This window comes from Crocuta crocuta, unplaced genomic scaffold (assembly GCF_008692635.1).
Source record: "Crocuta crocuta isolate KB4526 unplaced genomic scaffold, BGI_CrCroc_1.0 scaffold216, whole genome shotgun sequence".
Taxonomy (NCBI): Eukaryota; Metazoa; Chordata; class Mammalia; order Carnivora; family Hyaenidae; genus Crocuta; species Crocuta crocuta.
Window position 1 is genome coordinate 859,743 of NW_027531504.1, and position 72,089 is coordinate 931,831.

At 37.1% G+C, this 72,089-nt stretch overlaps 2 protein-coding genes across 2 annotated transcripts in view; one reads left to right on the plus strand and one right to left on the minus strand.

Moving 5' to 3' along the window:
* Window positions 1-17,057: 17,057 nt before the first annotated feature.
* SPIC (Spi-C transcription factor) lies at window positions 17,058-32,696 on the minus strand. Its single transcript, XM_077772183.1, has 6 exons — window positions 32,609-32,696; window positions 25,952-26,049; window positions 22,934-23,027; window positions 22,107-22,219; window positions 20,555-20,663; window positions 17,058-17,485 (listed from the first exon to the last, which is right to left on the minus strand). The coding sequence occupies exons 1-6, from the start codon at window positions 32,694-32,696 to the stop codon at window positions 17,058-17,060; spliced, it is 930 nt and encodes a 309-aa protein (XP_077628309.1).
* Window positions 32,697-62,402: 29,706 nt separating this feature from the next.
* ARL1 (ARF like GTPase 1) overlaps window positions 62,403-72,089 on the plus strand; it is an 11,448-nt gene continuing 1,761 nt past the window's right edge. Inside the window, exons 1-4 of the mRNA XM_077772283.1 lie at window positions 62,403-62,614; window positions 65,428-65,565; window positions 67,486-67,567; window positions 68,989-69,100. Of these exons, the coding sequence (XP_077628409.1) occupies window positions 62,611-62,614; window positions 65,428-65,565; window positions 67,486-67,567; window positions 68,989-69,100 (336 nt within the window). The 5' untranslated portion in view covers window positions 62,403-62,610. The remainder of the gene's footprint in view (window positions 62,615-65,427; window positions 65,566-67,485; window positions 67,568-68,988; window positions 69,101-72,089) is intronic.

Below are 72,089 nucleotides of genomic sequence, written 5' to 3' on the forward strand. Positions count from 1 at the left end.
AGGAATGACTTCTTTGAGAAGGGAACCTCCATGCTGATACATTAAGGAAAAGAAGAAGACTGTCATCCACAAAGCCTAGGAGATGGCATTCCAGATGGAGAGAACGGAACGTGCAAAGGCCTCGGGCAGAAAAGAGCTTGGCTGTGTCTAGGAATTGGCAATCCTAGAATCCTAGTGGAGCATAAGGAGTTAAAGGGAGAGCTAAGCTGAGGTTGGAGATACAGGAAGGAGCCAGGTCATGCAAAGCCATGTGTGCTAAGATAAGAAATTTGCATTTTATTCTAAATGGGATTTTATACTTTAGCAAAGGAATGGCATGATCTGATTTACAGTTTTATAAAATGACTCTGAATATGAAGTGGTTTTAAAAAGTCAAGAATGGAAGCAAGGGGTAATAGGGTTAGGAACCTGTGGCTGTGGTCCACAGGATGACAATGGAGCTGGAAGTAAGTAGAGTAGAAGTATTTTGCAGGTGGATGACTGTGTTTTCAGTACCTAATGGGAAATGAATAAATGTGTTCAATGAATGAAAATTTCAGATTGCAGCTCTGGACAGTATCTTATTCAACATCTTTCCCCAGTACTTCCCAGTACTCTTTCCAGTACCTACTTAATAACTATTTGTTGAACAAGTAAGTTGAGCAAGGGCATTGTAAAACTGATTCTAGTAAGAACTCTATTTTTCTTCTGAGAATAATAAAATGGCATTTCTAACTTATGAAGTACCTTTTTACAGGCCAATTGTGCATTCGTCAAATGGTCTTCATAATAATCCAGTGAAGTGATACTATTATCATTCTCTTTATACAGTTGGCGAACATACCTTCCATACATTTAGCCAGTGTTTACTGAGTACCTCATGTATCAGGTCTCATGGATCTAGTCTTGAATGTAAGACTGATTCTGAAGCCCATGCTCTTTTACTAAGTTATACTATGTCTAGTGAAAACCAGAGAATTGGAAAATCTATAATCTCCCTAAATTTGCTCTGTAATTTATAGGTAACAGCAAGTACAAATTGGGAGCTGTCAAGGTTGGGCTTAGAGCACACCATGAGCCTGTACCCCTGACCTTTCCTCCCCAACTCAGAACACTACTATGCATGACACCAGGATCTCTTGTCATGAGTGGAGACAGGGAGCTGGCCGGGTCCATGTGTCTACATTCCCTCTTGCTGTCCCAAAGTGCCAACTGCCTGCAGCTCCCCAGCGTTCTGCCCTGATTGCTAAGTCTGGTCTGGCACAAAGACAGAGGGACTCCGAGGCCGAGGAGTTGAGAATTCTTGCTGGCCGCTTGGGAGGGCCAGATAACACAAGTGAGACGCTGGCGTGCTAAAAAGAGGGAGTGCTATTTTAAGAATCTGTTCAAGTAATGTTTCACAGTGGAAAAATGGTGGCACTCTGCACAGGATGCGACCTGATAGGAGTTATGTCTCTGGCGTCAGTGCTCTGGGTTTCTATTTTTATTGCTAAAACTTGTAGTTTGAACCTAAAAAGGCTGGCCCCTGTGAAATAGGTAAATATTGGCATGAAATCTGGAAAAAATTCTGGAAATGTAAAAAATCAAGGATTGTAGGGTCAATCTATTAAAAACGTCTTACCATATCTATGCAAGGAATACCATGCAATGATTAAATGACAATATGAGGCTCTATTTGCCCACAAATAAATACCTTTATGCTACATTTTTCTGTGTAAAGAGATTATTACAAACAGTGCACATTTATGACACCATTTTATAAAATTTATACATATTAGTATGTGTATAGAAAAGGTTTGGAAGAAGGTATTTTAAAAAGGTAGCTATTAAAAAAAATAATAAATAAATAAATAAATAAATAAAAAGGTAGCTATTGAGGGGTGCCTGGGTGGCTCAGTCAGTTAAGTGTCTGACTTCAGCTCAGGCCATGATCTCGTGGTTCATGGGTTCAAACCCTGCATCAGGCTCTGTGCTGACAGCTCAGAGCCTGGAGCCTGCTTCAGATTCTGTGTCTCCCTCTCTCTCTGCCCCTCCTCCAATTGTGCTCTCTCTCTCTCTCTCTGCCTCGAAAGTAAATAAACAAAAAAATAAATTAAAAATAAGTTTTAAAAAGGTAGCTATTGGGCCTTTATGTCTATAGTTTATTAAATTTTAATAAGAAATATGGATTACATGTGTGCAACCAGGAAAATATGAATCAATTTCCATTTTGGAGGAAAAAATGGATGAGTGAGTGGTTAAGGAAAATCCTAGAATGTAAACTTTAGTAAGAAAAGGCCAAAGTCCTTAGCTCATGCTTTGTTTCCAATATTCTCATGAAATAAAGTGCTCTATTCCTAAAATTATGGCAAAATTGCTTATACTGTGATGATTACATATGAGATCAAGATTAGATGTATAGTTTTGGGTTCAAAGACTATCTAAAAAGTAAATGAAGGAAAAAAGAAGAAATAAAAATTAATCAGCTATCATATCCACAAATTTATACTTAGTTGATGGAAATTAATTAGCATGGAAATCTTTGTCAATATACGAGGGGTTAATGGAAGTCTACTAAAGGCAAGGAGTCTTTGAGGGGCGGGGGAACTAAATGCTGCTAGAGCTTTGGGCACCTTGACCGTGAGAGTTAAAATACAGGACACATTGCAGAGAGGAAACAAAACTTACCTCACCATGTGCCAGTGTTGAATTCACCAGTTGTTTTCAATTTTCTTAGCTCTTCAATTTAGAGGGAGCATTTTTTTCCCTCTCAATTCTCCCTTGACTGGATATTCTACCTGAATATCGATTTATTTAAACTGCATAATATTTTAAGTAAATATTTAATTGGAAAGAGGGTCTTTTTAATTAATACTTTAGAACACATTTAATATTGTACAATTATGATATGTAGCACAGAGTTCTATATGGTTGGGTTATGGGTTGAATTGTGTCTCCTCTAGATTCACACGTTGAAGTCGTGACCCCCAGTATCTCAGAATATGACCTTATATGGAAATAGGATTTATATATAGTTAGTTGAGATCATACTAATTTAGGGTGGGCTTTTAATCCAAAAGACCGGTGTCCTTATAAAGAGGAAATTTAGACACAGAGAGATGCATAGACAGAAGATGATGTAAAGAGACACAGGGAAAGAGGCAAGATCAGGCTCTTCCCTAACAGTCTTTAAAAGGAGCCAACCCTGACAACATCTTGATTTCCAAGCTTCTAGTCTCCAGAACTGCAAGATAATAAATTTCTGTTGCTTCAGCCATCCAGATTAGCGTATTTTGTTACAGGAACTTTAACAATATACCCTAAGGATACATGTGTGTTGAATTCTAATAATGCACATTTGAGTTTGGTAATCATATTTTCCTTCTTTATGGAGGATATCACTAACCCTCTAAGTGAAGAGCAGGCCCAAGGTCAGTCAAAGTTGGAAGTCATCCCCATGTTCTCTTCCTATATTTGAGTTTCCACAGAAACTGTTCTCAATCCAATTCTTAGAAGGACATTACAGGGACACCTGGGTGGCTCAGTCAGTTGAACATCCAACTCTTGATTTTGGCTCAGGTCATGATCCCAGGGTTGTGGGATTGAGTCCCATGTCAGGCTCTGCGCTGAGCATGGAGCCTGCTTAAGATTTATCTCTTTCTTTCTTTCTCTCTCTCTCTCTCTCCCACCTCCACTTATGATCCCTCCCTCTAAAATAAAATAAATAATTTTTTTATAAAACAGGACATCACTAATGGTAAAGTCATTATCTCAAGCAAACCATTTCCTTAAAGAGATACAGACTTTTCTATCCATTAATAGCAGAAAGAGTGCTGGATCAATTATTAAAGTTACCATGATAAATTTAAGGAAGGCTTTGCACTTGCTGAGTTTTCTCCAAGGGAAGAAAGCCATTATCTAAAATGAGAAGTCTTAAAGATCTATGAGCAGTGACAGAGCTCCTCTCTACCATCTTGCTTTTGTGTCCCCAGGTTTAATTCTCTGCAAGAAACTTCTGACATTTTGTTTGTTTATTTATGATCTGTCTCTCCCTTCTAGCAAGTGAGCTTATTGAGAGCTAAGGCCTTATCTATCTTGTGCCTCACTTAATCCTCAATATCTAGAATGGTGCCTGTAGCATAGCAGTCTTCAATAAATGTTTACGGAATATATTTTTTTAAAGTGTACTCATTTTTTTTTTTTTTGAGAGAGAGAGAAAGCATGAATGGCAAAGGGGCAGAGAGAAAGGAGAGAGAGTGAGTCCCAAGCAGGCTCTGCATTGACAGTGCAGAACTCAAGAACCATGAGATCATGACCTAAGCTGAAGCCAAGAGTCCAATGCTTAACTGACTGAGCCACCCAGGCACCCCTGGATAATTTTAATGTAAATTAATAAAGAAGTTTGGCAGTTTTGTAGGCTATTGCACTCAAATTCTGTTGATGTCAATTCTGAATGCTAGTGTAGGGATGGTAAGACTTTTAACAAAATTGAGGACACCACATACTTTACAAGAGGCTGAATGGGTTCTTCCTTAATTCTGGTATAGAAGGACATAATTGAATGATTGCTCTGTATAGAAGTGGAAGAATCTTAATATACGATGATGCATTTGGGCATGGAAATCTGGCACAGTCAACAGAAATGTTTCTACAGAAGGCTAGTAAATTAAATTTCTAAGTTTATTCCTAAGCCTAATGACTTATTAGATTTTCTCAGTATAGGCATGGTAGTTAAGATCATATTCTCAACTGTCTGACTAGACAGTCTAGGCTTAAATCTCAGCTCTGCCCCTTCTCAGCTGTGTGACCGTGGACACAAAGTCAAATGAGCTGAATAAGTTATTCAGTATGGAGTAATAGGATAGCAAAAGTATTTTTATGAGTTTGAATGACATATTCCTTCATGTCACTCAGGGGACATGATAGGATATTCTTGCTTCATGAAAATGTTTTTACATCATCCTGATATCATGTAGTCCCTACATATAAATGCTCCTAAAAATATCCATGATAAGTGTTGGATTGTTTTTGCCTCTGAGAAAAAAAATTCATAGGGTAACCTAAAAGAAATACTAATTTCCTGTGACCAAATGTACACAACTAATGGTTTTCCTTGTATTTTAAGGTACCCTACATATTTTAAAGCACAGCAATATAGTGATTCCATTTGAATAGCCTAAGAAACACTAATGTCTCTTATGTTTATTATCTAACCTCCTTATATTGGATTAGGTTGATTTTCCAGTGATTTTAATAAAAATGCCACACAAAATAATAAAGCAGGTCACCGTCTTACAAGAAAACTCAAAGTAAGCTTATAATAAAAGGCAATGAATAAAGCAATGTGATATTTAGATAGACAGGTAAACAGATATAGTTTATTCTCCCATCTATTTCCCAAAAAGGCTATAAAGAAGCAGACAACAAATAAACATAGAAGTGTTTGATAAATGAAGATGAGGAAAAAAAAAGAAAATAGGGGCACCTGGGTGGCTCAGTGGGTTAAGCGTTGACTTTGCTTGGAGGATGTAATGGGTACACTGGAAGTACTCAAAGTTTAATAGCCCCTTAAGTGTTCCCTTAAAAAGGGAAGTTTGAGAAGCGCTACTTGCGTCTAATTTGCATCTTCCCCCTTCCATATTGACCCAATGACCAGGAAATTTGGAAGGTAAGATCACAGGCATTCAATAACAATCAGTCTTATTCATTTATTTATCCATTTACTTGAACCCTCTTATTTATAATTTTTGATTTACTCATCTTTTGTATACATTTACTGTTTTTCTTAAGTTTATTTATTTTGAGAGAGATAGTGGGGAACGGGCAGAGGGGCAGTGGGGAAGAGAATTCTAGCAGCCTCCATGCTGCTAGCACAGAGCCCAATGCAGGCCTCAATCCCACAAACTGTGAGATCATGGCCTGAGCCAAAATCAAGGGTCAGAATCCCAAGCAGGCTCTGTGCTGTCAGCATGGAACCCAATGCAGGGCTCAAACCCACGAATCATGAGATCATGACCTGAGCTGAAATCAAGAGTCAACGCTTAAGCCACTGAGCCACCTAGGCACCCCATAAATACTGTGTTCTGTCATTAATACACTGAAATTTATTTTAATGAAAGTATATGATTTTTATTGGACAAATCTGTGTAGGATTTGTTCCCCAAAATAAAGTGGCATGTTGATCCTTAGCTTAACACCACATTCCCAAATATCATATATTTACTCTTATTCCTGGCAAGTAAATATGCATAGTTTAAAAAAACATATGTTTACAAAACTCATTATCTGATGTATTAGTTAAAATCACTCACCAGACTTTTTAAAGCAAAAAAAATTTTAATTTAGGTATAATATATATGCAGGGTTATACCCTAATAAATAGCATTTAAAAAATAGGTTATGGGTCACTTGAGTGGCTCAGTTCATTAAATGTCTGACTCTTGATTTTGGCTTGGGTCATGATCTCATGGTTTATGAGTTTGAGCCCTGTATCTGGTTCTATGCTGACAGTGCAGAGCCTGCTTTGGATTCTCTCTCTCCCTCTCCCTCTGCCCTTCCTCGGCTCACACACACACATTCTCTCTCAAAGTAAATAAATAAATATTTTTAAAAAATATTTAAGAAAATAGGTTATACCTTATAAAGACCGAAACTCAGTCTTGAATTTGCTCAGCCCCTGACTGGCTTAAGGCAATCTGCTCTTAATCTATATTTTAACCAAAGCTAAGAAGAAAATCCTGGAGAAAATAAGATCATTCAGAGTCTATAATCTGTCACACTAAATATCTGGCAGTCAATTTAAAATTACCAGACATACCAAGAAATGGGGTCAAGAGGAAAAATAGGCAATAGAATTAGACCCACAAATGATCCAATGGAGAGGTAGTAACTGCCTTGGGCAACAAAATTCATATGTACAGAAGGAGCAATTTATGAACCAAGCTGATTTGCCTCTGCCTGAGAAGTTCAGAATTTAGAGACATGAGGTATCATAGAAAGCAGAAGGCAACATAGGGTTGAAAACAAGTGATTAGTTGGAAGTCTTTAAATGGAGCAGTTCCATCTCCAATTTCTCCATCCAGAAAGGTAACTCTTCCATCTAGTAGGAGATTATAAATTTATTATGTGGAGAAATTGGATCAGAATGGCTCCAACTTAAGTTGGAGGGTAGAGTGAAATGAGAAGCTAAAAACACTAATATTGAGGGAGCATCTGCTTACTGAATGATAGGATACTCAAATCCTTTTTCAGTTTACTCTGAGAACCCCAGTCCCCCTCTAGGAATATTGTTCTCAGGAAGATATTTTTGCAGGTGAAAATATTTGAGTTTCCCAAAGAAATAGCCAGCTTCCAACCATACCATTTTAAAATGAAATCCATAGTTAGCAAATTCTACCAAAAAATGTTTTTTAGTACCTTGCACATTAGTGGAGAGACCAGAATCATCACATTTGAAGCAAGTCACAAACATAAGACAGAAGGAAAAGTAAATAGGAAAAAATAAAGTAGAGGGAGTACTCGGGAAGAAAGGAAGTTATGCTGGAAAAAAAGAAAACTTACATATTTAATAACTTTAGAGAGATAGTAGAGGAAAATGCACTCATAGAATAAAAACAAGATATAGTGAAAATGAAACAGAAGAAAGATATAACATTTGACTATTTAAAATATAATATATAAAATAAAATTTAATGGAGGAGTTGGAATACAAACTTAAGAAAATATTGCAGAAATTAGAATACAAGAGCTGAAAAATAGAAGAGGAATAAAAAGACTTACAGGATTAATTCACAGAAATTAATGGTTAGAATCTCTAAAATGAGAGTCCAAGAAAATAGTGTAGAGGAAATTATCAAAGATATAACTGGAAAAATATCCTATAACTTTAAGCACAGTCCCCAGGTTTAAAAGTTCTCATAAATGCTCAGCATAATATGTTTTAAAAATACCCATGCCAGGGAACACATAAAAAATTTTAGAATTACCCAGGATTAAAAGGAGATTCAAAAACTTTCAGAAAAGAAAAGAAAAAGAGTTACTGTCTGAAGGTCACATGGTATCTCAAAAATAAATGTGAGAAGACAAGGGAGAGATGCCTTCCAAATTCAGAAGGAAACTGGTTTTTAACTTTGAATTCACTACTCTGTCAAACTATAAGCATAAGGATAAAATGAAAATCTCTTACATATACATGGACTAAACATTATTAACCTGTTGTGAAGTTATATTGAGTTCTTTGAAGATGTTCCTTAGCAAAAGGAGAGGAAGGCTGATATCCTATAAGTGGGGGCCCAGCACAGGAGATTGGCAGGCTGATTATGTTAATTGATAACATCTAAAGTTGGGAAACCAAGAAATAGTAGCGCTAGAATTTACATTTACATTTAGACCTGTGTCATAAATGTAAAAGAAATAGCTAAAAAATTTTAAGTTGTTGCCTCTCAAGAGCAACTCTGGAAGAAGAGAGAGAGCAGAGTTACTACTGTTTTTCATTATAAACTTTTAAGAACTACTTAAAGCTTAAATTTTGTACACGAATACCTTGATAAAAAATTTTAAATGTACTGATTTTTAATTATGTGGATTTAAGACTGATCAATACTATCACATTATTTTCCAAAGGTATATTAATATATACTCCCATCAACAGTGATGGCAAGTAGGTGGTTATTTTATATGTAGTTTTTGTTAATAGGATTTCATAAACTTAGCAAAGGCTTTTCTGCACAATGATAATGCTATGAAGATCTAGCACTGACACAGGAGAAAACCTATATCAAGGCATACGTAGGATAGTCTTTACATCAGCAGACATTATGGCATAGCAGAAAGAATTTGAACCTGAGTTCAAATTGACAGTGGGACATTCATTAGTAGGTTTACTTCAGAAAAGATAGTTAAATTCTTCTAGTATCAGCTTCTCCATCTATAAAATGAGGCTGTTAACACCCATCTTTACTCATGGTATAGTCTGCCTGAAAGAGAAAAGGAAAGGGAGAGAGGAGAGAGGAAACTTATAGTATTCCAGTAAATTCTATCTGCTGGTCCACTGCTCTCATCCATAATTGATACAGCTGAGTGTCATAAGTAACTTGATTCAGTTAATGGTTCATGTTGGGTCTTTCTCTTCTTCCAGAAACCAACACTGAGACAAGAATGCACAAGTCAGTAGTTTTGAGAGGTGGTTCCAGGAATCAGCATTAAGGAACAGGGATGTGTAAGAACATTTCTCAGAATTATTCCTACTATGGGATGAAGAAGCAGAGTAAGTATCTACCAACTCCCATCTGTCATTGATTGAGAACTGTTCTTAAGGGGCTATTAAATTTTGAGTACTTCCAGTGTACCCCTTACATCCTCCAAGCAAGCTATGGCAACTAGAAAATTATCTTGGGAAAAAAATCAGTATTGGTTATCTTACATAATTATGACTGGTTCATTATATTATTTTGAGTACTTCAAACTTAATCCCAATGAAATTAAATCATGAAACTGGAACATTTTAAGAACTCTCTGAACAAAGAAAAACAGATATGAATAAAGCCTCCGTATTGTGAAAGTTAGACATTATAGACTTTAATTTCTTAGATTTAGCTTCAGTTATAAGTTAAAATTTTTTATTTGATATTAGGAGAATTTAAATGCTGTGCTGAAACTGTCATCTCAGAAAGATAAGGAAAAGTTGTTTAGAGACTATTCAAATTGCTAAGAGCACAAAACTACTGAGAACAAAGAACATTTTTGGAGACTATCCAGGTAGAGCAAAAGTCTTTGAAAGTAAACTTAACTATATGTGCTCTGATTCTTGTTGCTGTAGTTCACAATTCTAATGAACTTTTGTCATTCTTTTGGCTGCCCAGCATCTGAACCCCATCCTATGTTTGGGGAATTTTTGACCTTAAGAGCTTTGATAGAATGCAAAAACAATCTCTCAGTATAAGAATTGAAAGTTCAGGGGCACCCCAGTGGCTCAGTCAGTTAAACTGTCGACCCTTGATTTTGGCTTAGGTCATGATCTTACGGTTTGTGGGATCAAACCCTGCATCCCCTGCTTGGGATTCTCTTTCTCCCTCTCTCTCTTCCCCTAACCCCTCTCAAAATAAATTTTAAAACTTTAAAAAAAGTAATGATTGAAAGTTCCAGATAATCACTTTCTTTGCAGTCACCTTTGAGCACATAACCAAGCATGAGCCAATCAGCTCCCTCCCCAGAATGTGAATGGGGATCTAGTGATTTATAGAAGCAGGGATGGCAGATAACTGTCTTGCTGCAGTTGAATGCAATAGTTGCAGCAAGACAGATTCTGGGGACAACAGTGATGCTATGGTAGCTCTTTCAGTGACATGTGAGATGACATAAAGTTGAGGTATCTAGAAATTGGTAATAATGGCAGTGATATCCTCACCTGGACGATCTTTGATGTGGTTTAGGGCTTAATGTCTGGCTGCTTTTTCTCCACCTTCCTCAGAAATTCTGTAGGCAGTATATTTCAATAAATCCAAGTGAATACTTCAGTGATTAAAGCTTCAAATCTGATTTAGGTTAGCTACAACTAAGAGTTCAAAATTCAGTACCAAGAAGTAGGGTGTTGTCAGTAGCAAATGCTAAAATGTGGAATTGGCAATCTCAGACTTCTGAACTTGTAATAACATACTGCTGCTCAGAACTAAAAAAATATATCTTTCAAATGCCTATTTCAGGTATGGCCATAGAAAAAATAAACAGGAAGATTATCTTAAGAAGCAGACCAAAGGATTATAAAGGCCATGATGAAGGGCATTCCCTGAAAAGAGTGGAAATAGGGTCAGCCTCATTGACTGACAGGAACTTACTCCTCTCCCAGGGGCACAATTCCTGTGTAGTTTGGTTAAGATATGTGCTATGCGGAAGTGACTGGGAGGTGTTTTCTGCTCTTGCCCTTTCCCAATCAGGCTTTATATTATAGTTCACTGCTGAACCATGAAGAGCAAACACAGTCATGGATCAGAGGAGACTAATAAGCATTTGCATTAATAGCTTCTGTAACCTTGATGCTTCAACATCTGCCCTGCGTGCACATCCCAGATATAGATTGTTCTGGACAACCCAGCAATATGCCTGAGTTACCTGGCCTTAGCCAACTGCCTCCTTTGTCACCTACCCCATCCTCTTCCAGGAAGAATCTTTCTCCGTTGGGTGTGATTTTAAATAAAAGCCAACCAATCCAGAGTCTACACCCCAACCACTTCCCTTATAGGGCTCTCATGCTCTGCGTCACTATGTACCCATCCTAAACACCCCAGTGCCAGGTATCAGGCAACTAGGGCAAGCCTCTTTGCCCCACTAAATTATTCAAAGCAGCCCATCTTAAACCTGTTAACCTGCCTTACCCATTTCTTCTTGCAGAAATCATAATAAAGCCTCCCACCCATAGCCTCCCCTCCATCTGCCTCATGACTGCGTGCTTTGCCATGTAGGTTCCTTGGCATAATGTGTACCCTCTCATACCTGAACATGAAATAAATTATCTCTTCAGTGACACTCAGCTCCAGATCTACTGGCCTTCCCATGTCTAAAAATAACAGGACATATTAAAACTACATTATTCAACAATCTTGGATTTGGATGTAGTAATTTGATGAGACTTAAGGTTAGTTCCCTTAGTGAGTATGTGAATAATTTCAAGAAAGACATGGACACCTTTTTTTCTTTTTTCTTTTTTCTTTTTTAAATAAACTCTACGGGCAATGTGGGGTTTGAACTTGTGACCCTGAGATCAAGAGTCACATGCTCCACTGACTGAGCCAGCCAGGCACCCCCAAGGTATGAACACTTTTTAAGTGTATGTAGAAATACTGGGCAATCAAAGTGATGGACTGTATCAAACATTGTCGGCTTTTCACTCAACATCCATTACTCTCTCTTCAGGCAAAACACTAGTTTTATTCAGGGTTTCATCTCTCTCTTCTGTGACTCAACAGATCATGACCTTTTTCCTCTTCCAGGATTAAATTCTATTTGGTCCGAGCAATCACAGTGGTCCCTTTCCCTTTGCCAGTGAATGATTTAGGCTTGAGCAGGGATCCCAGGTATGGACAATAGGACATGAGCAAAGATATTCTGGGGGGCGGGGGTATAAGTAGAAAATTTCCCCCTGACTGTAAAGAGGACCCTGGAAGAAATGGCCCTCCCTGTTGCTGGACTTTGCTGTGCTGAGATATAGCTGGACCTGCAGTTGTTTTTTTAGCTTAGCAAAAGCAAACCTGAGGATAAGCCAATGACAAGAAAGGGAAACAAAAGACTCACCAGAAAATGAAATCAGAACAATAATGCATCAGAGTAGCGACCCACTCTTCCTTTGGACTTCTTGTTCTGTGAGATAGTAAATTTTCCTATCATTTAAACCAGGTTGAGTCAGGGTTTTTTGATACTTGAAGCCCAGAGTGTCCCAATGGATCTCCCTGCTTATACTAAGAGTTAATGATATGAAACAAAGTGTTCCAAGAGATAACAAGAGACTCCAAAGAATCCAAGAGACTCTAAAACTTGTAAATATGATCTTTCAACACATGACTTGCTGTAATTTAACTGCTTATGTAAAGCATGATTGTTAGAAAATTTTATTTGTTCACCTATATCATAAAAATTTTTTTATGGGAAATTCTGTTTGTTCACTTAAGCTGCGTATGAACTCACTGGCCTTTTGTTGACTAATCCTCCACCACAAATCCTGGTTGAATGTGCTTATCAAAGAGAATCTTCACTAGCTTCCACAGCTGTCCGGAATAAAGCTATCTCTGATAGCAGATCCAAACATTGTACAAAGCTTTGTTCGTGCACAATTTGCAAATTTCTCATATTTGAACTACATCAACTTCTTTGACACCAATGGCTGACTCATCAGATCACCATTGTAACATTCATGTGCTGCTCTCTATATTCGGATTTCTGATCCTGGGGCTCACTGAAAAAATCTACTTGCTCTAGATTCTTCTTCCATGTTTAGTCCTTTATTTAACTAGTTCATGGCCTAGGTAAGTCAAGGCTACTCCTGACAGACAGTCCCTGAGGTGTCCGTTTTACACATTTATGGGATGCCTCACTGTTCTCCCCTGACAAAGTACACACAATCCCTAACTTGCAACCCATTTTCTTCCTACTGTCTACCCACTGCTCTTGAAATCCATCCAGGCTTAAATTACAAAAACAGCTGTCCATCAAATTCAAAATAATTTTTCACCATATTGCAAAGGCAAACATAGGGTATCCTCCGCTTTGATTGGGGGAGGGGCAGCAAATTGAAGAAAGATGGTTCATTTTAGTTGTTAAAAATGTTTTCATTAACTTTCATCAATCCATGAAAAAGGAGTAAAACCTATTTTACATTAATATCTTCATTATCAGAAGCTGTACCATCAAAATACAAAATCAAATTTCATCCAGATTATATGAGTTGGATAAAACTATATGAACCAAAATATCTAAATATAAATTTAAATTCTGGTTGTATGGGGGTGCATGAGTGGCTCAGTCAGTTAAGCGGCTGATTTTGGCTCAGGTCATGAACTCACAGTTTATGGGTTCATGCCCCGTGTCAAGCTCTGTGCTGACAGTGTAGAGCCTGGAGCCTGCTTCAGATTCTGTGTGTCTCTCTCTTCCCCTTCTGTGCTTATGCTCTGTCTCTTTCTGTCTCTCAAAAATAAACATTTAAAAGAATGTGGTTATAGGAAGGCATACATCATTGCAACTCTTTAAAGGACAGGTATCAATGTTTGATAATAAATGGACACTATCGATGTGAGTATGAGAATACCTAGCATCCATTTTATATTATAAAGTCTATAGATAAAGAAGAGATTTCAGGCACTGTCCTTTAAAAATCAGGAGGTAAAGGGGTGCCTGGGTGGCTCAGCCAGTTAAGCATCTGACTTCACCTGGGGTCATGATCTCATGGTCTGTGAGTTCAAGCCCTACATCTGACTGTCAGCACAGGGCCCACTTTAGATCCTCTGTCCCCTTCTCTCTCTGCCCCTCCCCCACTCATTTTCTCTCTCTCAAAATAAATACATTTTTTAAAAATAATAAATAAAATAAATACCAGGAGCTGAAAAACAATGAAAAAAAAAAACAAATTCTTTTTACACCCAGCAACATTGACGAACTTGTTAAATATTATATTGAGGGAAATAAAGGCAAATGCAAAAGAGTACAAACTGTATGATTCCATTTATATGATGTTCAAGAAGGTGGGTGTATCTTGGGAGGGGAAGTGAGAGAAACTTATGAGATGCTGGAAGTGTTCTGTATCTTAATCTAGAGGACGGCTAAGTGGGTGTATGCATCAATCTATTCGGTTAGATATAATTAATGCTGCCGCATTAATGCACTTTACATACTTTACAATATATGTGTGCCAAATCAACAAATAAATTACTCATCAGTCAGCCATTAGGGAAGTGTTGATTAAATATTAATAGAACTTATAAATCTATAGGGGCACCTGGGTGGCTTAGTCGGTTAAGCGTCCGACTTCCGCTTAGGTCATGATCTCGCGGTTCGTGGGTTCAAGCCCCGCGTCGGGCTCTGTGCTGACTGCCAGCTCAGAGCCTGGAGCCTGTTTCGGTCTGTGACTCCCTCTCTCTCTGACCCTCCCCTGCTCACAGGGTCTCTTTCTCTCTCTCCTAGAAATAAATAAAACATTTAAAAAATAATAAATCTATAATTAAATATTGATAGAATTGAAGCTTCATGACAGAGGGGACCATGCCTGTTTCACTCAGCACTGGACACCTTCTCACTGGAGAAGAATTTTCTGAGCCATTCAACCAGGTGACAGTGACAAGATGAAGGATGGGATACCACATACCAGGAAATGAAGGACCATGAATGGAGGCTAACAGGTCTCTCTTCTCTGTCCTTCGGTGATGGTAAGGAATGGCACCCTGTTTGAAATAGGGCACATTTAACACAATATATGGGGGTTTTAGTCTTTGAGCAACTAGAATGAGCATGTCTTCATAAGGGACCTGCTTGTAAAAATGGCCTTTGGGCCATTCAGCTCACTTTGGGTAAAGACAGAACTCAGGTTTCTGCCCAAGACAAATCCACTTTGTAGAACAGTACAGAACACAATTGGAACTGACTGGAGACTTCTGGGAGAATCATCAAGATGAACCCCTAAAGTTGGCATTGGGTGTAGGAGGGACTATGGAGAGAAGTAAAATGTTGATGGAATCTTAAGTTATTGGCTAATAGATCTGTGTGGTAAAACCTCTTTACCATTTCCTCTTTGCAATCTCTGGTAAAATATGTTTTTTATTAATTTATAGAGCATATTTCTTCCTAGGAGAATGAGCATAAATGATGGGTCTTAACTTTAAGGTTAGCACTGGTTAAACTCTTTTAGTCCATTTGGGCTGCTATGATAGAATACCATAATCTGGGTGGCTTACAAACAGAAATTTATTTCTCACAGTTCAAGAAGCTGGGAAGTCCAAGATCAAGGCGCCAGCACATTCAAAGTCTGGTGAAAGACTGCTCTCTGGTTCATGCGAGGCCATTTCTTGTTGTGTCCTCATAAGGCCGCAGGAGTAAGGGAGCTCTCTGAACCTCTTTTATAAGGCACTAATCCCATTTCTGTGAGCCCCACCCTCTGACCTAATTACCTTCCAAAGACCCGCCTCCAAATACCATTAGGATTGGGTTTCATATGATTTTAGGAATGACATACACATTCACTTATAACAAAAGCCCAGACTACATGTGAAGATGGCCAATATCGTTAGCCTTCATTTAATCACTCTGGGTCTGCCATGTTTTTTTTTTTTTATTTTAACATTTATTCATTTTTGAGAGACAGAGAGTGAGCTGGGGAGGGGCAGAGAGAGAGGGAGACACAGAATCTGAAGCAGGCTCCAAGTTCGGAGCTGTCAGCACAGAGCCTGACACGGGGCTCTAACCCAGGAACCACGAGATCATAACCTGAGCCAAAGTCATATACTTAACCGACTGAGCCACTCAGGCGCCCCTGCCATATTCTTTCTTAAGAATCCCTGAGGGATGAAAGACACCAGGAGGACACAAAGGAAAAAAGGGAAATGTGGCAAATCAAATAGGATAGGCTTCTGGGAGCTCTAGGCCTCCCAGCTGGGCCCTCTTGGCCTGGACTGAAGATGGCCCATGTAGTCTACGAAGCTCTCCTGTGTCATGGTAATACAGATATGTATGTATGAACTGGCCAAGCAGGAAGTAAGAAACAAGGTTTCTTCCCAGGCTTTCTCTCTTCTTCATTCTTGATGGGATCTTGAGAATAAACCATAGCTTTCAAGTCAGACTATCTAAATCCTGGTTCCTCCCTGTATTGCTAGTCTCTATTTTTTATCAAAGTCTTTCTCTTTTCTTTTTTTCCAATTGTTCCAGTCTGGTCTTACTTAGCTGGGCTAGTTCAAAGAGGTCATGTTGCAAAGTTGATCCAGAGAGGTAACAAGGCAAGAGCACCTTCTTGTGGCTGAGTGGCAGGATAGCAAGAAATGTTAGCTTCCGGATCTACCCTAGGGGAAAAATGCCAGGAAATGATTTGTGGGAAGTGTAAGCTTTGGTGTTCTAGTATCATTAAGGTTTGTGGCATTTTCCTTAGATCATTTCTTTAGCGCCACAGGATTACAGACCATGAGGTATGAAGTGCACAGAAAATATAGTTTTTAAAGTCATGAGTGTATTTTAGCATGAAGACTATCATATGCAATTATTTTATTTTGTCACTAAAGCCATCAGATATATATTAGGAGTGATTTTTCTTTTTTGGCCTGAGTGTATGACAGGAAAACAGTGTTTAAATCAAGAGCCAAATCATCCCTACCAGCATTGTTTACTTAGAAGAATTGAATAGACAACAGTAAGAGCAAGAACATTTAGTCTATGCTTTCAAGTGGGACTTGATTTAAAAGTTGTTTGCTGGCAGATTTTTTTCACCAAATCTGTAGAGATTATATGCTATTTAATAAAAGATAGAAACAATTAAGTTAATTGTTTTTTTCCTCTTCATTGTTTGCTTTAAGAGAAAAATCCTGCAATTGGTAGGGATTTCTGATGTCAGAAAATCATGAAATGTATGAGAATATTTAGCAGTCAGGGTGCCTTAGCTCATGGTAATCAGCATATGTACAATTATAATTTGCATTCCAGTTACTGAAGCTGAGAAAGCCTTGCTCTGTCTGAACATACGGTGAGTAGAAAATCTCTTTTTCTAAGAAATAAGTTGGTGAGAGTCTTTGGAGAATAGTTTCACTGAACTGGTAAGTTAGTTTTCTCCGGATTTTGGTGATTTCCCCAGTTCTTCCATAATTCCTCAGTGCTCTGGCCATTTTCTGGTAAGTCATGGTCTTCCGGTTGCCTTTTCTTTTCCCCCAAAGTTGGGCGAGTTTTTCTTTGTTTTTTGACATAAACTGAAAGATGCCTTTGGTTTTATCTACCCACTGAATACAAGATGCCATTTCAGGATTACACAGGGATTCATGAAGGTATTCGAACAGTCGGAGCTTCTTTCTGCCTAAAATGGAGAACAAATATCATACTTCACCATGGCCATACACAAAGAACATACTCAGAAAAGGTTTGTTGAATGACTATAAAATTCAAAGCTGCATTGGGTCTTGAAAGTCAAAGGTCTGTTTGTCTTACTGAAGTTTCAACTGGACCTCTCTTTATTGAGGATGTTGTAAAAAATTTTACATTGTCCTTTACTGGAAAAGGGAAGCCTGGAGTCTCTTGACCCAAGTCTCTCATCTGTCATGTGGTTTTTCTTCACTTAAATCTTGACTGCTGGTTTTGTCATACGTTAAACTTTCTATAGAACAACAAAACTGAGCAAAATGAACTGAAAAATTTAGTGGCTTTAAAGAGAAGCCTCAGAAGCCATTTTCAGAAAGCAAATCATTTGAAAGGGCTTTATTCAAATGAGGTAAGTCAAATGAGGTAAGGAATGTGAATGTATTTTATAAAATGCAAAACAGTATTCAAATATAAAGTAACATTAGTGAAATTAATAACAAAGACTTAGGTTAAAAAAAAACCAAAACTCTGGGTCTGCACAGTTGCTTGAAAAATAAAGAAAATGCCAAAATATCTTCATGACATTTAGACATAATTTATGAGCAATGACAATCGGCATCATGATGTTTTTCGTTGCTGTGAAATAAAATGGTACTACCAGAATTTTTGTCTCTTTAAGAACACAGCCCTTTATATTTCAGAATTCTAGACAGGAAACTATAGGAAGATTTGTTGTTGTGATTTTTATTCTGTTGATCGGATCTCTTTGGCCTAAGAGAGAACAAAGCGGACAGTCCATTTTGTGACTTCTGAATTGGCTTGTAAATACCATGCCTCACCCAGATCTGTCAGTAGCTAAGATAGCCATGGCCAAATTCCCTTTTCCTCTAGAGAGAGTTAAATAGTGGATTTCCAAACTGCTTTGAATAGTCTCTCGGGAGTAATACTTATATCAGTCATCATTCATCCCAAAACCTCAAAGGTTTTTAAGAAGATTATCTTTTTGCATTATATTATCTTGAATTTAAAAATTGAGAAATGAAAGGGACTTACCAAACACACATCATGAATTAAAGTCACAGGCTTAAACAAACTGTCTCTTATCGAATGGTCAAATCAATGATAATGGATGCTCGTCTCTTAACTTGTTTTCAATTTTAAAAAAAGTTTAATTTTTTGTTAAAAATGTATTGTGTTCATAGTAAAAGATTCAAATGGAAGGACAAAGTGGAAAAAAAATGAAGTACAAAGTCAAAGTAAAATTCCAGTCTGTTCTACAGTTTTTAAATTAAAAAAAGTTTGCATATAAACATACATATATCTTTTAAAAATACAAATAGCATCAAAGTATTTTGCCCTTTTCCAATGTTATACATTTTATATTATATTAGATAATAATATGGAAATTAGCTACAGATGGATAAAATACCCAACTGTTGACAATGGCTACTTCCCAGGATATAGCATGGCAAGAAAGAAGGAACACTTCTACTTATTCTTTATGTATTTCTAAATCCTTTGAACTTTTAATCATGTGCATTATTTCTTTTTAGAGTTCTTTATCAACACATGCATGCCTTTTAATAGCTATGTGTTGTGTTTTATGTATGTACTATTTTTCTCTGGATAAAAAATGCCCAGATTATTATGAGATTTCATTCTGTTTCAAATGTATCCCTATTTCAGGTGGAAGATGAAACTTTAAAAACAGAAGGTGGCGAGCAATTTGTCCCACAATGGCAAAGCTCCACAACATAAAATATCCATGGAAAGACATAGCCTTTACACCCTGGTGTGAGTTAGTTTTAAAAAAGAATAGTGACCAGCTAAACACCTGTACAGAGGTAGAAGTGTAATTCTCCTTATATTAAATTACTACCATGGTTCAATATCCAAAACCAATATTCAGTGATACAGATTTATTTTTTCTGTATGATTTTATGCATTATTCTTTGCTGGATTAGATTATTACTGAATATTTAGAATTTTATTCTAGGATATAGGGTACAGTATAGAGATATAGAAACAAAACTAGTTTCCCCCAAAACTCATTTAAAATAATTTATTAACTATGATAAAACATTTTTAAAAATTTCATTATGAAATTATAGTACATCTTACACATCTGTCTCTTATACACAGATAAATGCAGTAGGTAAGCTCCATTCTCTTACTACAACAAACAACCTTGCAAGGAACATCCTAATGCATATAACACACACACGCACACACACATACACCTATGGTATCTTGAGAAATTACCCAGCACCAGGTTATGAGCTTAATGCTTTACATAGGCTTTCATTTGATTTTTACAGAAATCTTACCATGATTTATTTGTACAATTACCACTATTTGCTTTTTGAATGAAGAAACTGTGGTACAAAAGGTTGAATGACTTTCCCAGGCTCACACAATTGACCCAGAGTTTACATTCAATCACTGAGTTATATAGTCCCTAAGAGTCAAAAGATATGAACATTTAAGTTTTGGATTGTTATTGCCAAAATGACTTATAAAAGTCTATACCAATCAGTGTACACTGCCTCCAATAGCACATGTGCATGTGTGTGGCCTGCATCGTAGCCTTCAGAGGCTACTATCCTGCTTTAACACTCTGCCCATCTGTTAGGTGAGATCATCATCATCTTAAATTTATGAAATCAAGATTTCAAATTTATGAAATATTGAATTATTATGGAATGTCATTTGCAGAAAACTGAATAAAGACGACAACTTTTATACCAAGGCCTTTACAATTAGAATAAAATTGTTAAAACAACTTAAGGAAAAGTTCCTCCTTCTATATATACCCCAAATATATACACATTATTTGTGAATGCAGATTTATTTGAGTGAAGCAACACATTGCAGCTTCACAACTTTTCTATGAAACAATAGGAAGGCTCATCCAAGGTGAATGGCTTGGAGTGGTTCAGTCTGTCAGACAGAAATTCTTAATCACAATTTGAGAATATTTTGCAAATGCAATTCTAAACTCCCTTTAAAGCTCCTTTAAAGAAGATTTGGTTCTTTTACTTATAAAAGGAGTGATGGATCCACATACCTTTTCCTCCCTTTTGATGGAGAACAGCAGGTTGTACCAGCTGGTTTTCGGGGATGTTTGGCAGAGACTGATGAATATTTCCTTCAAGATAGAGGTCCGCAGAACTGTTCTATATAAATAATGCAACAGATGTTAAGTGGGACTTTCCATGTGGCCCCCAGTTGATGACTAAAGTCAAAATCTGGGACAAAAAGAGTGCTAAGAATCTCCCAAATTCTAACAAGCACTGTTTTCAACTGCAGCCAGTTATCTCCCAAGGCAGAATTAGCTTCAAACCCAAAGAAAGAGAGGACCATGGGATGGAAGGTAGTCTTTGTCTTTGTGAAGACTTTCATATGGTCCCCTCCTTATGAGAAAAAAGAGGGGGTGCTTCCTTCCTTCTCCCTAAAAATGCCCAGCCAGAAAGAAAAATGTAGAATTATTAGTAGAAACTGAAGTGCCAGCAAAAAAGGGAAGATGGCTTCCTATTCCTCTGTTGGATGCTGGGCAAGAGGAGACACGGGGAGGAAGATGTCAGCCAAGTGAGGGCAGAGCCAAGAGAGGGGACAGAAGGAAGCAGCCTGAACTGTTACCATTACATATGGCAAAGATACATGGGTCTCTATGGGTTAATTCAAACTCCCCCTTCAAAGAAATGTCTTATGGAGAGGCCCTGACAGAACTTACAAAGTCAGACAAAGGACATCTGATATACAGCATGGATGAAGGGAATGATGGGGAGAAAAAGAAAAAGAAAATCATGTGTTTACACTCTACCACATTAAGACCGCTGTCATTAAGAAGACAATACAAAAGAACACATGAATGGAGAACTAAATGATGGGGACACTTCATTTGCAGGACACACTACTATGATATCCAAAGTGATCTGAGACATGTAGCTAGCTCTGAGCTTGAAGGAAAATAGAGAAGGTGTCGGGGTGCCTGGTTATCTCAGTTCATTAAGTGTCTGACTCTTGGTTTCAGCTCAGGTCGTGATCTCATGGTTGCTAGGTTCAAGCCCCGCATCAGGCTCCATGCCCACAGCACAGAGCCTGTTCGGGGTTCTCTCTCTCCCTCACTCTCTTTCCCTGCCCTGCTTGTGCTCTCTCTCCCTCAAAATAAATAAACTTCTAAAAAATAATTTAAAAAAGAAAACTTTAGAAAATAGAGGAGGTCAATAGAAGATTGTAGGTAAAGCCAGTTTAGGGTAAGTTTGGCCTTTGCCCTATGGCTTATAAGGGAACCATGACTTTTTGCGATTTTCCAGTTGGACTAAAGAGAAGGAGTGATGAGATAACCCTAAAAATACATCTTTATACAAGTCACTCACACCCTCTGATGCTGGGTGAAGAACAATGATGAAGGACAGTTTCCTTTTGATAGCATTGCTGAGGGCTCACCCATGTTGACTTGTCAGATTCACACCACAGATGGCTGTGAATGTTCTCACAGTCACTGCTGCCTCTAAGCTGGGTTTTAGCTACCATACACCAAGTGGAAGGCAGGACTGAATAGAGAATTTGCCTATTTCCGGGGGCGGGGTGAGTGGTCTCCTGGCACATGTACTCACTATTACTGTTCTCCAATTATAGACAGGTTCCTCTGTAGGTAGCACACCATAGCAGTTGGAATTCCCTTTGACATGAGAGCAGTGGTTGATGAATGCCAGATAATTTTTGTAATCTAATTTAAAAACAGACAGAAACGGAAAAAGTCAAAGTTTATGATTCCACACATGTGCATGTTTATATATGCATATATGCTTATGTGTGATTGCTTTATCATGTGTTCTCTATCACTTTGCATTTCTCTACATTTATTGCATTATGCTGGTATCAGAAATCTCTTTGATGTGTCCCATTTTCCCTTAGTAGAGTACGTGTCCCTTGCAAGCAGAGATCCATGATCTCTTTTATCTTGGTACTAACCACAACACCCTGCATAAACTCAGTAGGCAAAATATCTGTATCTCACCTACACTATTTTTCCACAGTCTAGAGGGCAATGGGTGAAGAAGAATAAGAATATTTACTCTTAAAAGAAAAGAATATTTATTCTTCTGATTAGAATATCTCTTGCATAGAAAGTCTATAAGATAAATTAAAGTAACTGAAAAGCCCATTCTGAATAGTTTTAATTATCGATTAGATAAATATCAACCAGATTTCTGTAATAGCAAATAATTATATATGCTAGATTTCCATTCTTTGTATTTTTGTATGTGACACTTTGAATTTACTTAAGCTAGGTAGCCCTGGAAGCTTTCTGTCTTTGTTAGAATTAATCCTAGATGCACTAGGTAAAAATAGACTTCTCTGTTTTCATAATTATTCTTATGTGTGTGTGACCAACAAGCCATTTGATGTCCCCGTGAAAAAAGGGGACTGACATCTTTACCTGGGGAGTATGGAAGATCTCCAGTTGAATGTTGCCTCAGGACCTCAAGAGCATCTTCAAAGGCTTGACCCAGCTTGTCTTGTTCAACACAGGCCTGCTAGAAAAACGGCAGAACTCTCGAGTTTTGAAATTATCAGTTGAACTAAATTTTTCTGTTACAGAGTTTCTCACCCACAGCACTATTGACATGTTAGATTTGCTAAGTCTTTGCTGTGGGGGGCTGCCCTGTGCATTGTAGGATATCAAGCAATATCCCTGGCCTCTACCCACTAGATGCCGATAATACTCTCATTGTTGTGACAATTGAAAAGGTCTCAGACATCACCAAATATACCCTGGGGGACAAAATCAACCCTGGTTGAAATCCACTGCTCTATAACATATAGTATTTAGAGAACAGTACTCATTCTATAGTATAGTATTTAACATTCTTGTAAAATTTTAGTAAGGAGTTATATAGCGGAAGACAGATTTGGAAAAAGGGAGCAAGGGTATATCTTTAACAATCTGAATTTATGTTTAAAAATGGAATGCTCTTCATCAGACTTTGACTCGGGTCATGATCTCATGGTTCCATAGGTTTGAGCCTCTCATAAGGCTCTGTGCTGACAGCTTAAAAAATGGAATGCCCCATGTCAGGCTCTGTGCTGTAGCCTGCTTCAGATTCTGTGTCTCCCTCTCTCTCTGCCCCTCCCCTTGTCGTGCTTTATCTCTCTCTCAAAAAAAATGAATGAGCATTAAAAAATAATAATAAAAAGATGGAATGTTCTTAATTTCAAAAATATGTCTCTAAGGCCAAAAATTAAACTGTCTTGCAAACCATGTCACACCCTTATAATCTGAACCATATACTTTATTTTCAAAATGGAGGATGCTCATCCTCCAAATCATCCAAAGATTTTAAAATGCCAACTTACCATGCTTCATTAATGAGTTAATGATTCTGAAAAAGATTAATAATTAAAAAACAAAATTAAGTGTCTATTTCATTTATGTCTGAATTAAAGGATCTTACCCAAAACATTTTCTGAAAATACCTAGTATAAGCCAAAAGTATCATCTGAATTCTTTTTAATGAGTACCCATATTTCTTCTGAACATAATTTCCTACAAACTCTTTTTTGCTTTTCTATCATTAGAAGTTTTTAAATGTTAAAATAGCTAAATAGAGTTAATTACCTAACTGGCTTAACTTAAAAGAGAATAGAAAATAACTCAATATTTAAGTATTTCAATATTTCAAAATTCTAAGAATTAAAGTATATAAATTATCTTAATATAGGTCTCCTTTTATAACAGTGTTGTTTTTAAATCTTTCTGGTGTTAGATAGCCTAATGAGAATCTGGTAAAACATAGGTTTTTTCGCTGACAAACTGTGGACTTACATTACAAATAAAATTTACCCTAAGAAACCTATCCGACGACTTTCTAAAGTCCTAGGATAGAAACCCTGGTCTACTTTCTTATGCCTGTAAGTTAGATTTTGTTTTATGTATACAATGATTACACAGACCCATGTTAAATGTTCTTAAATTCTATAGAACTAAACACAAACAAATCTACATAACAAGAAAAAGCATGTGGTGAGTCCAACATTGCTTATCATTTCATTTAGCACAAGCAACTGTTTATACAAGTTGTTAACATTTACCCTGTAAACATAGTAAACTTACTCGTTAACACTAAAGAATAGAAAGAGATAATATAATCTAACACTATTATTATATACAAATATCAATATAATAATTACACCAATATAATATGTCAAACATTGGAATTCTATTCAGCTCTTTGAAATCACTACATTATGTCAGTTAAAAGAAAACATGAGAAGAAAAGTCATAAAAAAGGTAACTATGTGAGGTGATGGAAATGTTAACTAATCTTACTATGGTCATCATTTCATAGTATACACATATGCCAAATAATCACATTTTACACCTTAAATTTATACAATCTTATATGTCAATCATATCCAATAAACCTGGAGGGGAAAAAGACAGCTTTCCAATATGGGAAATGCAGAATGATTAAACAAAAACTTAAAAAAAAAAAGAAAATCTATAAATCACTCTCTGGGATCTGGTCCCTGATGAATATTATCAATATATGTATTTTTAAAAACCAGTAAATGACTCTCAATTAATTATGCCTCAACTGATAAGCACCAAAGCAATACATGAGTGTTATACTTTGAATCAAATACTTCAATGACTTTGACTAAAGTATTACACAAAATTATCACAAGTATTACAACTCTTAAAAGTAGCAAACCCAAAAGGAAGAAAAAGGATTGAAAATGTTATTGATCACTGCAATTGCTTGATATTTCTTGCATCGAAACAATCAATGAGAAACATTAGGCCACAGGAGAAATTTAAGTTTTCACAGGTATTTTGAAAAACAGAAGCTAAATACTTACCAGGAAGTCACTTCAACCTTTTGCAAAGACGTTTCATTAATATCAGAATTGTAAGACAGAACTGTCAAGAACTCACTGGCAGAGTTGCATTAAATAACTGTTTTTAAGGAAGTGCTACAAAAGGGGATTTTTTTTAAAAGATACAGTGTCCTCATGATTTCTATTTCATGATAGGCCAGTAGACACTAGAGGCTATTATTTTGAAGAGACACATAAAAGTTCATATCCCATGGGCCGAAAGCATTTGAACAAACCCTATGAATCCCCTGCCAGCATAAATTGAGGCGCCTCTGGCCCCCCATAGCCCCACTGGAAATCTCTGACCTGCATAACTCTTATCCAACCTTATTTTATTCCTGTTGTGTCTCCCCTGATTCTAGACCCTATATTGCCTGTCTTGCCTGGACTATAAACAACTTTCACTCTGCCCTTCCCAAATTGGTCTCTTTCCTCTCAAACTACTTGACACATACTGATTGCCTTAGAGATCTTAAAGGTACAGGATCTTCTCCTGGCATGCAAGGCTCCGCATTCTAACCTTAACCTCAATTACCACCATTTATATAGGAGTAGGAAATGAAATTCATGTTGTAACCTTCCCTCCATACCTAAATCCAGTAGGGCCTCCAAAACTGTCAGGAACAGCTGGTGGGTGGTGATCCGGTGATCCGGGGTACACTCGAAGCTGCTGATCTGCAGAGAGGTCCAGTTCTCTTATTTAGCTAAAAGTTCTATTGAAGATGGTTTCTGGTGGCTTTGATGGAAATCATGGGGTGCACCCTCCTCCTATAATGCTTCCTTCCCAGTCCAATCATGTGCCAAGCCACCCCTTCCATTTTACCTGTCTATCAGAGTCTGATCTAGCATCCATGTGTACCAGGCAGAAATAACTTTCCCCTTTGAAGCACGTGTCTGCATCAGCCTTCCCTAACTGTAACCTTCTGCCATTTTAACAGATATCACATTTTGCCAGGGGGAAAACCACCTAAGAAGTTTTGGTAAAGCTTTTGGGTGGAGAGATTTTCTGTTTTGCATGGTTGGAATCTGAACTCACCTTTGATATGGGACTATTGTTCTAGACCATCTACTTTCTTTACTCAATTTGTCATGCAAATGTAAGCACACATCTCCCCTTCAGAAATGTAGATGTTTTAATAACAAGTGTACAAAACTGTAATCACTAATGTTGATGAGGTTTTAATCTGTACCATTTCTGTGCGTCCGCCCTTTCGCGCCATTTTGTTCCATTTGATTTATTTATTTAACAAGTAATATTTCTGCTAGACACTGTCCTGTATCCAGGGGATATAACCCTGAACAAGTTATAATGAGAAGTGATTTTAAAAAAAGCAAACTAGACATGTTTTAGATAATAAATACTACTAAAACGATAAGAGAAAGGGGATAGAAAGAGGCTGTAGGTGTGATAAATGATCATGAAAATCCTGTGGGGAGGGAATGTGTGAGAGCTGACATCTAACAATCAGAAAGAGTGAGCAAAAGAACTGCAGCGATGCAAAGTACTGCCTGGCAGAAGAAACAACAGGTGTGAAGAACTTTAGAAATGAGTGTGGTTTATTCAAAGCACAGGAAGAAAGCCACTGGAGCTCAAGCAGAATGAGCCTGGGGGACTGAGAGTCAAAGTTAGAAGTTAGAAAGTAGGAGGGAGGGTCCAGATGAACCCAAATGTAAAGCTAGAAGATGTNAGATAGGTAGATAGATATGTATGTATGTATATGTATATATATATGTGTATGTATATATGTATGTATATGTATATATATATATTTCAAAATATATATTTCAAAAGAATCTTAAAATTGCACATGATAGTAGTAACCTGCTTAACTCCATTTTACAGATGAGGAATCTAAACCGAGGCTCAAAGACATGTTATGATTTTTCCCGAGGTCCAATTGCTAGTGAGAGATGGGCTAGGCTGGGTCTAGATTTAGGCCCAGCTGACATCATGAACATACTCTTAACCATAGCACTGGAGCCTTGTGTCCGCACTTAGGTTCCATTTGACCGAAGTTCTCAGCCCCATGACAGTTTCCATAGCACCTAGCAGATTCTTCTAGTGGTGCAGGCTTGGTACGTATTTGAAATGGAAGGACAAATAAGTGAACTTTCTAAGCCAGTATTTTCCAACTGGTGTCTCCAGTTTTATTCTGTAAGATATTAAGAAATGGGCCCTGAAAAAGTATTGAGCAGAAGGAAGTTCTGCTGTTTAGAACTTCTTTAGCTGGGCTCAGTCCATAAAGCATGCAACTCTTGATCTTGGGGTTGTAAGTTCGAGCCCCATGTTATTCTGTAAGTAGGGCCAACAGGCCCCAGTTTAGGAGCTCTGGCTGTATCATATTTTCAAAACCTTATTTAAGGTCTAAGAACTGCTTCTTAAGACACTTATACCCACTACAACACACATACACAGAACATCTTTTTCAAGGGGCGCCTGGGTGGCTTAGTCGGTTAAGCGTCCAACTTTCGCTTAGGTCAGGATCTCGCGGTTCGTGGGTTCGAGCCCCGAGTCGGGTTCTGTGCTGACTGCCAGCTCAGAGCCTGGAGCCTGTTTCAGTCTGTGACTCCCTCTCTCTCTGTCCCTCCCCTGCTCACGCTGTCTCTCTCTCTCTACTAGAAATAAATAAAACATTAAAAAAAAAAAAAGAACATCTTTTTCAAGTTTCCAAGGTGGATATTAACATTTCCATCAACCCCAGAAGTAAGCTGACTAACAAGGACTCTAAAGAAAGGATTCCTGATCAATGAAGTCTCTTTTGCAGAAGTTCATTGTCTTCAGTGGTATCGAAGATTATTTTAGAGAATCTTAAGCAACAGATGTTCTGGAGTTTAAATCGTATGGTGTCAAGCTTCAGATGGAAGATTGTATTTTCTGAGACTAGAAAGCTTCAGAACACTGGAAAAGGCAGACTAAATTCAAGTTCGTATCGTTCTTTCTATTTAAATGACCCCGTTGCTCAGCTCCTCAAAAAATTAAAGATAGAACTACCATATGATCCAGTAATTCCACCACTAGGTATTTAATCAAAAAATACAAAAACATTAATTGAAAAAGATATATGCACCTCTAGGTTTATTGCAGCATTATTTACAATAGCCAAATTATGGAAGAAGCCCAAATGTCCATCTGAATGGATACAGAAGATGTGGTGTATATATATAATGGAATATTACTCAGCCATAAAAAGAATGAATTCTTGATATTTACAACAACATGAATGGATCTAAAAGGAATAATACTAAGTGAAATAAGTCAGAGAAAGACAAATACCATATGACTTCACTCATAAGTGGAATTTAAGAAATAAAACAAATGAACTAAGAAAAAAGAGACAAACCAAGAAATAGACTCTTAACTATAGAGAACAAATTAGTGGTTACCAGAGGGGAGAAGCGTAGAGGGATGAGTGAAACAGATGATGGAGATTAAGGAGTACATTTGTTGTGATGAGTCCCTGGAAGTGTTAAATCACTATACTGTACACTTGAAAGTAATATATGACTGTATGTTAACTCTTCTGGAATGTAAAAAGTAATAATAAAAACAATTTAAAAAAATAACTCCATTGTTTAGGGGATTAAAGAACTGAATCCTAGGGGTGCCTGGGTGGTTCAGTCGGTTTAGCGTCCAACTTTGGCTCAGGTCATGATCTCACGGTTCGTGGGTTCAAGCCCCGCGTCAGACTCTGCTGACAGCCAGCTCAGAGCCTGGAGCCTGCTTCAGATTCTGTATCTCCCTCTCTCTCTGACCCTCCCCTGCTCACACTGCTTCTCTCTCTCTCTCTCTGTCTCTCTCAGAAATAAATAAAACATTTTTTAAAAGTTAAAAAAAAAAGAACGGAATCCTAAACTTAGATTTCTGAAAACCTAATAAGCAAATAATATTGTTAGACTGGGAAGAAGATGCTAGAAAATTTCTTATGTCAGAGTAGTAATTACTTGCACTAGATTATCCTTTGAAATTTATTGAGACTTGCTTTGTGACCCAACATAGGGCCTTATATTGATGAATGCTCCATTTGTATTTGGGAGAATGTATATTTTGCAATTATTGTATATAGTGCCTGATAAATGTCAGTTAGATCTGGTTCACTGATAATGTTCAAATTTTCCATATCTCTACTGACTCTTTGTTTTTTGGCCTGCGTATTTTATCAGTTACAAAGATCACAGGAGATTACAGAGTATACAAAGAGTAATATCCAACTATAATTGCAGATTTGTCTATTTCTGCCTTTAGTTCTGTCCATTTTTGCTTCATGTTTTTTGAAGCTTTATTATTAGATACATACTCATTTGGAACTGTTATGTGTTCTTGATAAATTGAGTCTTTTATCATCTAAAAATTTCTGTATTTCATTTTGGCAGTCCTTTTTTGGTACTCCTCGAAGTTTACTTTGATATTAACCACACTAGGTCTCTTATCCTTTTTACTTTTGACATGTCCAATCTGTCTTCACATTTAAAGTATGTCTCTTTAAGCAGCATGTAATTGGGTATTGCTTTTTTTTTTATCTGGTTTGATGATCTCTGTCTTTTTAATTTATCCAGTTGAGTAAGCTCAATTCTGCCATCTTCCTATTTGTTTTCTGTTTCCTATTTTTTTGTTCCTTTGTTCTTTTCTTTCCTGCTTTCTTTTGTATTAAGCAAGCATTTCTATTATTTCATTTCCACCATTAGCATTTTAAAAAATTTTTATTTTATGTTATGTCTATATATGTTGTGATATGATATACGTCTATAATTTATTTTTTGTAATTGTTCCACGGATTACAATATGTATTCTTAATTTTTCAGTCTATTGTGAGTTACTATTATGCCATTTCATGTATCATGTAAGAACCTAAACGCAGTACTCAGTTGACCCTTGAACAACACAGGTTGGAACTGTGCAGGTCCACCTATATGCAGATTTTCTTTGATAAATACAGTACTGTGCTGTAAATGTATTTTCTCTTCATTATCCTTATGATTTTATTAATAACATTTTTCTTTTCTCTAGCTTACTTTATTGTAAGAAATACAGGATATAATACAAAATATGCATTAATCAACTGTTTATGTTATCAGTTACTGTCAACAGTAGGCTATTAGTGGTTAATTTGGGGGGAAGTCAAAAGTTATGCGTAGATTTTTCAACTACACAGGGGTGTCAATGCCCCAAACCCTGTGTTGTTCAAGGGTCAACTAATTTAATTTACATCTCCTTCCATCCTTTGTGCTAAACTTATATATTTACTTCTATGTATGTATAATAGATTATTTAACCTCACAATAATGCTGTGAAATGGTGTTGCTATCCATGAGTTCTGATTCTAGCTCCATATTTCCCATCTGTATAAACTCAGACAATTTACTTACCCTCTCAGTTTGCTCTCTGTAAAATATGGATAATGATTTTACTCATCACGTAGAATTCTGAAAATCTGAGTGAATCCACTTAATATACTTTCAACAGTCTTGACATTTAATAAATGCTCAACAAATGTTAGGTAATTATCCTCTGTTCATTTTGAAAAAAGAGAGGCTCAGGGAAGTTAACCTTGGCCTTATCCAAGGTCACATAGCTAGTGAGCTGTAGAGGTGAAGGTTTTCAAACCAGTTCTACCTTACTCCAACCAAAGACTTTTAACCATCTGACTAGACTTTGCTTCCTTATCTATGGAGTGAGACTGAGACAAAATGAATGAGAATAAGAATTTGATAATGGCCATTCGATTATATAGTCAAAGGGCTCTTGAGAGGTTTTATTGAGATAGTGCTAAAGAGTAGTAAACATGCACCATGGTGGTTACATCATCACCGAAACCAGTCAGCTCCTACCACATCTGGGGTTTGAAGCCTCGCTGGCAAGCAACAGAACCAGGACTCAAACCCAGGTCTTCCCTTGCCATGCTTGATGCCTCTTCCCAATAACTGGGTTGCACAATATTCTACGCAGTCTCTATGTATTTCCCGTGATTAATAGCTCCTATCAAAAACAAAAACAAAAACAAAACAAAAAAACCCTCCTATCAGTCAGTGTTCATACCAATGGAGGAAACTCCTCTGACACAAGACTAGTAAAAGAACTACCCAGCAACCCAGAGGAGGGTAGACAGCAGATCTATGCTCATGGTATCTGCAGGGGCTGCAAGGGTGGGGATTTGTTATCCGGTGTTCTAAACCATGACCAATCCTGCCCAAGGGCACTCTCTCTGACAACCTACTGGTGTAACTGCTGCATTCTAGGCAGGAAGAGGTGATCTAAACCATAGCTGAATTCTTTGTACATCCTTATCCTGATCTAGAGAGCAAGTATCCTTCTCCACCTCAGCCCTTCTGGCTTCAAAAGCTTCTAAACCTAAACTACTCACTGGCCCAGGAAAGAGAAGAGTAATGACTCCTCCCTCTTTCTACTGGAGTCTTCATGTCTATTTTTAGTTTTTAAAAAATATTTTTTCAAAGTTTATTCATTTTTGAGAGACAGAGAGACACAGCGCGAGTGGGAGAGGGGTGAGAGAGAGAGGGAGACACAGAATCTGAAGCAGGTTCCAGGCTCCGAGCTGTCAGCAGAGAGCCCAACGTGGGGCTCATACTCACGAACCGTGAGATCATGACCTGAGCTGAAGTCGACACTTAACCGAGTGAGCCACCCAGGCGCCCCTCACTTTTGAGTTGACTCGGAAGATAGGCTAACAATTCTGCTTCATCTCTGGATCTATTTCTTTTTTCCTAGTGCTTTGTGAGTAGTAACTCTATGTTTTAACAAAATCTCTTAGCAAGGCTACAATGTCCTTTGTTATAGAGAAACAGTATCCCATTGCTAAAGAAGTTAACTGATTAACTAGTAGGAAATTGATAGGGAAAGTGAAGCAGGGCCGAAGGTTTGGACACTCTGGGCCCAAAGCAGTTTAGGCAACTGACAGATAAATGAGATCCCAAATTAGCTAAGGTATGTTTCTATAACTGGCTTTAAGTTTCTAGAACCAGTGGGCAATCATTATGAAATACATAGTCTCTTTATACTGAACTTTTATCAGATAACTGAAGTTAACAATGAAAATACTAATTTTAATTTAAAAAAATTTTAATGTTTATTTATTCTTAGAGAGAGAGAGAGACAGAACAAGAGGTGTTTAATTCAGGTGTCANACAGGGAGAGGGAGATAGAAGTGGGGCTCACTTGAAGAGGGGCTCATGTTCACATGATGCAGGGCTTGTATTCACCCCAAGCAAGGCTCAAGCTCACCCCAAGTGGGGCTCATCTCACTGTATGCAAGACTGGAACACTGGGATACAAGCCAAGATATCTGTACACAGACGATGTTAGCAGCCATGTCTATAACGGAAGAGATCTGCAAACAACTATCTCTATGGAGAAGGAGAGAAAGAGGTGTTTATACACACAAACATACACAAAGATAGATTCATACACACCTATGTACATGTATATACACACTGACAAGAGAATGAATAAATTGTGCTGTGTTCACATAATGGAATCATATAGAAGAGTGAAAATGAATAAACCATAGCTAAATGCAATGACAAGGAAGAATCTTGAATGCAATGTTCAGTGAAAACAGTAAAACCTAGAAACTAAAATATGCAAAGATTTTTAGAGTTCAAAAACAACTAAACAATATATTTTATTTATTTGTTTAAGTAGGCTCCATGCCTAATGTGGGGTTTGAACTCATGATCCTGAGATTTAGAGTCACGTGCTCTACTGACTGAACCAGCTGAGTATCCCAAAATAATATATTTTAATCAGCTTTTCTATTTTTTTCTTTCCTTATTTCTTTGTTTCTTTATCATCTATCTATCTATCTATCTATCTATCTATCGTCTATCTTATCTATCATATCATCTTTCTATGGTGTGTGTGTGTGTGTTTGTGTTTATAAATCAAGGTAATAATAAGCACAAAGTTAGAGCAGTGGATACTCCTTGGTAAAGCAGGGAGATTGTCGAGGAAGAAGCATATAATTTATTAAAAATGTTTTAGTTTCAGGACCAGGAGATGGGTTCATGTATGTTCATCTTATTAAAATGAGATCATATATGCTTTTATGTGTTTCAAACAACACACTAAAATAATTTTAAAAAACAATAGACAAAGGGAACAGATGATATAAGAAAGCCATCTAACAAAGTTAAGTTCCAAAAAAAGAAAATTCTAAGGAAACAATTTTGCTTTGAAAATGAAAACACTCATTAGTCAGTGTTGCAAAATTACATTTTTCATTTTATTAAAAGTCCTTCATGATTTAAATATAATTTGTGTAAATTTATGACAGAAGCTTAAAAGTTGACAGTAATGAAGAAGTCTGGCAGTTTAGAAAAACAGTTCTGTCCCCCTCACATCAGCTATTTCTTGTTTAAAGCCCTACACTGAAATAGGAGTAATTTTGTCATTGGACAGTAACACTACACTTTCCGTATGGACTCCAGATTTGTTTTCTTGACATGCCACTTTGGAAAAATATAAAAGCAGACCCATCTAGTTTTAAATATATTTGGTAAGTCATCTATGATCTCTTGTTTTGTTCATTGAGAAACCAAAAGGCCAAGTTATTTTTCTTTTGCATTCATGGTGCAAATTCTCGTGGTTTCTATGGAAAAGAAATTAAAGATTCAATTGTCAGATCTGTGGTACTGATTTGCACTAATATGCTTAAATGCTCATGTGTTTGCAAGGATCACTGTCAGCTGAGGTTCAGAGTGACAGTCTCTCGGGAACTTGGACAGAGGGAAGATAATATTGTTCCCAGTTGATTAAACAGCAAGGAGAATAAAACCAAACTCAAAATCTTTTGAAAAAGATGGGTGAGCAGGAATATTCAAAAAGAGGATGAGTCATTCAGGAAGGAGGGCTGCTGATCAAGGAGTCTAAGAGAAAGAAGCCTATTCTAGAACTCTCTAAAAAGTATCCAGAAGGAGAGGTAATCCAATTCTCGGGAAAACCATTGCTATTGTGGAGATGGATGCTGGGTGTGGTAGAATACTTTGGGAATCTCTTAGGAGACCATCCTCATGTGAGATGCAGAGCCAGATAAGAGTGGGCCGGGCAGGCAGGTTCCAGGAAGGACAATCTACAATATCTAAACCTAAGCTATCACCACAAATGTATAGAAGTAAAGGAAATATATTCACGCTAATTCTTCTTGAGGACAAGGCTATAGTAAGCAGTTGGGGGGGAAAGTTTAATAAAAAAGATGGGGCAGTTTGGGGAAGTGAAACACGTGGACATCAGTGGGAAGACAATCCAGGTAGAGGAAACCATCAGTGAGACAGCAGGTCAAGGGCTGAAAGGCAGCACTGGGGCCACGGGCTTCTTGGAGGGAGAGTCCCAGTTAATTACAGGATTATATTGGGTGCTTGGGGACACTGACAAAAGTCATCTTTATTTCATGTTTCCTGCAGTCAGAATTCACTTCTAAAAGCTTTAAATGTCAGAAATTTTAGGGATGTGGATTTGAGTGTGCACCAAATTAGGAGCCTATAAAGTATGCCTGTTTGTTTCCATCTCTTCTAATACCGTTAAACATTCACTGTGGCTGGCTCTGGGCAGTGGAGGCATTTAAATTCTCCCTCGAGCACTTTGGCTTGAAAGCCTTTGGGCCTTTACCCTTGGAGTATATCAAAACGGAAGCTAGGCTTACCCTACTGGGAATTGTAGCTCAGCTTTGTACCTGTCCTTGCAATCCCTGAAATTGGATTAAGGCAATCCCTGCTGGTAATGTCTTTAGGCACTTTTACCTCTGCATTGTTTCAAATAAAAGGCAGGTAGATTAGGCAATTTGAAGGAGAACCAGTAGTTAACAGCAGAAAATAGAGACAGCCACACATGGGCTTTTGACACTGGGCTTGTCAGTCCAGGCTTTAAAATAATTATATTTATTGTGTTTAAGGAGGTAAACAGAAGATTGAAAATCTCAGCAGAGAACTGACAATTATTATTTTTTGTTAACAGCAGAGTTGGAGGGCATGGCAGATATGAAGGCTCAAATAGAAATTCTAGAACTGAAAAATACAAAAACCATAAGTAAGAATTCAATATATCTACTCATACATTCTTTATTTTACAAAATAAAATAATTTCGCTGACGTTTTCAAAAAAATGGATACTTGCTTTTATTATTTCCTTCATTCTCACATTTAATATATTCTTCCTTTATTTTCTTTGGATTTATTCTGTATTTCCTTTCTAATCTCTTATTTGGGACACTTGTTTTTAATTTTGTTTGTTTGTGCTTGTTTTTTTTAACTGTGAGTCTATATAAGACTAAAAATATCACTTGCTCTGTCCCACAAATTCTGATACAGAATGCTTTCACTATCATTCTGTTCCATTATTTATTAACTTCCATTATGATTTCTTTCTTGAGCCAGGAGTTGTTTATAAGTCTAAGTTTCTAAATACAGTATCTCAATGGCTTTTATTTATTTGTTATTTATTTTTTTAATGTTTATTTTTTCTTGAGAGAGAGAGAGAGAGAAAGCATGAGCATGGGAGGGAGAGAGAGAGAGGGAGACACAGAATCTGAAAGGGGCTCCAGGCTCTGAGCTGTCAGCACAAAGCCTGACGAGGTGCTCAAACTCACAAACCTTGAGATCATGACCTGAGCTGAAGTCAGATGCCTAACTGACTAAGCCACCCAGGCGTCCCTCAACAGCTTTTAGTATAAACTTCTTTGTTACTAAATTCTAACTCAATAATGAGTGATTAGACCATGTTCTCTAATTACTCACTATTAAGAAAATTTAATAGCAAAAACAGAAGCCAGCAAACTTTTTCTGTAAAGAATCAAGTAGTAAGTATTTTAGGCTGTGTGAACTATACATGGTTTCTGTTGCATATTGCTCAATGTAATGTTACATAGCCGTTAAAATGAGGTAGTTTTTTTATATATCAATGTGGAATTCTGAGATATATTAAAAAATTAAAAAATGCATGAAGCCAGTGTGTATAGAACTCGATTATATTTAAAAGACTGTATTAAATATTATATGTGGTTACATACACATAGAATGGCCGGGAAGGAGACATAAGAAATTACTTTTTAAAAAAATGGGTGTCTTGGGGAACACTAGGGATTGTGTACCAGAGATGGGAGACTTACTTTTCACCATATAGTTTTTGATACTCTTTGAATTTCTTTTTTATCATATGTATTACCTAGTTAAAAAATATAAAACCTTTTTAAAAATGAAAGGCTGGCATTTTATTCTATAACATACACTTAATATATACTTTCTTCCTTTGTCCAGAAGAAATATTTCACAATTAGGAATAAAAGAAGGGGGCGCCTGGGTGGCTCAGTCGGTTAAGTGTCTGACTTCTGCTCAGGTTGTGATCTCGGGGTTCGTGGGTTCAAGCCCCACGAAGGGCTCTGTGCTGACAGCTCAGAGCCTGGAGTCTGCTTCCAATTCTGTGTCTCCCTCTCTCTCTGCCACTCCCCCTCCCTCTGAAAAATAAACATTAAAACTTTAAAAAGAAAAAAAGGAATAAAAGAAGGGAGATGAGCGAAATAGGTGACGGGGATTAAGAATGCACTTACTGTGAAGAGAACTGAGTGATGGATAGAATTATTGAATCGCTGTATAGGCACCTGGGTACTCAGTTGGTTAAACATTAGACTTTTGATTTTTACTCAGGTCATGACCTCACACTCTGTGAATTAGAGTCCCACCTTGGGCTCTGTGTTGACAGTGCAGAGCCTGCTTGGGATTCTCTCTTTCCTCTCTCTTTCTGTCCTTTTTCTCTGTCTACACCCTGCTTACACTCTGTTTCTCTGAAAATAAACAAACTTAAAAAAAGAAAAAAAAATCTTTGAATCACTGTATTGTACACCTGAAACTAATATAACATTGTATGTTAATAATGCTGTATATTTTTTAAGTACAGTGAAAATAGGTAAGAATACTCCATTAACACATAATATCAATAGAATGAAGAAACACTCTTAGATGCTGACAGAACAAAAAAAACCAAAAACCTTCGGTCTGCTTGCTGGGTGTGGCCTTTAAAAGTTACATTTTTCACAGAATTTCTTCTTGCCCCAAGTTTATTGTTTATATTCTAGAAAAGTATGGTTCTTTTGAAAAGGAGAGTTAAGTTGACAAAATTAAAATTTAGCAAAAAAAAAAAAAAGCTTNCCAAAAGTTAAACTTTAAAAGCATCATGAGAGAAGTAGCCTGCAAAGCAAGAGCAAAAACTTTGCAAATCTCTGATCAGAATGTGGGTATGTTTACCCTCTGGTTCATTTTTTCAACTGTTGAGTGGGTAAACTGTGTCTTTGGCTGTTAGGGCTCAGCTGAGAACACACATCCCACAGAGCGTTGAACACATGCTGCTTTTCTCCTTCTTCTCTTGGTAGAATGCCACATAGAAGGAAATACGGTGATAGAAATGCTGCTTTATATTTTATATGTATAATTAGAAGAAAATGAGAAAATAATACACTTGCAAAGTAATTTTATTTTATGCTTGAAAGAACTGGATACTTGGGGTGCCTGTGTGGCTCAATTGGTTAAGGGTCCGACTTCGACTCAGATCGTGATCTCATGGCTCGTGGATTCAAGCCCCGCTTAGGGCTCTGTGCTGACAGCTAGCTCAGGGCCTGGAGTCTGGTTTGGATTCTGTGTCTCCCTCTCTCTCTGGCCCTCCCCTGCTCACATTGTCTCTCTCTCTCTCAGAAATAAATTTTTAAAAAACATTAAAAAATTTTTTTTTAAAAAGAACTTAATACCTGATTAAATGGAAATGATTGTCAGGTGTTGTAAGAAGGAAACATAATAAAATAAAAAAAAGAGGCTTATTTGCTATTTTATTTCAATCTTTTTACAGCAAGACCCAGTTTATTAAACCTAAAAAAGGAAGAAGTATTCTAAGTGTTTAAAAGTTGCGACTTCTTTCACAGCAACTGGGATTGCTGTTGTTCTTAGTTCAGAGTTCAAGGAAGCCAACTTTGTTTACTTTTGCTTTTACATGCTGTAGACTAACAATATATTAACAAAAAAAAAATCATGTGCCGGTGCAGTTTAGATATCAAAAGTCAGAATTTAATCTATATATTTAAGCTAAATACTATGGAAGTATACCTTCAGAGATTAAATTGTAGAAACAATATGTTTTAAAAAACCAAGAAATTAACAACATTTCAAAAAGCTAACAGTGCACCTATATTGATAAAGAGTAGGGGTTTTGTTTTGTTTTGTGTGTGTGTGTGTGTGTGTGTGTGTGTGTGTGTTTGTCATTGTCAATAATCTCCCTTTATTTATTGCTCTGTCCCCATTACAGACAGCTTGGTCAAATATTCTCTTAAGTTTATCAGAAGCTAAATTACCTCAAATCTTTATATTATGCTTCCTGTACCACCATATACTTTGAAATACTTTGAAATACTTTGAATACTTTGAAAACCTTCAATATTTTTTCCTTCATTATTTTCAATCATTTTCAAACTTAACATAGTAAGAAAAAGTTTCTAAGTCAATTGTCCCAATAATTTCTTTCTTAATTTTAGCCATCATTGTTTTCCTTTTATTATTTTTGCAGATCAAGATCAGGAATTGTAATTTTCAACTCTTTTGGATCTGTGATTCAATGTCCATCAACAATAAAAACCTCTTTAACTTTTCACTTTTGTGATATATTCAGCTCAATTTAAAAAAATCAGTGTTGGGGTGTCTGGCTTGCTCAGTTGGTAGAGCATGTGACTCTTGATTTAGGGCTTGTGCATTTAAGCCCTACATTGAGCACAGAGACTACTTAAAAAAAATCAGTGTCATTGAGATTCATTAAAAAATAAACTGATGCACATTAAACTTTACAAGAGTTTACATGAGTAAATATTGATTTGAACTGGGCAGCACCAAACCAAAAGTGATTAGGAACCCTCCCCTTCCAGAAGCTAGGGGAAAGGCTAGTAAGCTCCTATTAATAGCAGACATAGAAACAAAACAAGGAAATTATTTGATAGGCTACAACTTAAGCAGTCATTAAAAAAATTTTTTTTGATGTTTATTATTTTTGAGAGAGAGACAGAGCATGAGTAGAGGCAGAGAGTGAGAGGGAGACACAGAATCTGAAGCAGGCTCCAGCCTCTGAGCTGTCAGTACAGAGCCCAACTGGAGCTTGAACTCTGGCCAGTGAGATCACGACCTGAGCCAAAGTCAGATGCTTAACTGACTGAGCCACCCAGGTGCCCCTAAGCAGTTGTTTTATTTGGGAAAGCCTAGCTGGCTGTTTGTGATTGGTTGTTCTTAAATGTCATTCTCTTGTATATAAATGCATTTACAATTGACTATGTCCTAGGTTTTGGTTTGCTTATGTAGGCTATCAAGGCAAAAGAGAGTCACCTCAGTCTAATAGTCTCTTTGTTTAACTACTTTAACAGATAAGATTTACATTCAATAAAATGTACCCACTTCAAGTGTGTAGCTCTATCTAATATTGTACTGAAGGTCCTGACCAGTGTGGTAAAGCAAGAAAAAGGAATAAAAAGCATACAGTCTGGAAATGAAGCTGTTAAATTGTCTTCATTTAAAGATGATATGGTTAAATAAGTAAACAAATAAATGTGATATGATTAGCTGTATATACAATACTAAGGAATCCACAAAACAGCTGTCACCACTAATAAATGAATGTAGCAAGGTTGAAGAATATAAGTTAATATAAAAAAATCAATTTTGTTTCGATATACTGGCAACAAATAATTGGACTTTGAAATTTGAAAACAGTATCATTTATAATAACATTTTAAAAATACAAAATACTTAAGGATAAATACATATAAGACCTGAACACTGAAAACATTGTTGAGAGATATTAAAGAAGAACTGAATAAGTGAAGAGTTATACAATGTTCATGAATCAGAAAACTCATTATTGTTAAGATGTCAAATCCTTACAAATTTCATTGTAGATTCTGGATGACACCAATCAAAATGCATCATATGACTTGCAGAAATTGACTCGCTGATTATAAAATTTATATAGAAGTTAAAAGAATGTAAAATAGCCAAACAATTTTACAAAAAAAAGAACAATGTTAGAGACTTATCATAAAGCTACAGCAATCAATATCATAGTGTGATATTGGCATAAGGATAGTCTTGTAGGTCAGTGAAACAAAATAGAGTCCAGAAATAGACTTACACATGTATGACTGATTGAATTTTTAAAATGAATCTGGAAAATTTTGATGTACAGTTGGAAAAAAAAAATAAACCCTGACTTTTACCTCATAACATATAAAATAATTAACTCAAAATGACTCAAAGATTTAAAGAGATAAAACTCTAAAACTTCAATATAAAAACATATGAAGAAAATTTTATGCCCTTATGTTTCACAAAGATTTCTAAAATAGGGCACAAAATACACAGAACCTAAAACAGTAAAAATTGATAAGTTGAACTTCATATCAATTTGCACCTTGGCTCTTCAAATGATCCTGAGAAGATAATTAAAAGCCAAGGCACTAACTGGTAGAATATATCTGCAAAACTTATTTTTAATAAAGGGCTTGTATTTAAAACATAAAAAAATAAAAAAGCTTTAGAACTCAATAGTTAGACTAATACTCAAGTTTAAAAAGGAGACAAAATATTTGAACAGACACTTCACTAAAGAAAATATGTGAATAATAAACACATGAAAAGATACTTTGCTTCATTCATTATTGGGGAAATTCAAATAAAAACCACAATGAGTTATATCTACACACATACTATAAAGAGTATAATTAAAAAGATTGATAGTTACTAAATGTTAGCAAGGATATGAAGCAAGTGGGCCTCTCGTACATTGCTGGTAGGAATATAATTTAGGAAATAGCTTGTTAGTTTCTTACAAAGTCACACATGCACCTACTGTATGACCTCGCTTTCCACTCCTAGGTATTTGCCCAAGAGGAATGAAAACATGTCCACACAAAGACTTATATGAAAAAGATCATAGCAACTTTATTCATCATATGACCAAACTGGAAAGAATCCAAATTTCCATCAACTCTCGAATGAATAAAAAAATTGTGGCATAACCATACAGTGGAATTTTACTCAAGAGAAAAAAGAACAAACTATTTTACACACTCATTCAATGTGGATGAATTTCAAAAGCATTTTGCTAAGTAAAAGAATTCAGACACAAAAGACTACATACCGTAAGATTCAAATTATATGAAATTCTAGAACAAGCACAACTACAGAATCAGAGATCAGATCAATGGCTATCTAGGGTCTTTTTCTCAATTTAAGAAATCAAGAAAAATGGATAAGAGCTCAGACTCTTAAGGTTGGAGACAGACTCCTTGGGTTGGAACCATAGTACTGCCATTTTCAAATTCAATTTTTCCTATGCCTAATATTAACAAAAGTAACAATGATGTCACTGACATTATTTATGATATAGCACAAAGGGATTCAATAACTTGCCCAAGGTCACATAGCACTATCTGCCTGAGAAAAAGCCTCATCTTTATGGAGATACTTTGCAAAGGCAAATTAATCCTGACCTTCCCATTTAAAACATGGAAAGCAAAATTCATTTCAACCCATTGATTGAGCCTGTGCAAAAAGAGGACAAGACTTCTGTCCCCTGGGCTCTGAAAGTCTTTATGGTGTTGTATGAGGAAACAGCCAGACTAGTTGTGTAAAAAAAATAGACATGGGAAAAGAATGTTGGCAACTTAGTTCAGCATGGATATGAGGTGAAGGTCTGAATGAATTAGGAAAAGTCACAGGGAGAAGAGACCTTGGAAAGGCACTTTAATATATATATTTTTACTGTTTATGTATTTTTGAGAAAGAGCAGGTGTGGGGGAGGGTCAGAGAGAGAAGGAGACACAAAGTCTGAGGCAGGCTCCATGCTCCAAGCGATAAGCACAAGAGCCTGACACAGGGCTCAAACTCACAAACTGTGAGATTGTGACCTGAGCCAAAATCAGACACTCAACCAACTGATCCACCCAGAAATGCACTTTAAAACATGGTATTCAGAATTGTCTTCAGATGAAGTTCTAGGTTCCTTGGACATGGCAGTGGACTCTGATTTATTCCCATATAACTACAATTTAAGTGGGAGTCAATCTTAACTTTGTTCAGCTAATAGTTTTTATCTGTTTTTAAAATATAAGTTATTGAGATTGTAGTATGTGCATGGCATTGTTCTGACCACATTGCCTATGTTAAATTATTTATCCAGTATTTCTTTCTTTGTTTTTAGAGAGAGAGAGACAGAGAGAGACAGAGAGAGAGTACCAGCAGACAGAGACACACAGAGAGAGGAGACACAGAATCCAAAGCAGGCTCCGAACTCTGAGCTGTCAGCACAGAGCCTGACATGGGGCTTGAATCCATGAACTGTGATATCATAACCTGAGCCAAAGTTTAACTGAGCCATCCAGGTGCTCCCATCCGGCACTTCTTGTATTAATCAGAAGCATGTATGCAGAAGAGAAATTCAAAAGCTTTTTATACTCTTTAAAAAATGATGATGATGGCTGGTTACATAAAACAAATCTGTGAGAAATGAAAAAAATGTATTTATGCTTCAATAAGTATTTCTCTTGTATATAAGTGATTTGTTTTCTCACAACTGATCTCTGTTTTTACAATATACTAATTTACAACCTATTCGTATCCCTTTTGAACACAATTTTACTTGCCCAGTTTAAGGTCCTCCATGAAACTATTCTTGGCAATTCAGAAACTCTTCTGACCTTGGTGGAAAGAAGATTTGGAAACGTTGTCCTTATTTGCTTATTTTTCTCTGGTAGTATATATGCTCCCATGCCTTAGGGAAGGATGGGAAGCCGTCAGTGTCTGTGGTTTTTGTTGAGCGATCTACTTAGTGCATTAATGCTTTGAGCAAGAGTGAATTTGAATAGGAGAGCTTTTTCTAATTCTCAATCATTCCACCAGACCCCTGGATTTCTGTTGACTGAGAATACCTTTGCTTTCAAAGGGGATTTCCATTTCTCTTCAGTTTTTATATTACCATGGAACTAATGGTTACAAAAATTCATGGCCCCTTTTGACACCTCACTGAGACTTCCTTCCTTTTCTTCTTCAAAACATCCAAGGAGAGAGAAACCATAACCTTCTCTTGGAAACCAAGCCTAATGAATCAAAAGCCTCATGATAAAAAAAAAAAAAGTAATCACAACTTGGGTTCTACCAGTCTTACTTACAATGAATTATATGCATAGCATTCTCTACATGCCCTTGCCCAAAACTTTCTTTTCTATGGCTGGAAGCAGTGCCTAATGCCAACCAGGCCATGAATAAACACTTCTTTTTCTTTTTTAATTTTGAAAGAAGTGAAAATTTAGTTTTTTATTTATTTTTAGTGTTTATTTCTTTTTGAGACAGAGCATGAGCAGGGGAGAGGCAGAGAGAGAGAGGGAGACACAGAATCTGAAGCAGGCTCCAGGCTCTGAGCTATCAGCACAGAGCCCTTCACGGGGCTCAAACCCGCAAACCGTGAGATCGTGACCTGAGCCGTAGTCAGACGCTTAACCGACTGAGCCACTCAGGTGCCCTGGAAGAAGTGAAAATTTAAAGAATTTTAAGAATAGTACAGATTCAGTAATTGTTAATGACTTGTTATTTTTGCTTATCTCTTTTTATTTATAATTATGAATTATTTATAATTATGTATGAATCGTTTGAAAGCAAGAATCTCCAAAGTAGAGCTGGTTGGTCAGAAACACAGGTGACAACCTGGACTTGTGACTGGCATCTGAACTGGGTATGTTGAGGGGATAATGCATGGGACTAAACCCTTACATTTGGGATCTGACACTATCTCTGGATAAATAGTGTCAGAATTGAGTTAAATCAGGACACTTGGTTAGTGTCACAAAGAATTACTTGGTGTGGAGAAAAATCTCTACACACTTGGTGACCAGAAGTGTTTTCTGTGAGCTGTAAAGGAGATTCACAGGGAAGAAACACACTGGTGGAAAACTGAGGTTTTCCCTTTTCTTTTCTTTACTTTTCTTTTTTCTTTTCTTTTCTCTTTGAGAGACAGGAGGGGGCACAAGCGAGTGAGGGGGCGGAGAGAGAGAGAGGGAAAGAGAAAGAGAGAGAGAAGCAGGGCTCATCTGAAGCGGGGCTCCTGTTTTACCAGAAGCAGGACTTGAGCTCACCGGATGTGGAACTCCAGCTCAAGAACCGTGAGATCATGACCTGAGCCAAAGTCAGATGCTTAACTGACTGAGCCACCCAGGTGCCCCTTGAAGTTCTCCCTTTTCGGGAACCACAGTATAATTTTCAAATTTGGAAATGTATTATTATTATAATACTCATCTAATATATTGTTCATATTTCAATTTCATAACCCTCAAAATATCTTTCATAGCCTTTTTGAGCTCCTCTTCTAGGATCCAATTCAAGATCATACATTGATTTTGTGGTTCTCTTTATCCTCTTACATCTGGAGGAGTTTCTCAGTCTTTGTCTGTCAAAGCACTGACATTTTTGAAGAATTCAGGCCAGTTGTTTTGTGCACTGTCCTTCAATTTGGGTTTTCTCTCAGATTCAGATAACGAACTTTGGGCAGAAATGCTGTGTATTGTGTTATCAGTGTGTCTCATCAGGATGCACATGATCTCAGTTTTCTCCACTACTGATGACATTAATAATAGACATTTCTTCAACTGTACAGCTGAATTAAGCTTATTTATCATCACACAAATGAATTTAAAAGTTTTTATCCTCTACTTGTACTATTAAAACCAATCTGTTGTTCTTCAAAGCCTTACTCTGATGACTCACATAGGTGAAATTAACTCAGAGTGGCTATGAGCATAGGTTTTAGCACCTGAAATATTAATATAGATCCCTGATCCCACTTAGCAATTGTGATCATCAACAAATTAACTTATCCCTTAGTTTCTTTATTTGGAAACTGATCATAATGAGAGTGTCTGCAGTTCATTTCCCTGTACTAAGAATTAAACGAAGCAGCGGATGTAATAACACACTTATTAATTTGACCTAGCACAAAGTAGGTTCTCAATAAAAATTAGTGCATGTTGGAGTGCCTGGGTGGCTAAGTTGTCAGTTAAATGTCTGACTCTTGATTTTAGCTCAGGGTCATGAGCTCATGGTTTGTGAGATTGAGCCCCTCGTTGGGCTCTGCGATGAGTGTGGAGCCTCTTGGGATTCTTTCTACCTCTCTCTCCCCGCTCCCCCACTTGTGCTCTTTTTTTCTTAAAAGTAGATAAATAAACATTAAAGAATAATGAATGTTGTTATTATAATAACCCATACAATGGCAAACAGAGACACCTAGTTCTCCCTAAAACATTGTCAACCTCTTTTGCCATGGGGGTGGGGCCATATGATCAATTCTAGCCACAGGAATATCAGTGGATGTGCCGTGTGCCACTTCCGGACTAAGGCTCTTCTGAGCCAGTGTGCTGCCTCCGTCTGGCTCTCTCCCCCTTCCAGCATGACCTCAGAGGCTGCAAGTTCCAGGTGGAGTAGCTCTAAGGTAGAGATAGGACACCTATCACATATAGAATTTCAATGAATATGAAGTAAACCTTTTTGTCTTATGCCACTGAGATTTTACAGTTTATATTTTACTATAGTAGAATCTAACATTACCTTGATTAATTTAACTGACATGTCTACATAATATGTGAACAATGACTTGACAATTATTCAAAAGCTAAATATACTTTCCATTCTATCTTTTCTGATAGTTAGCTCTATGTTTAGAGATATTCAACAAATATTTATTGAGCACTGACTATAAGCCCGATTGTTCTGGTAAGGGGTAAGTGTAACTACCGTTCCTGTAATCATGAAGGGAATAGTTCAGTGGGGGAGAAAGGCGTTAATCAAATAGTGACATAAGTAGTTGCAAAATGTTCTGCTTGGAAGAAGGGAAAGGACCATGCTGCTGTGACAGACTGTAACTGAGAATGAGGTCTATCACTAGTGGGGTGAGCCTGGGTGACTTGGCTTGGTGGCCTCAGTTCTGTCTGTAAAATGAGTACATTGGCCTTGTTTACCCTAAAGGTCCCTTTTGGCTCTAATATCTTATACTTCTTTGTGAATTCTTATTTTTTCCTTATGTATATGAGCACTTGTTAGTGAGGAAAAAAACTAATTTAGCAGAAACACTGGCTGGCAGATAAGGCAATGTAACTTTTTTTCAAACCACTAATTTAAATCTAATCCTGTTAGGCAGCCTCCCTCAATGTTTTTGCTGAAACTTTGGAATAATGCTTACTAATCATCTTCAGGGGAACTTGGTGAGCTATGAGTAAGCAAGTTTCATTGAGTAAGAAAGGCAAGAGGTTTATATCCATTTAGCAAAGATGACCCTCTCTGGGGTAGAATTTGAAAAGTACCTACAGAAAGCTGTGAGTGGGGAAAATATCTCCTTTCGCTACCTGAAACCCCATATTATTCATGACTTTAGAAAATGTTTGAATGACAATGAAAGTATTTACCGGGAGAACACTTTCTAACAATTTTTTTCCTAATACTGGATGTGAATGTCTTGTAGTAGCTGGAAGTCAGTAAGGGATAAACGAAAGAAAGAGCTCAAAAAGATCTAGAACTCGAGAGACTGGGCCAGAGAATGCAGAGATGGGTCTGAGTGCAGAGGATAAGTATGCTCTGGGAGGGCCTTTGCTGGAAGGCAGAAGAGCCCACCCAAATGAAGGACCAAAGAACAATAACTTTAATTGGCAATGCTGCCACAGGCCAACAATTAATACCTGGCATGTTCATTACCAAATAAATTAACTACTTAATACCAAGCACCATAATAACATCAAATAGTAGTCTTGCATAGTCTAAGGAAAGAAGTATAAACTAAGTGCTTTAAGCAAGAGAAGAAAGGAGTGTGATTTTTCTCCCCAAAATGACTGGAGATCCTTGTTATGAATTTCGTAACATCTGTATACCCTAGATAGGTGTCAAAGTGGAAAAGGACAGAAAAAAAAAAATGAACACTAACTTCAATTCATGTGACTTTGTTTCCCACGTTGATGCCAGCGAAAAAGCCAATACATAACTGCAAAATAACTTTAAAAAAAATACATGACTAAGCAAAACTGGTATTAATAAGCCAGTTCTTCTTTTTGTAAAGGACTTGAAACTTGCTAACATAATAGGAGCAGTTTTCTCATGCCCATAGTACCATTTTCACATCCCACATTTTGCCAGTTTGGTATTTCCTTCCTTATTGCTTAAAAGACTGTCAGATTTTGAAAGGAGAAAAGAATTCAATTAAAATGTATGCAGACCGTTCTTTAAGAATTCTGATAGAACAAGGAGAATTTTAAAAATCAGGAACAAATATAAGAGTGGTTTTTTTGTTTTGTTTTGTTTTGTTTTAAGAGGGCAAGGAACTTTGGTTAGTGTTCTATGTCCATAGAGGAAAATGTTATATTTGTATTAAAAGTAAATATGATTTTTTCAATTATTCAAGCAGAGTAATTCACTTTATTTCATACGATCCTTGAGTTGCCTCAAACATAATGTCCACATGTAGCTTGTAAGGAATTTAAGGAAAATAAAAATGTCCCCACAATAATATGTATATCTAGTTTTACAGAAAGGACTTTGGGAAGTCACTGATTTTCTGATCTTTTCTATCTTTTTTTTTTATCAGTGGAATTCATTTCTACAATAAACTCTCATATGGAAGGTCAACGTATAAAGCACATGAAGACTGCCCTGGTGGGAGAGGGGACTAAGGACCCCAACCCAATGTCAGTCCAGTACTTATTTTACATAAGCTTTCTTTGCTTCACTACTTCATCACCAGAGGCCAGCAGAAGATCTAGCATACAGTAGGACCTTGATATATATTTGTTGAAGGAATATATCATACTGCCTCAGTCAATATCAAATTGAGGTTATCCCTTAAAGCAGACATTAGAAAATTTATAAAGATAAATAAATAATTTAATAATAGAAACTATTACTTAGTATATTATTTTTAATAGCAATTGGTCAGGTAATAGTTGGCCTTCAAATATGTTTTAGCACTTGAAAAAACAATGTGAATTCATTTTCATTTGAGAAGTATATTTTTGAGTTCAACTGTGTGCCGTGCTGAAGTGAACTGGAAAGATCAAGTAGCTGCCGTCCGCTTTGCCCAGACACTTGTTCCCCAGTCCTTGCATGACTGTTTCCTTCTCATCTTTCACCCTTCAGGATTCAGCAGAAATGTCACCTTCTTTAAGACCTTCTCTGACCCTTCTATCTAAAATAGCTTCTTTCCAGTTAGTTACATTTGGTCACATTATCTTACTCATTTCCTCCATAGCATTTATTGCAATCTATAGATACCTTTTTTATTTGTTTATGTGTTGAAAGTGACATGTACTTCTCCTTTGCAGGTAAGTCCCCAGGATGAGGCACAATGGCTGGCCTTTCACCAGGACTTAATGATATTTGTTCAGTAAATGGATGAGTAAGTAATGAAACATGTATAGTAAACAAAAGCACACAGCTGCGCATATTGAACTTAGAATTTAAGAAGAAGGGGTACCCGGCTGACTCAGTTGGTAGTGACTCTTGATTTTGGGGTTGTGAATTTGAGCCCCATGTTGGATATATAGATTACTTAAAAAAATAATTTAAAAGAAGTTTAATTTCAGGTTGTGCTTGAAATGGCTGTGGATGAAAAGGTTCCCCAACCCTGGGAAGGCAATCTGGAGAAATAGAAGACTTTAAAATCAGTTAATATCTGCTCACTTGAACACCAGACTCACTTTTTTCCACCTGTTATACTTATTCTCGCCTTTCTCAGTTGTAAATGGCAACAATAACATCAGTTTTGAAGTCTATTAATAAAAGTCAAAATTAATGTCCATTTATAAAAGTCCGTTTTCACCATGCATGCCAATAAGGCTCATGTGAAGCAAGAGGAATCTATAGGAGTGCTTAATTGTGTGTGTTCAGCAGTGGAGATGGGATGGCGTGTGTGACTCATCTTGAGCCAATGAATATAGTTTCATTAAATGAACTCAACTGGAAATATTTGGACTTTAGCTGAAGAGGGTCTACTGGAGATCTGTTTGCATGAAAGACCCAAGAACTTTATAGGAGTACTTATTCCAAGGGAATTACTGGAGAAGAAAGCCATTCTTGAGTGTTGCATATTGTTTATCACTCAGATTTGAAGGGCTTGTGCATGATGTCAAAGCCAAGAACTGGACAAGTTGCTTTGATGCAAAAGTTTTAGTGGAACTTGGTAGGGGAAGAAATGTCATTCTGTCTTGTGTTGTGAAGAATAGTATGGTATGAACTTCTCTGTTGATGGCACTGGAAGGCTCACCTATATCTCTCTTCATCACTTGGAGACTGAAAGGATAGATCTGTGAGATTTGCAGGGTGGGGGCTGAAAATCTTCTAGTCACACATACAGGGTAGGGCCCAAGAAACACTATTTATTGATGTTAATGAATTTCCATCTGTTTATTATTCTGCAATAGAACAATTTACCATTGTTTAAAAAGAATAAGGTAAATGTACATGTATTGATATAGAATATTTGTCAAGATACATCAAGTGTAAAAACATACAGAACAGTGTAAATATTATGCTACCATCTATATTAAGGAAATATACATATACCGGCACACCTCATAGATACTGCACGTTCAGTTCCAGATCACCACAATAAAGCAAATATCACAGCAAACTAAGTAAAATGAAGTTTTGGTTTCCCAGTGCATATACAAGTTATGTTTAACTATACTATAGTCTACTAAGCATGCAATAGCATTATGTATATAAAAATGTATAGTTGAAAGAAACAATGTGGGGTTTAGGTGCACCACCCTCCATACAGTCCAAAATCCATGTTTAACTTCTCCAAAATTCTCTAATAGTCTATCACTGACCAGAAGCCTTACTGACAACAGTCCATTAATGTATGTCTTGAATGTTATAAACAGTATATACCGTATTCTTACAATAAAGCAACCTAGAAAAAAGAAAATGTTACTAAGAAAACAACAAAGAGGGGCACCTGGGTGGCTCAGCCAGCAGAACATACAACTCTTGATCTCAGGGTTGTGAGTTTGAACCCCACATTGGACATAGAGAGCACTTAAATTTAAAAAAATTCAGTATCTAAAAAGAAAAGAAAATCACAAGGAAGAGAAAATATGTTACAGTACTGTACTGTACTGTATTTATTTTAAAAATCCACATATAAATGGACCCGTGAAGTTCAAACCCATGTTGTTCAAGAGTCAACTGTATATACCTTAATCAATAAATATTTTACTGTTAAAAAATGCTAACCATCCACCGAGCTTTCAGTGAGTTGTAATCTTTTTGCTGCTGCTTGCCTTAATATTGATGGCTGCTGACTGATCAAGCTGGTGATTGTAGAAAGCTGGGGTGTCTGTGGCAATTTCTTAAAATAAGACAACAATTAAGTTTATCACATCAATTGACTCTTCCATTAACAAATGATTTCTCTGCAGCATGTGATGCTGTTTGATAGCATTTTATGCATAGTAGAACTTCTTTCAAAATTGGAATTGATCCTCTCAAATCTTGCCATAGCTGTATGAACTAAATTTACGTAATATTCTAAATCCTTTGTTGTAATGTCAACAATCTTCATGGCATTTTCATCAGGAGTAGATTGTATTTTAAGAAATCATTTTCTTTGCTCATCCATAAGAAGTAGCTCTTCTTTCTTTAAAGTTTTACCATGAGATTTCAGCAATTCAGTCATATCTTCAGGCCCCACTTGTAATTCTAGTTCTTTTGCTGTTTCCACCACATCTGCAGTTACTTTCTCCTCTGAAGTCCTAAGTCCCTCAAAATAATCCACCAGAGTTGGAATCAACTTTTTCCAAACTCCTGTTAATGATATTTTGGCCTCTTCTCATGAATTGTAAATGCTCTTAATGGCATCAAGAATGGTTAATTCTTTCCAGAAGGTTTTAAATTTACTTTGCCCAGATCCATCAGAGGAATCACTATCTATGGCAGCTATAGATGTGCAAAATATATTTCTTAAATAGTAAGACTTGAAAGTCTAAATTATTACTTGATTTATGGGCTACAAAATAAATGTTGTGTTAACATGGATAAAAACAATATTGATCTCATTGTCCATTTCCATGAGTGATCTTGGCTGAACAGGAGCATTGTCAATGAGCAGTAATATTTTGAAAGGAATCTTTTTTTCTGAGCAGTTGGCCTCAAGAGTGGGTTTAAAATATTCAGAAAACCATGCTGTAAACAGATGTTCTGTCATCTGGATCTTGATAGAACACAGACAGAGAGGATCTAGTATAATTCTTAAGGGCCCTTGGATTTTCAGAATGGTAAATGAGCATTGGTTTCAACTCTAAATCACCAACTGCACTAGCACCTAACAAGAGAGTCAGCTTGTCCTTTGAAACATTGAAGCCAGGAATTAACTTCTCTTCTTTAGCTATGAAAGTCCTAGATAGCATCTTTTTTCAATAGAAGACTGTTTTGTCTACACTGAAAATCTGTTGTTTAGTGTAGTCACTTTCATTAATGATCTTAGCTAGATCTGGGTAACTTGTTGCAGCTTCTATATTGGCATTGCTATCCACCTCGTAATTTTATGTTAGTGAGACAGCTCCTTTCCTTAAACCCCATGAATTAAACTTTTCTTCTTCTTTTTTAAAATTTATTTTGAGAGAGAGAGAAGGAGAGCACACACACATGGGAGTTGAGGAGGGGAATAAAGAGAGGGAGAGAGAGAATCCCAAACAAGCTCTGAGATGTCAGCACAGAGCCCGATGTGGCACTTGAACTCTCAGACCAAGAGTTCATGACCTGAGCCGAAATTGAGTCAGACATGTAACTGGCTGAGTCACCCAGGCATCTCTGAACTAATCTCTTCTAGCGTGAAATTCCCTCTGCAGTTTCCTCACCTCTCTCAGCCTTCATAGAATTGGAAATAGTTGAAAGAAAGAAAGAAAGAAAGAAAGAAAGAGAAAAAAAAAAAGATTTGGAGAGAGTTAGGGCCTTGCTCTGGATTAGGCTTTAGTTTAAGGGAATGTTGTGGCTGGTTTGACCTACCCAGACCACTAAAACTTTCTCCATATCAGCAATAAGACTGTTTCATTTTTCTTTCTTTATTTTTTCAATGTTTATTTATTTTTGACAGAGACAGAGACAGTGTGAAAGTGGGAGGGGCAGAGAGAGAGGGAGACACAGAATCAAAAGCAGGGTCCATGCTGTCAGCACAGAGCCTAACATGGGGCTTGAACTCACAAACCACGAGATTATGACCTGAGCCACCCAGGAGCCCCAAAGCTGTTTCATTTTCTTATCATTTGTGTGTTCACTGGAGTAACACTTTTCATTTCCTTGAAGAACTTTTCTGTTGCATTCCTAACTTCGCTAGCTTTTTGATACGAGGTCTTGCTTTTGGCCTATCTTGGCTTTTGACATGCCTTTCTCACTAAGCTTAATCATATTTAGCTTTTGCTTTAAGTTTAGACACATGTGGGGTTCCTAGGTGGCTCAGTTAGTTAAGGGTGGCACTCTTGATTTCAGCTCAGGATGTGGAGCCTGCTTAAGATTCTCTCTATTCTTCTGCTCTTCCCCTGCTTATACTCTGTACCTCTGTGTTTCTTGATGCTCTTACCATTCATAGTTTTACCATGTGTCACTTAAAAAGGTAGAAAGGACCATGGATTGAAGAGAAGGAGTAGAGTTCAAGCCTGACTCTCACCAATGAGTTGGGTGACATCAAGGCTACAGTGTCTCCACTTGCAAAATGAGGAGACTGGCCCCAATGATCTCCAGTGTTCTTCCAGATTCTATGGAGATGACAATTTTTAATAACAAAATACGTTGCTTAGCCCTTGTGGTCTCCATCAATTGTATATCCTGTGTTGCTTCATTTTGATGAACTCAGATTGGGAGGTGACAGAGAGCTTTGCAAAGCCTGAACTAAAAATAACTTCTTCTCATAAGTATTTTATCAGAGCTAGAGAACTAAATAAAATAAAGGTAATTAAAAATCAGTATTAAAATATGCTTCCTGAGACTTTTCACTTTATTATTTATTTTGTAAAGGGAAGTTGCCATCAGAGGTGGGTAAACTAAATTAAGAATGGAAATCCTTTGGAACTGAAATAAAACACACTGATTGAGATTACTAAAACCTACTAAAAATAAGACTCATTGTGACTAATATCTCCATTCAAGTGATACAGCACTTTTACTAGTTGTACTCACTTAGCTCATGTTTTCCAGCATTTTGCAGAAATGTTATACCTTATGCATAACAATGATTAAAGTGCTTTACATTTGTGGAGCTGTCACTTCACAGTCTATCAAGAAGTTTTACAGTCTGACAACTTAAAACTCAAACATTTATCTTGTCAAAAACTTGATAATATACAATATAGCTCTTTTCTCTTGTCAAAAATGATAAATTGATATTTGAGTTAAATTTACTTTATGAAACAATTTTGCAAGTTAAGAAAAAAACTTTAATAGAAATGCAAAACAGGGTATTGTGTTCTGAAATGCTTCTAGCTTTTTTTCCCACAATAGTGAGTTAGGCAATATTCAAAGAACTTCCTTATTTTAACTTTAAAGCAACTTCTCTATATCAATAATAGGGATTCTTTGTTTTTCACCAGAAAGTTTACTTTGTTTGATATGCAACATGGTATTGGGTGTAAAGCAGGTTGTTTAACCAGCCTATTGAAATCATGATAAAAATCAATTCACATTCTATGGGACCAATCTTTTATTCTATATAATGTCAAGTTCTCATTATATTTCTCATATAATATATTATGTGTACTTAGTTTTGGAAATTGGGACAGAAACTGTGGCAGCAAATTTCATTGTTTCAGAAACTAAAGAGAGAAATTTGAATTTTAATATAAACTCATTTTAGATATTTTAATATCATTTATTTTTAAAAAGATCAAATTGTTGTTTAGATTGAACTGCCTCATTTAGGCTGACTGGGGAAATTCCATATTGGCTCATTCCTCCATATTCTGGAAAAGAACAGTATAGTACGGTAAAATATTTGATTTCTCTCTGGAGTAGTAATGCTAGGGTGAGTCATTCATTCATTCATTCATTCATTGAACAATGATTTGTTGAGTACTTCCTATATGTGAGGCATTGCATTAAGTCTCGTAGGAAAGAAAAAGAAGGATATAACTGGGTACTTGCATACACACAATGTTAACCAATAATTATTTGTAGATGATGGATCAAACATCAAGCATCAATAATGGATTCTTTTTTATTTTATAATTTTTAAGTGTGTATTTGTTTGGACAGGGAGAAAGAGATGTACACGAGTGGGAGAGGGACAGAGAGAGAGGGAGACAGAGAATCTCAAACAGGCTCCATGCTGACAGCACAATGCGGGACTCAAACTCACCAATGGTGAAATCATGACCTAGCCAAAATCAAGAGTTGCTTAACCAACTGAACCACCCAGGTGCCCTGGATACTTTAATAGAGTAAAAAGAAAAATATTAAGTAGGGGCACTAGAGCTGTCAGAGAAAGCTTTGCCCTGGAGTAAGATCCTGAAAATAGGGGTTGGAGTCATATAGGAGGAAATAAATGGAGAAAGCATCCCAGGGAGGAAAAGCAATATACGAAATGATATAGTGCTAGTCATGGAGAAGGTATGTCTAGAAGATATTAAAAGGTTGTAGAGGACAACATTTTATAATTACTTGAAGGGTGGTTGGTCTGTGGAGCATCAGCATTAACATCCCCTTGGAGCTGGTGAAACACAGAATCAGAATCTGATCCTGCATGTTCAAGGTCTTTTGGTGCCTTGTATATATGTTAAAGTCTGAGAAGCTCTAATCTAGTCCAATCCTTCATTTTGCAGAGGAATCTGAACCACAGAGCAGTAGGTGGCTTCCCTGATAATAGCGGCAAACTTCACTTTAGAACCAAAATCTAGAGGGTCCTGGAAATAGTGAGTCCTCTCCTCCCCTCCATCTAAATTTACAATTTTTGCCTAAACTGAAGAGAGACAGTAAGTTGGATGGAACTCTGGAAAATTTTGAATACCATGTTAAGAAGCTCAGGCCTCATCCATTCATGAATTTAACAAACATTTACTGATGTCCAACATGGTAGCATTGGGGATACATAGAAGAGTAAGAAAGGCCTTGCCCTTAAGAGCCCCACAGTCTTCTGTAAAAGTAAGTAACCAACAGTTATAAACATCTTTGTGCAATGAGTTTTAAAGGCTTATGATAGAGAAATTACATGAGTTTTATTCAGTTAACATTTATTGAGTACCTAGTACATGCTAGACTTTAATTAGATGCAAAATGATGATGTTCAGGGGTATTTGAGAGTGGGGAGAAAAAGATGAATCAGTTAAGTGGCTACTGTCTAAGAGCAGGAAGTAAAGGAAGAATGGGAACGGTGAGGTCAATGAAGGGCCAGAAAAAGGAGCAAGTCTGTAATAACCAGAGGTTATAAGGCAGGATAGAATTTGGATCACTGAGCAAAGGAATAGTGAAGTTGGAAGACTGAACCAGATTTGGGGGTGTTTATTTTACTTTTCTTTTAGAAGAAAATATAGGTGTAAATCTTCTTGAGTTTGGATTAGGCAGTAGATTTCTTAGATTTGACATGCAAAGTAAAGAAAAGAAAAATAAGCTACAAAAGAAAAATAAGTAAGATGGACTTCATCAAAATTAAAAGCTGTGCATCAAAGGACACAATCAACAAAGTGAAAAGACAACTCACAGGATTGGAGAGGTATTTGTAATTATACATTGGATAAAGTTCTAACATTCAGAACACATATAGAACACTTTTACACCTTAACAATAAAAAGACAAATAACTCAATTAAAAAATAGGCAATGGATTTGAATAGACATTTCTCTAAATAAAATATAGCCAATAAGCACATGAAAAGGTGATCAACATCACTAGTCATCAGGAATATTTTTAAAAAATTATTAATGTTTACTTATTTTTGAGAAAAAGAGAGACAGAGCATGAGCAGAGGAGGGACAGAAAGCAAGGGAGACACAGAATTTGAAGCCGGCTCCAGACTCCGAGCTGTCAGCACAGAGCCCAATGCAGGGCTTGAATTCATAAACTGTGAGATCATGACCTGAGCCGAATCGGATGCCACTCAGGTGCTCCAGCCATCAGGAATGTTAAAATCAAAACCATAATGAGAGGAGTCCTGGGTGACTCAGTCGGTTAAGTGTCCAACTCAGTCTCAGATCTTGATCTCAGGGTTCTGAGTTTAAGCCCCAAGTTGGGCCCCCCGCTGGGCATGGAGCCTACTTAGAAACAAACAAACCCCAATGAGATACCACTTTGCGTTTACTAGGATGGCTAGAATTAAAAAAATGGAAAATAAGTGTAGGTGAGTATGTGAAAAGTAAGAACTCTCAAACATTGTTGATGAAAATGTAAAATGGTGGAAAACAGCTTTAGCAAACAATGCAGCTGGAAAACAGTTTGGTAGTTCCTCAAAAAGTTAAACATAGAAAAAAAAAGTAAAACATAAGAGTTACCATATGATTCAGCAATTCCATTCCTAGGTTTATACCCCACAAAACTGAAAACATGTATTCCCACAAAAACTTGTACACAATGTTCATAGCACCACTATTCAAATAGCCCAAAAGTGAAGACAACCCAAATGTCCATCAATTGGTGAATACAGAAAACATGGTATATACAAGAGAATATTATTCACCTATAGAAAGGAATGAAGTATTTGATAAATGCTATAACATGAAAGAACCCTGAAAACATGCTAAGTAAAATGAGACAAATATTGGACAAATGTTGTATGTTCCCACTTATAAAAATCTAGAATAGGCAAATTCATAGCTACAGAAAATGGATCACAGGTTATAAGAAGCTAGGGGAGGGGTGAGCTGGGGAGTTATTATTGCTTAATGGTTACAGAGGTTTTCTTTTGGGTGATGAAAATGTTCTGAAATTTAAGTGATCATTGCAAACCTTGTGAATATACTAAAAGTCACTTAATGTACACTTAAAAATTGTGAATTTTAAGGGTGCTTGGGTGGCTCAGTCGGTTGAGCATCAGACTTCAGCTCAAGTCATGATCTCACAGTCTGAGTTTGAGCACCACATCTGGCTGGTTCTATGCTGTTATCATAGAGCTCACTTCAGATTCTCTGTCCCCCTCTCTCTGCCCTTCCCCTGCTCATGCTCTCTCTTTCTCTCCCTCTCTCTAAAATATAAATAAACATTACAATATTTAAAAAACTGAATTGTAGGGTTGCCTGAGTGCCTTTATCGGTTAGGTGACTGACTCTTAATTTCAGAAAAGTTTGTCTGGGCTCTGCACAGACAGTGCGGAACTGGCTTGGGATTCCCTCTCTTCCCCTCTCTCTGCCCCTCCCTCACTTGTGTGCATTCTCTCTTGAAATAAACAAACATTTAAAAAATTGTGAATTTTATTTTATGTGAATTACATCTCAATAAGAAAAAACCTTTAAAGAGAAACTCTTCAATGTTGGCAAAGTACATGTCATTGAAAGGAAATATTTGAAATATAGTCTGTATTTTGCTTTGTGAAAATCACACACCTAGATATGATTTCAAAATGCTCCTTAATTTATTTTTATCTTTATTTTTTAAGTAGTCTCCATGCCCAGCGTGAAGCCCAATGTGGGGCTTGAACTCACAACCCTGAGATCAAGACCTGAGCTGAGATCGAGAGTCAGATGCCTAACTGAGCCACCCAGACACCCCAAAATGCTCCTTAGTTTAAATACAATTATAAATACACACATAAATAAATAAATAAATAAAGACACAGTATGACAAGCCCTCCTGAAACTTGTATTTATTATAAACTTATTATATTTCATAGGTTTCTGCTTCATAGAATAAGATCTGAGCAAAACAATGTAACCTCTAGTAGGTAATGGAACATGCAGAAATGTTTAGTTTCCAACTTTGGAAACTACAGATTCTTGAGTCATGGTCATGTGTTTGAAAATCAGTTTACCAAATGTTTAGATCATGGCTCAATTACAGAAAGTATCATAATTTAGTTACTCCAGGCCTGGAAGTCAAATGATGAGGGTTGCTGTCCTGACTGTTTCTTAGGTTGTTTCTAATTCTTCATGTATAATTGAGGTGGTTTTGACGAATTGAGGTTCCTTTTAGCTTTAAAATTCTGAATGTATTTGCTCTTATTGTGATTTTATAGTCAAAGGAGTTTTGAACTTGTATGGCTTGCTTGGACTGCCTTAAAACGTTCACATTTTAAAATTTACTTAATTATTATCGGACCGTAAGATTTGAAAAGGATTAAATTGTCCAATCAGCTTTTAATATATTGGACCAATTGATCTCATTCTATGGAGAATTAGTATGAAGCAATACCACCACCTGGTGGCTTCTTTTCAAATATGACAACTTTTTTTTGTTTGTTTAAGTAGGCTCCACACCCAATGTGGGGCTTGAACTCACAGCTCTGAGATCAAGAGTTGGATAATCTGTTGACTGAACCGGCCAAGTGCCCCAACAACCTTCTTATTTGAATATGATAGTTTGGCCTCTATCAAACTATGACAGGTGGTTCAGATATGACTATTTTAGGAAACAACTTTAATAATATTGCACAGTATATGTTTATGTTTAACTAATGCTTATGGCATGGGTCTTAGAAACTTATTTTATAATTCAACAAATTCTCTCAACAAATATGTTTAGCGCCCAAGTATAAGAACAAAGCAGTGAACAAACTAAACAAAAATATTGGCATTCATAGATGTTACATTCCAGTGAGAGGAAGTAGACAAAATATAATAGGCGTAATAGATAAGTGAATTATGTTTAGTGTCAAATTCTTTTTAAAAAAATTAGGATAAGGAGGATGTTGGGTAGGTTGCAGTTTTAAATAGGATGACATTTGAACAAAGACTTGAAAGGTGAGGTCAATTCTATGTGCTTATCTGAAGAATAAAATTCCATGGACTTACAACTAAATATTTAGCTTTAATTCTAACATGCTGCTATAATTCTGCTTCCTCAAGTATTTCTTTTTAGGAAGCAGGAACTGTACTACCAGGCCAATATTAATAGGAATGACTACGTTTTGAAAAAGAACATTGTAAAAAAGAAAAAAAAGAGAAAGAAAAGAAAAAAGAAAAATGATGTTGCCCTAAAAATAAGTATCTTTCCTATGTTATGAGTGTCTTTAGTTAGTATCAGAAAAGAGACAGAAAGTGTAGCTTTGTTATCTTGTTTTTCACCTTACCTTTACGCATTGAAAATTGTGTTCCTATGATAAAGTAGGAATTGCTCTAGTCTTAGGAATTGACAATTGAGAGAAGGGAGGAGAAGGTAGAAGTGGGATATCACCAATAAATATTAGCTAAGTTTCTCTAGGCTGTTTATGGCTTTGTTATTTATAAATTTGCAATGGCACTTTGTGAAATTATTTAAATTTTTGGACTTAACCACTCTCGAGTTAATGAGTGTCTCTAAAAGTTAGAACTTGAGAGTAGGTACTGTTTTATACTATGTCACAGGCATAGCATAAGGCCTTGAACACAGTAAGTGGTCAGAAAAGTTATTTTCTTTGTCCTAAATCTACATTAGAAAAAATTTAAAGGAAGCATCTTAATATTTTGGGGTTTTTCTTTAGGTCAAAGGTTGCTGAGAATGGAGAAGAGTTTTTGATGCAGCCAGGAAATGAGATAAAATCTTAACAAAGAGTTAAATGGGTAAATGTAAAAAATAAAGTTTTTAATCCAGTTGCAGAGGTTTTTGTCTTAAGTATATTTATTTATTTTGAGAGTGAGAGGGAGGGGCAGACAGAGAGAGAAAGAAAGAGAGAGAGTGAGAAAGAGGGAGAGAGAATACCAAGCAGGCTACTTGCTATTATTAGCACTGAGCCTCACCTGAGGGTCAATCTCACCATCCTGGCAGCATGACCTGAGCCAAAATCAAGAGTGGTATGCTTAATGGACTGAGCCATCCAGACTACCCTTTTGTTTGGTTTTATCTTATTATTGTTTCCATAATGATTTATAATTAGGTGCTTAATACACATTATGAAAGGCTGACAAGCCATCTAATAGTATTAACAATGCTTTTAAATTTGTAGATAGCACTTCAGTTCACACAGTGTCTTCATATAGGTCTCATTTGTTTATTTGATTCAGAATATACACTGCAAATATAAAGTTTATAGCATAGATTTCCTTTTAGTTTCTCTTTTTTAAACGTTTATTTTTGAGAAGAGGGGGGAGAGAGAGCGCATACACTGGGAATGGGCAGAGAGAGTGGGAGACACAGAATTCCAAGCAGGCTCCAGGCTCTGAGCTGTCAGCACAGAGCCCCATGCCAGGCTCGAACTCAAGAACTCAAAGATCATTACCTGCTCAAAGTCATAGGCTTAACCAACTGGGCCACCCAAATGCCCTTCCTTTTAGTTCTTCTTTAAAGGGAATTTGTATTTTCAGAGAACTATGTGCATTATACTGGAAATCTGACATAGACAAAATTTTAAGTAGCGACGGTCAAGACTTGCCAAGTGGCAGGAGCTAATCTTGTCAAAGACAGGGAGGGGAAGAGGATGAAGAACAAGAGAGAAATGTCAGTGGAATCCCAGCCCTCTGAAGTCCAACAGCTGGCACTTTCTAATGCTTACAACACACAGCCTTAAAAAGGTCCAGGTGTTCAGATAAAGAGTCACTCAACTGTCCCCTTCTCAAAACAACAAAACAAAGATAAAAACCAAATTTTCCTTGGAAAATTTCTGTGAATTTATAATTTAGAAGTGGGGAGGGGAGGCCAGAGCAACAGTCAAGTCTAGTTCAACGCCTGGGCAGCAGGAGAGGTCTGAAAATTGAAATCAAAAACAAAAGTCAGTCCATAAACTTACGTTGGATGAATGGAAATCTCTATTATAAATAAAAGCATAATATGCAAAAACTATATTTGGAAGGAGACCCAAGATAGAGTTTACAATGGTGACTTCTAGGAAGAACTGTGGGATTGGAGCGACGGATGGGTTTACTTTTCTGTGTATCTTTACGAATTAAGACACACACACTCAACCTTTAAAAAAAAAATTAGTCTAGGGGCGCCTGGGTGGCTTAGTCAGTTAAGCATCCGACTTTCGCTTAGGTCATGATCTCGCAGTTCGTGGGTTCGAGCCCCGCGTCGGGCTCTATGCTGACTGCCAGCTCAGAGCCTGGAGCCTGTTTCAGTCTGTGACTCCCTCTCTCTCTGACCCTCCCCTGCTCACGCTGTCTCTCTCTCTCTCCTAGAAATAAATAAAACATTAAAAAAATTTTTTTAAAAATTAGTCTATGAGTATCCCTTCTTCCCATCGTCCAACTATTGCTTCCTTTCTCCCAATATAATGGTCTGTCAAGAACAGCATTACTGTCAACCGACGCCCCCTGGAGGGAACAAGTCATTAGTCCTTGTGATCTGAAGCAGCCCGCCCCCTGGAGGGAACAAGTCATTAGTCCTTGTGATCTGAAGCAGCCCATCCACAGTGCTGATCCCACAAAGGTGGTCAGGTGCTCAGAACTAGGTGGAAGAACGGAGTGAAGGGCTCTAACGTTGACCCTGCGCACCACTGCGACACCAAAATACTCGTTAGCGACCTCATGTGTAAGGCTACTTCGCATTGGCGGCGCAGGGCTCTTCCTATTATTATTACGTAGTCCTATTTCCGTGTGGGAGAAAGCACCCAGGGAAAGGTGCTTCGCCCCCGCAGGACGCTTCAAGACCTGCAACTTCTGCCACGCTGCACCCGAAGCCTGCGACCAGTCGACTGGCTGCTGCATCGAGGCCCAACTCGAATTTTTGGGCGGCAGATTCGCCACTTTTGGGGGTTAGAATTTAAAAGGAAAATTCGAATTTCCCTTTTGGAAGCCCTTTCAGTACAAGAAAATAGAAGCAGGAGAAACTTGGGGTCCTTGAATATTTTTTATCCTCTGGGTTTCGCCTTGCGCGCCTGTGACTTTTGTCGAAAGCGACGACGCGGACGCTCAGGTCGCCGTTCCTGGCGCGTAGTCCCAGCGGCCCGTCGCTCCCGCCCCCGCCGGGAGTCCGACGTGGAAGTTGCTGGCGGACCGGACTTCCAAGGGAACCGCCTGGGAGCCGCAGCCGGAGCCAGAGGCCGAGGCTTGCAGAGGTGGCGGCGTCGAGGCTCGAATAGGAGTCGCTGCCGAGGCTGGGGCCTGCCTTTAACCAGCGACAAGGGCAGACAGGCGGTTCATCATGGGTGAGGGATCTGAGGAGGTCGCCCGAGCGCGCTCGAGGGGCTTCGGCTGAGGGCCGGGGTCTGGAGGAGAGGGGCCGGCCTGGGAAGCCAGGAGTAGCCTGCTTTTTAGGGGCAGGTCGTTGAGGACTTAACTCACTTTGTCTGTTCACCTGTGGGGGTGGACCCTGCCTCGAGCGTTCGCCTCTGCCCTCGCTCTTGTCCCCTTTATCCTAGAAAGGTTAGGGAGCAGGGGCGGCGCAGGTTCGCCCGGCGCCGTGGCCCGGGAACCCGGCCCTGAGATCGTTCCCCTGACCGTGAACTTTTCCCTGCCCCTTCAGACCCAGCTCGATTCGGGGGTCAGAGTTGGTCTTGGGAAGCTTAGCAACTTGTCAGTCGCAGGTGCGCTGAGGTTTCTTGCGTGAAAGATAGGAGCCCACAGTAGAAGCTTGATTCTCTTCCTGGTCGCTGGGACTGCGTCAGTTTAAAAAATCTAAAGGGAATTGTTGCTCATAATGTTTTATATTTTATAGCCCACTTCTTATTTGCCTGCTTGCTGTAACAGCTTTTCATGTAGATAATAGAGTAATGTGGAGAAGGAAATGGGGAGGGTACTGGTCATAACTGGTCAGTGAGTGAAATTTTAATCTCGATATCTGGAGTACTAATTGAGAGAACTGTATTGTCAGCCTCCCTCCCCGCTGGAGCCCAAATGAAGGTGCAGATTTTTAAACTGGTTTACATCTCTCCAGATGGATGCACATTCCATGGCTTACTTTAATTCCTCTGCGATTTTCTGGGGGATTTACTTCCTGCCCTGGCATATCACAAGCGCCTTCCTGTTTTTCTCCAAAACTCCCTTCAGTTTTTTTCCTTAAGGATTTTATTTTTAAGTACTTTCTACACTCAAGATGGGGCTGGAACTTACAAACCCAAGATTGAGTCGCCTACTGTACCAACTGAGCCAGCCAGGGGCACCAATTTTCTGGTTTTGTTTTGTTTTGCTTTGTTTTGTTTTGTTTTAGGTGTAAAAGGTAGTATGGATTTTGTCAAGTCACACCCCTTCTCTTACACTTTCGCAAGGTTCTCGTGCCTGTGGTGTCTTTATTTTTACAGACTTGCAGCTCTTAATTGTGCCATTTCTTTGTCAAATAACCGTGTATTGTGTGGCATCACTTCCGTTGTCACCTTTTTTTATATTGTTAATGTATCTTTTAATCTTCTCTAATGGCTTTTGGCAGAGAAGGGCCAAAGTGCTTTTTTCTGGTAATCATTAAAGAAAAAAGGTATTTTATTTTATTTTATTTATTTATTATTTATTTATTTCTAGGAGAGAGAGAGAGAGAGACAGCGTGAGCAGGGGAGGGTCCGAGAGAGAGGGAGACACAGAATCCGAAGCAGGCTCCAGGGTCTGAGCTGTCAGCACAGAGCCCAATGTAGGGCCCAAACCCACAAACCGCGAGATCATGACCTGAGCCGAGGTTGGCAGCTTAAGTGACTGAGCCATCCAGGCACCTTGAAAAAAATGTATCTTAAAAAAGCTTCTTTATTTGGTTGTAAAAAGAATACTCTAAATCACCATTTATTTAATGATTCCAAATGAATCAACACCTTAATCTGTTACCAGCAGGTCCTGTTGAGACAAAGGATAATTTTTTTAATTTTAACTTTTTCCAGGTTTCTTGAGGTATGAATGACAAAATTGCATATATTTAAGGGGCACAGTATGATGTTTTCATATGTATATAATGTACACATTGTGAAATGATTACCACAGTCAAGCTAATTAATACATCTATCACCTCCACATAGTTACCTTTTTTGTGTGTGGTGAGAACACTTCCAGATCTTCTCTCTTAGCAAATTTCAAGTGTACAGTACATTGTTAATTGTAGTTACCATGCTGTTCATTAGGTCTCCAGAAATTACTCCTCTTATAAGGAAAGTTTGTACCCTCGACATCTCTCCCATTTCCCCCACTCCACCAGCATCTGGTAACTACCATTCTACTCTGTTCACAAGTACTTTTATCTTACACAATACCTCGTGTATAGGAAGCTTTCTGGAAATATTTCAAGATCATTGAATGTAGCTTTATTATTTTTTTTAATGAGTTTTCTGCCAAAAGTAGGTTTTGCTATTTTGGGCTTCTGTGTCTCAATTTCTTTTTCTAATTCTGTTGCTTACAGAGAAATCTCGGTGATTGAAGGTAGTTATGATGGTGCTACTGTACAATGATAATAATTGCTTTTCCCACTTGAGGATCTCATTGTCCCACTGTCATTCTAATTTGTCTTTTGGTGTTTAGGGGTTGCGAGGAGAGCATGCTAAGGTATCCATATTCTCATCATTAGAAAGTGAGCTCCATGAGGAAGGTAGTCCTGTTTCTCTTATTCTGGAATATATCTTCTGTGCCTTCCTGACACAGTATCTAGGACATAGTGACAATCAGTAATTACTTGTTTGATGCTGAATAATATATATCATTGGGAGCAAACTTATGCACTTATAAATCAAGGAAAATATTACAGTATTACTTAATTTGGTATAGCTTTATTATTATTTTTTCTTGAGGGAGAGCCTGTGAAAGTGGAGGACGGGGTGTGGGAAAGGGAAAGAATCTTAAGGAGGCTCCAGGCCCAGTGCGGAGTACCACATGGAGGTGGATCTGATGAACCGGAGATCATGACCTGAGCAGAAATCAAGAGTCTGACACTTAACCAACTGAGCCATCCGGGCACCTCTGGTGTAGCTTAAAAAGGTTGAGATTAAATGTTTTGTGGACCCAGTTCACAAAATGATATTGAATACATTTTTTCTTTTATTATTTTTTTCAGGTGGCTTTTTCTCAAGTATTTTTTCTAGTCTGTTTGGAACCCGGGAAATGAGGATTTTAATTTTGGGATTAGATGGAGCAGGAAAAACTACAATTTTGTACAGATTACAGGTTGGAGAAGTCGTTACTACGATTCCTAGTAAGTGTTGGTATGATATACTAATTGTAGGGGGTTTTGTTTTCCATCTAACATAACTTTACTTCTGAATAAGTAATTAATACAAAAAGATAATTTTAATATAGTAAGCTTTATAAACTTCTAGTGTCAGAATAATATTAATAACATTTTTCATAAATTTAGAGGCAATTTGTAAACCCCTGTGCATGGCTGGGTTTTTCTGTTTAAAGCTAATTTTAAAGTTGGATAGAGTTAAGCCACTTAATCTCATTGAGAGCGAGTATCTTTATTGATAAAATGAAGATAATAAATAAACCTACTGACTCTGAAGGGGGAATAAGTGAAATATATAAAATACTTTGTAATCCTCTTTTAAAGAATTATATAGATGTTAAGTGATACTGTTGCATCTGAGGTGCTTCCCTCCCCCCCAATATTTGTTACTATTTTAATTAAGATATGTTTCTTTTAAGGAATTCATTGCTTTTAAAGATCTGAGTTGAAGAGATTGTTGAATTAATCTGGTGCCTAAAAATAAGAGAAGAAACACCTCAACGTTAAATCAGTTGTTGATATCTTAGAGGAATATTCTCAAATAGTCCTGTTTGACTACATGAGAAAACTGTTATATTTTTTTTATTTGTTGGCCTGAATTGACTTAGAGAAGATTAATATATTTAAACTAAGTTTAAGAGTTTGTACAGTTTGCTCAAGAGTATTTTAAATTATGCCTCTAAAATCACTGTCATGCAAAGTATCTCTATACTCAGTAGTATTTAAATTTCCAGATTAAAAGGGAAAATAGTCTAGCTTTTATGAAAGAAGAGCCTTTTAAACCCTGTGGCATCTGATTTCTTTTTGCCACTTCCAGTAAATTTCAATTCCCTTAATTTTTGCTTCTCAAAATCGCCCATCTCTGCAGTGATTAAGTCTTGGTGGTCCCTGCAGTGCACACAGCCCAGTGGATTGCATTTGAGGGACCACACTTTATAGCCCACCCTTGTACTTTGCGTATAAAATGTGTTTGTAATTGAAGTAAAGATGGTGATTACACTCCTACCTAATTATAAGGGACACATCATGTGCTTGCTTTTTAATTTTCTACTCAGCTTTATTATAGTTACTTTTTAGTTGTGATGGGGATTAGCATCATTCACCAATATAGACTTAAATTTAAAACAAAAATTGTCCAATCATAGCTATAAGTCATTTTTTACTTTGTTTTAAGCTTATAAAATCTTATTAATTTAAGTTTTTCACCATCCTCTCCACCTTCCCTTAGAGTCCTTTCAATGAAAATAGTAGTATCCTGTCTTAGCCATATGGTTCCACACCTCCACCTAAAAAGGATGGCAGGGAAAAGAGATGAGACACCTCCCCTCTGAGCATCCAGCCATGGCCTTATTACACATGAGCTCCTGAGAAAGTCTGCAGAGTCTGTGAGATTGCCACCCTTAGAGATCCCAGGTTCTATAAAGTGGTATACAGCTTTTGCTGAATCCTTAACCACTGAAGTTTAAAATGTTGGCTGTCTTGTTTTTATTCCCTGTGTATTTGCTACCTTTCAAAATTCCATTTTTTTTGTAATACATCTACATCTGTCCTTTCTAAGCATAACTTTCTCAACACTTTTGTATGCCAGGATTGTATTATATAGGGAGTTTAACATAGTAGCATTCACACTGAGCTAAAAATTCTGTATTTGCAGAGGTAACTGGGGATTCTTATATAACCTGAAAGTGGTGCTGATCTTGCTAATTGGTGTGTGTGTGTGTGCGTCTGTGTGTCTGTGTAGCACAAGTCTTTTATATTGGAATAATATTTCAACCAATAGTGTGAGTCAGTGGTAATTCGTTAATTGCTAAGATGCAATTAGATTGGGTACTTTGAAGGTAGAATGCATTAGTCTACATATACTACTGATTTTGTTTTCTCTTCTAGCTATTGGATTTAATGTTGAGACAGTAACATACAAAAACCTTAAATTCCAAGTCTGGGATTTGGGAGGACAGACAAGTATCAGGTATGGTATAAAGACCAGATTACTTTGTAGTATTGAGTATTTATTGGCCCTTTAAGGGTGAAGAGCAGTAAACCCAAATATGTCTTCTGTTGTAATTTAAATGAGAGCCACCTAGTTTAAGATGAGGAAGAACTTCCTATTTTCTCAGTTGAATTAAACTTTAAGGAAGCCAATTTTCCAGATACCACCTAAATGAAAAAAATCTTCAGGGAAATCCCAAGACCTAATTACTTGGGTAGTTTTTAAATAAAAATCCTCCATTTAGTTCTTGTCAGTCACTTTGTCAGTAAGGCACACTGTTTTGGATTTTATAAAAAATACCTTTTAGCCCACCATTTAGGGTTAATGTGAACATAGATGCCTTCTGGAACTCGGGTCTCCTGCCTAGCATTCTGTGCGTGGCATGGCAACTATGAATGTTTGGTGACTGTTAGTGATTGCTCACTGTGGTGCCTGGCATCTTAAAACCCAAGTAGTACAGTCTCCAAATATCCTGCTGCCTTTTTACTTATTTTATTTATTTATTTTTTTAAAAGTTTATTTAGAGAGAGAGGGAGAGTGCAAGTGAGGGAGAGGCAAGGAGAGAGGGGGAGAGAAAACCCCAAGCAGGCTCTGTGCAGTCATTGCAGAACCTGATGCGGGGCTCAATCCTGGGAACCGTGAGATGATGATCTGAGCCAAAATCAAGAGTCAGACACCCAACCAAATGGGCTACCCAGGCGGCCCTAACTTGTTTTATTTTTTGAACCACTTAAAATTGTTTTTTCAATGTTTATTTTTGAGACAGAGACCGAGCATGAGCAGGGGAGGGGCAGAGAGAGGGAGACACAGAATCTGAAAGAGACTCCAGGCTCTGAACTGTCATCACAGAGCCCAATGCTGGGCTCCAACCCATAAACTGCGGGATTATGACCTGAGACAAAGTCAGACACCTAACCAACTGAGCCACTCAGGCAACCCGTTTTTGAACCACTTTTGAGTCCCTCTCTAATTTTAGCCATTTCTACTTCATGAAGTCTTTAGTAATCAATTTAATGTCTGTTATATAAAATCATATTAAAAGTTTTTTTAAGAACCCATTCCTTAAGGAGTTCCTAGTTAAAAATTTATAAGATGTATCAGTAAGGTCTGTGTATAACTTTATCTTAGTACATTTAGTGATTTAGATTGATTATAAATGTCTTCTCTTAGCTTAAATTCTGAAACTCCTTGATCCTGTGATTTAATGTTTATCATTCCACCCCCATCCCATCTGAAGGATATGTACATATCCATCAGAAACTGAATCATTATGGCATTGATTCTAACGTGGCAGGTAAGTCCCCCACCCCCCATCATTGCCAAGTTCTAGCACATAAATTAACAGCAGGTTCTTTTTCTTTCAAATAATAATATATTCTCCCTTTCTGAATTTTCTTTAGGCCATACTGGAGATGTTATTATTCAAACACAGATGCAGTCATTTATGTAGTGGACAGTTGTGACCGAGACCGAATTGGCATTTCCAAATCAGAGTTAGTTGCCATGTTGGAGGTAAGACAACTTTATTCAAACGCGGGGAAATCTCTTATGTTTGCTTGCTGTTCTCATTGTTACGACATGCAAGAATCCCTACTTTTTCCCCTCATGCCTTTAGTATCATTTTCTTTTATGCAAATTATTTCATATTCCAGAGATTCTACTGGGAAGAGGGATGGAGACCAAAAACAAACAAAAAACCAAAGAATCCAGCCTTGTAACTTCCTTTAAACTAGATTCCTTGATTTCTAGGAAGCTCAGACCTGAACTTTTTCTAAATGGAAGAACTATTTTGAGTTACTTTTATCAAGTGCTTTTTATAAAATGTTGTATTTCTAGTTGTATAAATTATTTTTAATTGTATAAATTAGCTTAGAGAAGCAGATAAGTATATACATAATAAGCATATTTGTTTTAGAATCTGTGGGTTTCTGGCACAACTTTGACCCTTGTTTATCTCTTCCGGCTTTATTGTTTTTTACTCTTGGCTGTGTTTCCAGTGCTTCAGTCCTACTGACCTTTCTGTTCTTTGGATACACTGAGTCTGTACACTGGACACTTGGTTGAGGGCTCTTTGCACTTGTTCATCTTTCTGCTTGTAGTGCTCTTCCTCCAAATCTGCATGGCTACCTTCTTGACGTGTTTTATCTCCTGTTTCTCCTCCAGAGAGGAGGCTCAGTTATTTTCTAACACCTTATCCTACTTTATTTTTTGTACCACTTACTGTTTCTTTCTGTAATTTAATTTATATTAAAATCTTTTCTTCTTTTTAAATTTTTTATTCTATAGATAGCATGAGTTGGGGAGAGGGGCAGAGGGGGAGAAAGAGAGACTCTTAAGCAGGCTCCACACACAGTGCAGAGTCCAACATGCAGCTTGATCCCATGACGCTGGGATCATGACCAGAGCTGAAACCAAGAGTGGGACACTTAACCGACTCAGCCACCCAGGTGCCCCTCTTTCTATTATTTTAAAATATATTTGTTTACTTCTATAAATCTCCCATTCTAAAATGTAGGTTCTTTGAGTTTACCTTAATATAATCCCTGATGTTCAGAACAATGTATAGCACTTACTAAAAACTCAGTACATTGTATTCACTGAAGTTTATAGAATAAATTTATTGGCTAGCTGAATTCAGAGGCTGCATTAAGTAATCAAAAGTTCAAAAAAATCTCCATTTGCTAAATAAGCTTTTCAAATGTAGTAATGGTTAATTTAAGTAATAATGAAATTGCCTTATGCTTGAGAAAATTAGATGCTTTTTCCTTTTCCTATCAAAACTATGATTCTGAATTATGCAATCATTGACTGTTTAAGTTCTAGGCCATTTGATTACCTAGGTAGAAGTGTTCTCAGAATGCTTTGGACTTCTGATTTCTTGATTACTGACTTAATGGCTTCTGAGTTACAAAGTGGAGACCTAATTTTAAACTTTTGCTTAATTTTTTTCACAACATGGCATCGTATTTATCATAAAAGTTTCTTAGACCAAATTCAAGTATAAGGAATTTTAAGGGAGCATTTTAACTGCTTTTAGTATAATGGATTTTTAAAAAAGCTTTGTTCAGATGTAATTCACATGGTATAATTGATTTTTATCATATAAAGTATTGAATAAAAGAAAATAAATGGATTATTAACTTCAGTTTATAATTCTTGTGCTGCATTGTTACTTGTGATATTAGAATTTGACTGGTATGATCATGAGAAAGAGTAAAAAATCATATTAATTTTTTAGGAGGTAACTTAATTGTTTCAATCAATATATATAATGTAGAGTACACATAGAATATGAGTCAGGTCTGTTTTCTATTACATTAAAACTTACAGACATATAAGTCAGTTTAAGTTTTCCCATTTTTGTATGCAAAAATAAATTCTAAAGAGTGAAGAATGAAATGTAAAGAATGGAAGTTGTTAACTCCAAGAATATGTACATGAATATGTTTAAAATTTCTGGATAGGGAAGGTCCTTCTAAATCAAAGGATTAGAAGGAGTTACCAAAGAAAAGATAGATTTAATTATATTAATACAAACAAAAACCTCGCAAATACAACCTACGGTAAAGCAGGGAACCAGGACATAGTTTTACAACCAGCAACTAAGGATGCATGTTCTTAATCCTATCAAGACCTTTTGCAAATAAGCAGAAAACTGAACAAAAGGCATGAACCCACAGTGCACAGGAGAAAACTATATTCTAATGTTTGTATTTCTTATACTCTGGAAATAAGCATTTAATGAGATGCTGTGTTTGGAAAAATAGACATATATACATATTTCTAATTCTTCCAGTGCTGCACTGAAGAATGGTACTATCATACACTGTTGGTGGGGTCTAAATTGTTAAAAACCTTCCTGGAAAGCAGCTTATTAATACATATAATAAGAGCCTAAAAAATTCAAACTCTTACTCTATTTTTAGAGAATTTGATAAAGAAAAAGATTTCTGTGTAACGACTGCATCCCTTAGGTTTCTATATTAGTCTGGTAAAAAGAATCTAGTAAGAATCTCTGGAGAACAGTTACATAGTTTATGGTGCATGCATTCGTAGTGCAGAGTATATTTAACCATTGCATTTTTTTGTTTTTAAAAGTTTTTAAATATTTTTTAATGTTTGTTTTTGAGAGTGAGTGCACACATTAGCACGCGGGAGAGGGGCAGAGAGAGAGGGAGACAGAGGATCCTAAGCAGGCTCTGCACTGACAGCAGAGAGACTTGATGTGGGGCTCAAACAAATGAACTGCAAGATCATGACCTGAGGTGAAGTTGGACGCCACTCAGGCGCCCCATTAAATGTTTTTTTTTTTTTGAAAAATTTTTGATTGTTTTGAAAAATATTTAATGTTTATTTTTTCAATTTTTAAAAATTATTTAATGTTTATTTTATTTTCAATTTTTAAAAATATTTATTTATTATAGAGAGAGAGAGAGACAGTGCGCGAGGAGGGGATGGGCAGAGAGAGGAGACACAGATTCGGAAGCAAGGTCTAGGCGCC

What these genes read in the sequence shown, in the direction of transcription:
- SPIC (XM_077772183.1), bottom strand. Translation starts at nt 32,696, where the DNA reads ATGGCTGCTAACATCGTCTGTGTACAGATATCTTGGCTTGTATCCCAG. An exon ending in GATTTAGGTATGGAGGGAAG is followed by an intron (nt 23,028 to 25,951) that starts GTTACAACATGA and finishes TTTTTCTAGCAG; the next exon opens with GCCTGTGTTGAACAAGACAA. An exon ending in AGATCTTCCATACTCCCCAG is followed by an intron (nt 22,220 to 22,933) that starts GTAAAGATGTCA and finishes TTTTTAAATTAG; the next exon opens with ATTACAAAAATTATCTGGCA.